Source organism: Morus notabilis, unplaced genomic scaffold (genome assembly GCF_000414095.1).
Source record: "Morus notabilis unplaced genomic scaffold, ASM41409v2 Scaffold307, whole genome shotgun sequence".
NCBI lineage: Eukaryota > Viridiplantae > Streptophyta > Magnoliopsida > Rosales > Moraceae > Morus > Morus notabilis.
This window is the reverse complement of record NW_010361515.1, coordinates 782222-853378: the sequence shown is the minus strand read 5'-3', so window position 1 is coordinate 853378 and position 71157 is coordinate 782222. Positions and strand designations below refer to the sequence as shown.

Here is a 71157-nt window from a genome sequence, read left to right as displayed (position 1 = left end):
AACAAGAGAGATCGGAAATGGCAATGAACTGACAAAGTTACGAGAGAGAGAAAAGAGAGCTTAAACGTGCGTCTCTCTATGTTTATATATAGTGTTTTGAAACTATGAGACGTTTATTTATAGATTAGAATAATCTTCCGATCAAACGTCTCATGAATTTGTCGATATATTATTACTAAAATACCCCGTGGGGGTTAGTTTCTGAGAAAGGACGGAATAGTTGTAGGACGGTGGTGTGTGGAGGGGATCAGATCAGACCAACAGTTTGTGGGACCCAACTTAAGTGGGGCCCGTTTTAGGCTGATGCATATTTATGGGAGTTAATAATTGACGAGGCAAATTGCTCATCATCAAGGACAAGTGCCCTTTGACATGTGCCCATTTAAAGTTGAGTATAAAAGGTTCTTCGTCATCGTTTAAATTTTTAATTTAAATTAATATATAATTTTATATAAAAATTTTTTACTGTAATAAAAAAATTAAATATGATTTTTATGAGAATTTTTAACTGTAATAAAATTAAAATTAAAAACTCAAATAGGTGAAATAAATAAAACTTTAGTAAATATATTTTCTGAGAACTTTTAATTATAAAAACTAGAATCGGTAAAATGAACGAGACATTAACATATTGTTTTTGAGTTGATGAGCCATCTTTTGATTTAGCTAAAACATTTAGCTCTAACATTTTTTTTTCTTTTCATATGTTAATGGGTTGAATATTTGATATTTTAATTCTGTTCATTTTACCGATTTGAGTTTAAAATTTAAGTTTTGTTACAATAAAAAATTTTTAAAAATAATCACATCTAATTTTTTATTATAATAAAAAAACTCTCACATAAAATTACATTTTAACTCGAATTAAAAATTTAAATCAATCAATCAAACAAACCAATTATGATTTCATTTCAAGGTTTTACCTAGTTAATAGATTGCCTGACATTATAATTGTATTTTGATAGGGCCGAAATTGTGCTCATCTTTTAAAGTAAATTGAGTTTGATTTTTTCTATTTCATCGTGAGCTTTTAAGACTCTGTTCATTTCACTTACTCAAGTTTAGAACTTGAATTTTATTACAGTAAAAAACTTTTATAAACAGTTACATCTAACTTTTTTATTATAGTAAAAAGTACTAATATAAAATCACATTTTAACTTAAATTAGCGAACTAAATGAGCCTTAAATCTCTATTATAAACGAAAGAGGTGAGAGATGGGATAAACTCAATATTTACTTTTTTATTTGAAAAAAAAATCAAATAGACAACTGGTAATTAGCACCAGAAATATTCGTGTGGGGCAAACGCAATGAAAAGTAGGTGAGCTATTCCTACTTAGCCGTCATATCAATATGTTCTTAGAAATGTCATGCAATTTACAGATATGGGTACGTCCTTTTTGTAACCCTAAAATTAAGAATGCTCTTCATCGAGTAATTTTCACGGCTATGTTACAAAGATCCCTCTCTTTCTAGACGTGATGTGCAGCAAAACACTTGCCCAAGATTGTTGGGACTATCTCAAACCTCTTTTCTTTTTTGTCTTTTCCATTTATTTTTAATTTTAATGGCATAGAATTCCTCGGAATTCTTTAATAAGAGTAAAATTTCACACGGGAGCAACCATAATTTTTAAACGAGGACAGCCAGAGTCCACCACCTTAGAATAAATAATCTAAAGTTTATATTAAAGTTTAGGAAAAATATTTTATATAGAATGTTAAAATTATTGTTAGGCCCCCACTTATAAACTCGAGTTTTTGAGTTGGATTGGCTTAACTGACTGGTATCAGAGCCTGATGTCCCGGGTTCGAATCCTCTTTTCGGGTGTTTCCTCCCCTAAAAATCATCACGTGTTGTTCCTCCACGTGAGGGAGAGTGTTAAAAGTATTGTTAGGCCCCCACTTATAAGCTCGAGCTTTTGAGTTGGATTGACTTAACGTTAGAAAAATCTACAAGTAGTAGTAATATATGAAAGTCTATGATATTATTCTATAAATTCGTATATAACTATATAAGTATGCATACATTTGTTTGATCATGACATAATCTAACACTTAACATTTCAGTACTGATAAACACCGTTTTATTGTAGAATTCTTCAAAAAAAGCTTAAATTCTAATGTAACAAACAAATGATCATAGTAAACGTGCCTAGTAAATCACATTTAAATGAAAAAAAAAAAGAAACAATACCCGATATAAATATGAGAATTTAAAATTTTAAAAGATACCTATGGAGCAATATGTTCATAGTAAAATTCTCCAAAAAGAAAATAAAACACAAAAAAAAGTTGAACTTTTTTTTTCTTTTTTTGTTTTTTTTGTTTTTTTTGCTAATGACATAAAAGTTGAACATTTGACCACTACATTTGAATTTGGGAAAGGAAAAAAAAAATACTATTCCAACAGAAAAGTAAAGCATAAAATACTAGACCAATATTATCATACGTCATTATTATAAGGAACAAACGGGAATGAAACATGTCAATAATGTGAAGAAATAAGTAATATAAACAACAACCGTATTCAGTTGCGTATTTAAATTTTCAATTCGAGTTAAGATATAATTTTATATGAAATTTTTTTTACTGTAATAGAAAAATTAAATGTAACTTTTTGTGATATCAATTTTTAAATATAATAAAATTGAAATTAAAAATTAAAATTGATTAAAAATCAACGAAGTCAAGGTAGGTAAAAAAATAAATAAATACATATATAAACAAAGGAAGAAACGAATATCCATTGGATTGAATGGTCCATGTTTCCTCGACGAACAATGATGGAGAGACCCAGACAACCATAGTTGGCAAATGGTAATGGACCATGGAGAGATCAGTGGGACCCACCTCCCACAGAACAGAACACACGCAACGTAAAAAAAATGTAGTGGTTCTTCCCTTACATTTTGGCAGTGGAACACTAAAATTAAAAATTTAAAACACAAGAAGCCAAGCCAACACACAGGAGAATGGGTTACATAAACACAATATCAAACCACGCAACGAATCTGGTATTATGGAGGTTTCGTCCCTGTCTGTTTCAGTATAAAGAGCTTGCCTTTTTATTTGTATGTATGTGTGTATGTATATATTGTTATTTGTATAGCTCTACGTCCCGGCGACGTGGCTCCACAGTTTTCCTTTCTTGCCTTGACTTTGTCCGCTTGGCCTTTTGGTTTCACCGTCTTGCGTGTCACCAGATGTGATCTTATCCCCATTCTTTATCGCGAGGTTGGATACCATCTGTCACGTGCATCTAACCCTTTTCTTTGTCTTTTTTTTTTTTTACCCTTTTTTGAGCGAGCATGTCGCCTTTTATTTAATTATTCTTATTTTTAATTGTAATTCAAATTTTTATTATAATATTTTTTAAAAAATAATTTTAATTTTAATTTTTTTAAATGAATTTATTTTTAAATTTAAGTTTTTAATTAGAATCAATAAAATGAATGAAAAATTTTGTTTTCATAAACCGTCTATTATGTATATTTTTTAATATGATGTAATTTTAATCACATTTAACGATTAAAAACTGACTATATCTATTGATAGGGAGATCCTACAAAAAAAAAAAAAAAGACCCTTATCGTTTATACTGTGGGAAAAGAAAACTTTTATTATAGATAGTCTATATATTTTAACTTGCACGCACGCTCACAAATGATACAATTAAAAACAATAGTTTTTATATCTAGTTGAAAAGAACATGTTATATACCATAGAAGTTATACCTCGTCAGTAAGAACTCTGTTATGTACTGTCGTTGTTGTATCATGTGCTGTTAGTTTTGCTTCTTTTTTCAGTTTGATGTGATTATGATCAAATCTAATAATAGTGAAATTATTTTACCTAAGATTTTTTAAATGTTTTCATGGATGTTGTAAATTTTTCAACATGGCCATTTGTAAATTTTTCATTATGCATATGCTTGAGTAATAACAATACTAAACCCTATGTAAGACAGATTTTGATTGTGAAATTTTTTTCTTGAGGACTTTTTATTTTTTTGTTTTCTTCCCTTAAGTTTCATATCCACATAGTGATGGAAGCCAATCTCTGACGTTTTTGTTTTTGTTTTTTTTTTTTTAGTGTTTAGAATTAAAAATTCAATATATACGAGTAGTATTTGGTTTGAGAAAAACACAATATATAATACAGTGATCAAGTCTATTTAAGCGTCGGTGAAAGCCATATAGATTGGATTTGGGGCCTAAAAAATTAAGAATGTAACAAAGAAGTTGCTTTGGGTTAATGGGTAGGTGGACATATGCCATTAAGCATGTAGGTAATAGCAATGGCAGTTGAAAGTAGGTGACAATGCAAAGACACACAAAGAACAAACGCTAACCAAAAGGCCAAACCCACTGGCTGTGTATCCAATTCCATTTGACTCCAATTCCAATAATAAGCTTTCTTGTATTTTCCTCTTCCTTTTCATGAGAAGACTAAAGTGATACAAGTTACTGTGGGTGAATTTGTGTATTGAGGATGAAAATAAAGCAAATCATTTCTAGGTTTGAGGCATATATAAATATATTTTTTAAATGTTTTATCTGTATTTACTTTTTAAAGTTTGTTAATGAGTTTCTATTGTAAATTACCCTCAAGATACAACAAACTTTTGAACATAATATCTAGCAATAATATTGTGTTCCAGAATATGAATAAAGTCTGTAAAGTTTTTAGAGAATTAATAAAGATATAGGTGTCATTTCATAAATAAACACATCCACTTCAGACATCACTACCATTCACACAAAGGTACATTTTCATTATAAATATATCTCTTCATGTATTAATGCATCTATTATAATAGATATGTCTATTGCTAATATGTATTCAGAAATGTATTAAAACATATCACTAATGGTTGTAACAATTCAAAACAATTCGAATTACAAATCACACACTCGCATTTTTCTGCAGAAAACCCACTGCTGACAGTAAGTTAGACTGTCAAACTATTGCAACCCCCGCACTGTAGCTGGTTTACGCGCTGCATCGGGTCACATAGGCGCTACAATGCCTATTTAAACCGCTGCAGCGGGTTTGGTAGTAACTTACTGCACAAAGTGTGCAGTTTTGGCGTTGCAGCACCTCCCATTTGCGCTGCAGCACTCACGTCATCTTTTAACTCGTGTTTTTGTGTCTAAACATAAAAAAAAAAAAAAAGAAGTGTGATTTGATTTAAGAGACATATTACAATATCTCTAATAATTACAACCCATAATATTCTTTTTTTGGGTAGAATAAAACCTATATATGTAAAAACAAAAAAAAAAAAACAATTACCTATGAAACTTGAATCATTGGAAATACATTTGGACCCATGAGCCAATGGTTTTCATTTGTTCTTTTCACAATTAGTAGCAACGTAAATTCTATAATTACAGTGTTTTTTTTTATAAAAATTTAAATTTAAATTTTGTTATTATAATATTTTTTCTTTACATGCACAATTTAAGTTCTTAATTTGAGTTGTGAAATAAACATGTATGGTGTGAGACTTTTACAATAAGATATAAAAAAATAACTTATCAATAGTATTTTATTTTAAACTGTTATATCTATATATAATTTTATTAATTATTATGTTGTGTAATTGCGCTCATTTTATACAAACGATTATTATTATTATTGTTGCATCCTTTTACTTGTAAACTTCACCGAACAAACTTTTTGCTTCTCACTAGTCACTAGGAAGAAATAAAGGAAAAAGAAAGAAAAATCAATAAAACAAGTTGGCCATGCGGCGTTAAATTTTTTATTTTGTGTTCAACAAATTTTCTTCCTTTTTGCCCCGCTGGAAAAGGTAGCGTATTATTACTATATATATATATATTTATTGGAATGAGAAATTCAAGTACTTAAAGGGTGTGTTCAGCTGCTTGAAAAATTAAAAAAAAATAATTTAAATTTAAATTTTATTTAAGTTCTTTTTTTTATAATTTCGAACTCAAGTTTGAGACTAAAACTCGAGTTCAAGTGTCTCATTCAATTCGAGTTTAGAAACTCGAACTCAAATTAATGAACAATATTTTTTCTATTCTTAAAAATGCTATAACTTTTTCGTTTTAATACTGATTGAGATGATTTTTTTCTATACGTTGACAACGAAAAGACAAATAAAACCCCACCCATATATCATATTAAAATTTTTCAGCACCATTGAGTTTTTATTAAAATACTATGTAAATACAAATTTAAGTTTTGACTCACTCAAACACAAACTCAAAAAAAGATTCTTATCTCAAACCATAACTCAAATGTACACAACTAAATACAAACTCAAGTTATAACTTCAACTCAAATTATAACTCAAATTCAACTCAAAAACTACACTCAAGTCACACTTTAAAAGAACATGCCTTAAATTTTATGAGGAACAGCCACATGCTCACAGATCACAATTTATATTATATTATCACTGCACATTATCGCATATTTAGAAACTTCTATAAAGATTATGAATGTTTAATTTTAGTATGATAACATTTATAAACAAACTGTAATGACTAAAATGCATTAAAAGCATGAGTTGCCAATTAAGATCTAAACTTACCAATATTATATATTTTTTTCAGTGAATGCACCATTATTATTATTTTTTTGCTTTTCTTCGTTTTTTTTAATAATCAATTGGCAATGAAAATTCATTAAAGAGCCACTAAAAAATTAGGATACAAAACAAATCCAAAGCTATAAAATTGGGTGTCACTCACCTGACTAGACAATATAAACGCACTCTTAACCCAACAATGAAGATGACTTCTCCCATAAGTGCCTCGATAACATGATTCAGTCATATAGAAAAGACTCAAGATGAGCTACATCTTAGTCCCAAAGTGGGCTCAAGCTACACAATACAAAGTAAGAGCCGTGGGGAAACCACTCTCTAGTTGAGATAAAATGTCGATAGATGGGGAACTCATCACCATTATCACAACACTAACATAAACAAAGCACATAAAACCTATAAAAACTTTACAAAAATCTCACAAAAAATCAACCCAACAAGATCAAGCCCCTCACTCCGGAAATATCTGACGAGCGGTAGGAGCAGCGCCAGAAAAAATCACATGAAATGGTGACGAAAGCATCAGAAATACAACGGTGCATGGATCTCACTCACCGTCATTGACGGGTGACAATTGCCACAGGGGCTGGTCCACCTTCCTTGCCTCCCTTCCGTAACATAGTTCTCAAAGTTTCAGTTGCAGCAAATGCGTCCTAGATCTACGGTAGAAGAACAATGACTTTTTCCTTAAACGGTTCCATTTCAGTGACTACTAGGGCCGACAATATGGGTCACGACACGACAATACGACTCGTAAACGACACGAATTTCGCGAGTTGTACTCAAAATCTTGTAAACTTGTGATATCATGAAAGTTGAGTTGACCTGAAATTGACATGAAAAATACATGTCAATTTCGGGTTGGATCCGCCTAACCCGAACACGACACGAAACTCGTAAAAAACTAAAAAAATAAATATATTTTCATTACATATTTTTGATTTTATTATAAACTTGTGATATCATGAAAGTTATACTCAAAATCTTGTACTATTATTTGCTTAATTTCAATGGATGTTATTCTATTTTTGTGTGTTATGAATTTTAAGTTATTTTTAATATATAAAAAACTAAATAAAAGTATACAATTTTCGTGTCAATTTCGGGTTCACAGATCAGTTTCGTGTCACAGGTTATTTTCGTGTCGTGTCGTGTCAACCCATAAAGTGGTCGTGTCGTGTTCGTGTTGCGATTTTTAAAAAATTTCGTGTCACGGGTCGTGTTCAGGTTGACTGCAAATTTAAAAAGAACCGATCAAAACACGACACGAACATGACACATGAATTGTCACCCCTAGTGACTACCAACACTTTCATCAGCACAAACTTAATGCTGATGACCTCTGCGATCTCTTTAAAGAAATTTAGAGGCCGATAGCCCGTCTAAAAATCCGAACCACCTAGCCTAGAAAAACACCCTCTCTTTGTTCTTGCAAAGTCTTTCTCTCAAACTTTCACTAAAACTATTGGATTGGCATTTTTCTTCGTGTTTTACTCTGTAATGACTATGGTTTTTATTTTGAGTTTCTATGTTTTCACACCTCTGGATTGCTTCTATGCTATGGCTTAGTTTGGTATTGTTTTTTCCTCCCAAAATCAACTTTTGCTTGTAGCAGAAGCTCATTTCTGATTTTACTGTTTGGTAAATCTCCTCAAAAGTATTTTTTGAAGAATTTTTCAAGAATCTACAGCCAAAATCAGAAACAGCCTAAAGACAACTTTAGCTTTTAGATTGTGCGGGAATCAACATAGTACAATTAATGAAATTTTCATACTACCAATAATACCCTTAATGAAATTTAAAATTTACAATCTTTCCAAGCTAAAATTTAGACTCATAATAAAATAAAATAAAATAAAATAAAATATAATAGTTATATTGTAACAAATAATATCATAATTATATTAATAACTCTAATATTATTATTTTATCATATAATATGATATTATAATTATAATATAATATATATAATTATAATATAATATATATAATTATAATATAATATATATAATTATAATATAATATATATAATTATAATATAATATATATAATTATAATATAATATATATAATTATAATATAATATATATAATTATAATATAATATATATAATTATAATATAATATATATAATTATAATATAATATATATAATTATAATATAATATATATAATTATAATATAATATATATAATTATAATATAATATATATAATTATAATATAATATATATAATTATAATATAATATATATAATTATAATATAATATATATAATTATAATATAATATATATAATTATAATATAATATATATAATTATAATATAATATATATAATTATAATATAATATATATAATTATAATATAATATATATAATTATAATATAATATATATAATTATAATATAATATATATTTATTATTATATTTAATATAATACAAAAAATTATTATTAAATAACATATTATATAATAATAATTTTTTGTATTATATTAAATATAATAATAAATATATAATATAATATAGTCGTAATTTTTAATTATTTACAGTAAGTCAACATCATAATTTACCAAACGCTATTATACTGATTTTGGAACCATCACAGCTACTATAATTATAGTTTACCAAACACTCGGCTGCTTTTTATAACAGCTGTTTCTTCCTTCAGCACAGCTAAAAGTAATTTTTTTAAAATTTACAGCACTACCAAACTAAGCATGTGTTTTGTGTGGTGTTAGTACAATAAGATTATTGATTTTGGTCAATTGAAATGTTTCGTCAATTGTGGAGGATCAATGTGTGCTTGATATTTGGTATATTTATTTGGGTGTTTGATTTTGAATTTCAGTATACATTTCTGTCTCTTTAGCATTTCAATATAATTTTACTTGTATCTTTGTTGTTTTTCTGTAGTCAAAAGCTGTGCGAGACAAAATAGGTGTCTGTGAATATATTTTTCTCCTTTAAAAAGAAAAAAAGGAATATTGGCAGCCAAATACTTTTTAATCCTTTTAGTTACAAGTAAATTGTTATCCTAGAGCTTGTTTGGTAAGTCTATTTTAAATTATGTTACAGTATTTTAAATCTTATAAAGAATTTGAGTTTAAAATTTTGTTCTCTTATAAAATTTATGTTAATAAATTAAAATTACTGACTTGAATATATACTCTAAAAGGGTCCTTGTTATTTAAGGCCGGTGGCAAGGTGAATGCATAGGTTTTTTTCCCCCTTGAAATTACGATCTTCATCTACTTGTTTTTTTTTTTTCCTTTCCGATCTTCATGTACATTTAAGAGTGAGAATTTGATGGCATTACATATTGCCACTGATGTCGCCTTTCTAATTAAAACGTGCAGGTGCAAGGTTTCTATCAAACCAAATTTTCCTCCTAATAACTCTCGTCTTAATTGATAGAAGAAAGATAATTTTTGTTCATTTAAATGATGTTGCCTTTTTGTTATTTTGAACCCTCTTTTTATCTCATAATTTTCTTATAAAGCTCATCGCTAGCTATCAAAATCCACTTTCAGCTCCAATTGTGTATTAGTAATGCCAGTAACTTGCCCGTCGCCATCAATTTCCATAACAAATGGAGCAAATAACTAGCTTATTTGTCAAATGGTCTAAAACTTTAAGCATTAAGTGAAGGTATTTTCTCAGGTGAAGTCAGTTTATAACTGTTAAATTTAATTAAAATTATATTAGATTAAAAAATATGCAAAATAGATGATTATTGATGCAAATTTAAAAATTAAAAAATAACATATTTATTAGTTTAAATATTTTTTTAGTGCCTATCGGAGAAATATTCATAAATGAAAAGGAAACGCAACTTTCTCTTTTTATTAAGCGATACAGCTATTAGTTTAGGATAGTTGAATATAATTGACACAATTTGCAGACATTAATCACTGTTTTGGATGCGCGCGTTGTTTTTTGCTCACCAAACAAAGGAAATGGGTTCGGAACTATTCTATTTTTATTCCTGTCAAAAGAGCCTGCCCAATAGTAAACTAGGAATCAAAATAGGATTCGCACCCAAAAATTAAGAAATAAAAATAAAAAATAATAATGCAAATAAAAAATAAAGACATGAGTGTCTAAGGGTTCGTTTGGTTGGAGGATTCAAATCATGTGATTCGAACTATTTTTGATTTATGTGTATTTTTTATGAAAAAAAATACTGTAATAAATCACGAATCATTATTTAAATCAGAAAACGAATCCCTCTACCAAACGCTCCCTAACTCTCGTGAAAGCAACGCTTCATTGAAGAAAAATTTTCCAACATCTACTCACTGTGCATGACAGGGCAGCCATCTGGTGGAGGCTCATCTGATTGCTTTCTGAGAAAGTGGAAATGCAAAAAGAAAATAAAAAATTGCAAAATGAAAACACTTTACCCACCTTACAATTTTTAAACCAATCAAATCAAATTTATTGATTTCTTTTTTATTTTAAGGTAAATTTATTGATTTATTTTATTTTGACTGCTCCATCAAATCTAAACTTTAAAAAATTAATATAACGGTAAAAAGACAGGACTTTACTAGTGGGGGGTTTTTTTTTTCACCGTAAAAATGGTCTATTTTAATATAATTTTAGAGAATTTTCATAGTAAGGAATGTTCTTTTTAACTAGCACAAGAACTATTATTTTAACTGTTGGCTTAAATTCTTAATTACCTAATCTTTAAGTGCTTGCATTAAAAATTTATAGTGAAGGACACAAAAATTGCTCTAATCACAAATTCGCCCAGTGAAAGAGTATTCTAATAAAGAAAATCCCGCTATATAAATGTGTTATAATTTTCCTTTTTTCTTGTCGAATGAAAAATGGAAATTTTTCTTTTTTTGCAAAATAATAATAAAAAATGGTCGTAACTATTGAATAATAAAATAAAATAATGTTTGGTATGACTTTGAAAAGGGGGTGGTGGGAGAAGAACCGCGTCGACTCGCTACCTCCGGTGAAACCAATGAAATTGGTGGGGCCACCTTTAATATGATGCGCACCACAAGTCAATTCTGCACCGTTCAAGGTTGAACCACTCTTTAGTCTTTGTCCATGATGAATTGAAGACCCTGAACCTTGTCCATTTTGTGGGTTCTTGTATCTTTCACTTGGAAAGGTCAATCAAACTTCATGGCTTTCCTTTTCAATTTTTTTTTCATATGTTATATATTTTTTCTTTAAAAAAAATCAATTTGATACGATATATTTCACCACTTTATCACATAGTATTTGAACAAACAATCTCATTGTAATACCTAATTTCTTTTTATAAATTCATGCCCGTACGTTGGATCTATTTTTGAAAGCATAAGTCATTTTTACCCTTTTTGAAAAGAGTTATTTTTACCCTTAGTCTGAAAATAAATTTAAAAGAAAAAAACATAATTTTTAATTAGTATCTAACCAATTAAATCATGTCACGTCATTTAAAAAAATTAAATTATTTGTTAACTTACTCTTTTATGCTTATCATGTTTAATTGATTAAACACTAATTAAGACACAAAAAATTAGACAGTAAATTTAGATCCAAACTAATGACGTATTAAAGATCGATCAGCAAAAAAAAAAAAAAGTAATGTGTTAATGATAAATTATCATATTTACACCAATTTTTGTTATGCATAAGAATATTAATATTCCGTAAAATCTAGGCTATTATCATTGATACAATTTATTGAAGTTATTGCAACTATTGAATAACTTTGAGATTGTTTTACTAATATTTTTGAGTAATCTTGATAAATACATCTTAAAAGTGCATGAGTTGAGATTTTTACACTTTATTCTTGATTCATAACCTTTTTAGTCAAATAATTACACTAATAAAAGGATAATTATCAAGAGTAAATGGGTAAAGGTCTAGACTCATACACTCTTAACAATAAATTCTCCATTTTTTCAATATTTTTCTTCACATAAAAGAAAACATTGAAGAATTATATATCAAGCAAACTCATCATCAATAGACAATATACATCATCTAAGTACAGATACTTGTTGATTGAAAAATCTGGTTTCACAATTCCAGTCTTGAAGAATTGCCAATGTTTCAATCTTGGGGTTATATACTTTACTATATGATAATACATATTTACATCAAGAAACTTTGTCTAATATGTAACCAAACTTGGAACAAAACAAAAATTCTTTCCATTAAACTATCTTCTATCTCAATTGAAAGTTCAATGTCTTGATGCAGTAAGCAAACATGAATGCAAAGAAGACACTGAAGCCAACCAAAACTACAGCAACTTGTCCCATGAAATTTGGGTCGTACCCAAAATGGTTCTCTATGTACCATTTGATTGTGGGTTTAATTGACATCCCAGGAACACTAATGGTGTCTTCAACATCACCGTACTGTGACACAATCAGTCCGTACACTGTCCATGCCACTGGGCAAATCCAATAGTACCAAATCCACCACTTGGGTATTCTCTGAAAAATTCAACACAATTTAATTAATGGGTTGTTCAAGTTATAAATGCAGAGCAGTGTATTTATCATCATTAGTAGTTGTATGTCACTACAAATTTTCAAAAGAGAATGAAAATCCATAATTGACCATCGAGTTAATCATCAGTAATTGACCGGTAAATTATTAATCAACATTGATTAAAATTATCAGTCAATCATTGATTGATAGATCATTTTTTTTTAAAAAAAAAAACTATCATTTTTCTAATGGAACAAAATTTGACATTTGTTAAAATAACGCTTTTAAAAAGGGCATTATATCATAATTCACGCTTGAGATCACATATTATGATACGTGGACACACATAATTTTACATGTCAATTTTACTATCAATGATACTTTAAATAGCTACTTTTTGTACTCACCGGTTTTGGTATAAAGAAACCGGAGAAGAGATTGAAGAGAGCATAGAAAGCGGCTGCGAAGATGGCTGCTACTTGGTGGTTTGGTGTGATTGAAATGGTCATCATTCCATAGTATGTGAAGTATAGGAAGGAGAAGAAGTTCACAAAGAAGAACCAGAAGAATTTGGCCGCTGTCCATTGGAAGCTCACCATGGCATACACTATGAGAGTGTAATATGACGTTTGGACAAACACATATGGGATTTCAGCTATCATCTGCATGTCACGTGATTATGCTTCAATCAGTGGGGTCAAATAGAATTTAGCTTGAGTTTATTGTAAACTTGTTCATTTACGTGTTCTTGTTAAATTTAGAATACTAATATTTTCACCGATATCGATATTTTCATCTTGTGTCACGCACCTGTGCAAGAGCGTAAGGTAAAGCGGAGTACATTCCTGCAGCTCTTTCTCGATAGAACACTGTTCTTTCTACGGCCACTACTGGCTGCACCGTCGAGCAGTTGTTAATTCCCACAAACAGCACGGAAGCATACATAGCTCCAATGATCATGGTCAGATCAACAGTGCTCTCCCTGATGGTGGAAATACAGTTATGGATATAACAAATTAAGTACCTTTTTTTTCCAATCCGAAATATTAAAAGACTGAATTTGTTTTGATGTAAGAAGTGGATACAAACCTTTTAGTTCCAACCTTCCAGAAAATAGTTCCAAGCATTAATGCACAAGCCAAGGTGAAAAAGTATCTAACGAGGTTATAATCAGGACTTCTCCAATAAGTCCACCATTGCTTCCATAGGCAAGATTTGAACTGTCCCCATGTTGACTGAGAATACTGAGTTGGGAAGTAGAGGTCTTTTGCTCCCGGTGGTGGCTTACTTAATTCCTTTACCAAAGACTTGTTTCGCCTGCACATAAGGCTTATATGTCAGCTCAAGACCAAAACAATATAGGAACCATAATTTTGCTAAACATATATATATGAATACAAAATGACTTACTTGTGCAAGGATGATGATTTGTAGTATTCAGCAAAGTCCATCTTAAGGCGGACTTCGGCTGCTATTGAGCTTACTTCCAACATCCACGTCGCTGGATTGTACTTTGGTTTGATTTTTGGCACTCCAGGAATTGCCTGCACCAAGTGAAAATTTAGACTCAGCTACTGCATTTGGTAAAAAAACTCCACTGGACAGAGGGAAAGTTTTAGGAGCATGTAAATTAGTACCTCAAAGTATTCAATGACCTTTTGAGAGTTGCGGCCCAAAGGTCCAGCGTAGATCACTTGTCCTCCTCTCTTCATCAACAGGAGCTATTGCACAAGTGCAAAATTGTATCATATAAAGTCAAAAGAGAAAAAGAAAGGAACAAATAAGAGTGATTGAAAGATAGGTGAAGTTGTTTTTAGCTTTTCCTTACCTCATCAAAGGCTTCAAAGATATCAATGCTAGGCTGGTGAATTGTACAGACAACGGTTCTTCCAGTGTCGACGGTGTTTCTCACGGTCCTCATAACAATAGCGGCCGCCCTTGCATCAAGACCCGAAGTCGGTTCATCCATGAAAATGATTGAGGGATTAGCGACAAGCTCCACGGCAATTGTCAACCTCTTTCTTTGCTCAGTTGACAACCCTGTAACTCCTGGAAGCCCCACTATGGCATCCTTGAGATTGTTGAGCTCCACCAATTCCATCACTTCCTCCACAAAAACCTGCAAAAAAATAAAATAAAATAAAATAAAAAAAGGTACTTTAGACTCTTGGCATTCAATTTTAATATTTTTCTAGTTGTGCAGAAAAGGTAACACAAATCATAGTTCTTACCATCTTTTCCTCATTGCTGACTTCCTTAGGGAGCCTAAGGAAAGCAGAGTAAATCAAGGACTCTTTGACAGTGACTTGGGGTGAATGAATGTCATTTTGTTCACAATAACCAGAAATTCTTGCAAAGGTTTCTTGTTTCTTTGGGAACCCGGAAATTCTAATATCGCCTTCGACATAGCCTCCCGTCTTCCTTCCTGCTAAAACATCCATCAAAGTAGTCTTCCCAGCCCCACTGACTCCCATTAGAGCAGTCAAAACTCCAGGCCTAAATGCGCCTGTCACTTCACAAAGTAGTTGCAGCCTATCCTCTGTTACTCCTTGTTCCTTCATTTCCTGTTACAGAAAACCAACCAAGTTAGCCAATAAAAAATATGGTACTTATGGCTTATCACTTGTAGAAAAATAGGACATGGAAATGGGGTTCTTACCGCGGGCATGTCCACATAATAGTTGACACTGTCAAAGGACATTGCAAGAGGAGTGAATGGAAGAACCATTCCTCTCTTGGGAGCAACTCCATTGGCCCCTTCAAGAGTCGAATCTGTGTTTCTACTTAGTCCATTCCGATTGGATCGACTGCTCATTCGTCGGATTGCCATCTCCCCTGAAAGAGTTTTTTTTTTATTTTTTATCATCACCTAATTAGAAAACTAGACAATGTAACATTCACAATGCATACCACAAATTGTCAACTTTTTTACTTTTCTTGATTCTTACTTGTGTTGTTTCCATCAGAAGCAGATAAGGATCGAGGAAACGACTCAGTCTTCGACTTAGGCCTATGGAGTCTCGGTTCTTCCTTGGATTCTTCTTGGTCTCCCTCCATCTCCTGTGCATCTTCCTCAGATATAATGGCTTGTGGTTTCCCAAGTGCTAATATTTTAATGCAAAAACATAAGAAGTTCTAGTAAACTAAAATAAGCAAAAAGGATCATGTAAATAAATCCAAATCACACATTGAGTATAGTGTTGGTTCTCACGATTTAGATACATAAGCGCGAATGTGAAAAGGACGTTCAAGAGAATCACAAACCCCAGAAGAGCTCCAGCTCCAATCCAATACCAATTTTTGTCAGGAAAAACATTGAAACTTTTAAGTACTGCCACGCCTAATCGGGTCGAATTATCCGAAGCCTACATCAAAACAAAGAATTATTCAACAAATACTAAACAAAAACCAGCTTTTCAAACAACTAAAGGAAATAAAACATAAACATTTAAGTTAAAACATACCAATTTGTTCATCCATCTAGGAGCAAACATTTCATTCACGGAAATGGCATTGAAACCATATGACATAGGTGAAACCCAGTAGCCCCACACCCACCAATTTGGAATTTTATCTGTTGAAGAAATGAAACAAGTATCTCATTAAGGCATTCAACAACTTTTATACACTATAACTAGTTTGAAATTTGTCAATCTATGTTGGTTGTTACAAACCTCGAGGAACAATGAAACCTCCAAGCATGAAAACAAGAAGTAAAGCAAGTGCCCCACCAGTGTTGGCCATGATCATTGTCCTACAAACTCCAGCAATAAGCCTAAAGATCCCAGCAGCCATTTGTTGTATTAGAAATACCAGCAATAGTTGCTTGAAGAACCTGTCAAGCATTTTAACAATCATTTATAAGTACTAGAGATAGAAAAGATCAAATCTCATTTTCCTGACTTCAAAAACATTCTAAAATGAGTCTCCAGTCTACTAAATTATTTTAAGTTAAAGACTTCGTTTGTTTTATATACTCAAACACAAAATATTGATTCTGCTATAGTATTTTTCTCTCACAAAATATTTGAATTCCAAATGTCAGAATCAAAAATCTTAATTTGATTATACCTTCTAAACATGCCTTAAATCTTTTGTCTTTTCGGTTGTTAGAATCTCAACTAAGAAAACACATACTTCCTTAAATTTGCGCTCTAACATATAAAATTACAAAACTAACTTCCACTAAAGCCGCATATGGTTTTCATGTGCTAGTCTTTTTGTTAAGATTTCAACAACAGGCGAAAATACTAATTTGAGATAATTTCAGGAAGTTATTTTGTGACGTTTTAAAAGTTAGAGACTAAAATGTAATTTTAACCCATAATATAAGGATTAAAAATGAGATTAACCCAAAAAGAGAAATTAAAAAAAAAAAAAGACCTGCTAGCTTCGGGTGCAAATCCAATGGTGTAATAAGTCATGATCATCCAAACAATGGATTCAAACACGGATATGGGAATGGTTAGGAGGGCAGTTGGGAGAGTGAAAGTCCATGCAGGGTGGAAAAGGAGGTCTCTTTGCTTGTAAAACACGGGCAGTCTTACAATGGTCAATGAAAGCTGAGAGAAGCCATTGAACATGTTTGTGATCATGGAGAACAACAGTGCACCAATAAAAACAGCACCATCTTGTTCATTTCTAGAGTGCATTTCGGTCCTCAAGAACACGGTCGAGGCTATTATGGCCACTATGATTATTTGGACCGTCTTGAATATGTAAACAAAAGAGTTTCTCTTTATCAATAGCCATTCCTTGTCAAAGCATGCCTTGAGAAGCTCCATTTTGGGGACTGAATATTTTGAGAACACAAGGGCTGCTTTGTGGCTTCGTGCCTTGTCGAATGGAACCGACAGCTCGTTTTCCAGCCGCATTCCCACGTGGAACCGCTCGAACCGGTTTGCGAATTCGCGAACCGGCACGTACCGGTACGGCTTGTTCCTGTCCGCCCAGTATTGCTCTTGGTCTTTCCTTGATGTCACCTGGAAAATGCGAAAACATTATGACATGCATGTGCACATTAGGACGTGTTACAAGCACCTACAATGTTTAAAGTGTCAAATTTTACTACTCAAATAGGAAAATTACATATACTATACGGATGTCAAATTTAACACCAAATATTAATTTGTTAAATTTTAATAATTTTCTTGTTATTGGTTGATGTATTCATTTATTTAATCGTTACAAGGTGATTATTTTCAATTTATTTTGAAATTAGAAGTTTATATTTTTACAAGTTTAAAAATTAATAATTATGGTAAAAAGGTAGCATTGAAGACAACATTATATATTAGCCTATAAAACAAAATAGCATGTTACATTTTACTTGTTTGGTGGCAATGTAACATTGATATTGATATTGATATTGTATTGGCGACAGTCTGATGCTCAAGTAAAAAGGATAATTATTAAAAAAAATAAAAATAAAAAGGACATTTAATTATGTAACTGAAGCGCAATAAAGTTAACAATTTGGCCTACCGGTGAGAATTGGTTTACCTCTTGTAAGAAATCGGCAGTTCCTTTTCTTTCGGGGCAGCGGAAGCCACAACTGGCAAAGAAGTCGAGAATGTGGTCTCGTGGGCCCTGGTAGACGATCTGGCCCTCCGATAAGAGGATAATGTCGTCAAACAGATCGAACGTCTCAGGAGCAGGTTGGAGTAGAGACATCAATATTGTTGCTTCTGTGAGGCGTACAATTTGCTGTAGGCATTTCACTATTTGAAATGTCGTGGAGCTATCTAGACCCGTTGATATCTCATCCATGAAAAGTGTTTTCGTGGGACCCACTAGCATTTCTCCTGTAATATCAATAGGGAAAAAAAATCACTTTTAGAATGAAATATTTAATACCCGTTTAATTCGTCTATTTGAGTTTTTAATTTGAGTTAAAATGTGATTTTATATGAGAATTTTTTTACTGTAATAAAAAAATTAAATATAACTGTTTCTAAAAATTTTTTTTACTGTAATAAAACTTAAATTCTAAACTCAAATCGGTGAAATAAACAATTCTTTATATTAAGGCAACTAATGGTGTAACTTCTTTTTGGCTGGTCCGCGAATGGTGTAACTTGAGTTGGAAGAATGTGAATTCAATCTCGTATGAAAAAATAATATGTAAAAAGTGTAAAAGGGATATAACCTCTTGCAAGAGACTTAATTCCTTTTTTTTAAAAATAAAATAAAATTAACAATCGTATGATATTTAATTGACAAAAAAAAAGAGTTGATGTATATATATTTCTAATTTTTTTATATAATTTTTTTGACCGAGTATAATTTAAAATTGTATTTAAAAGATTAACAATAAATTATTAAAGAATAATACTGATTAGTGAAACGGATCATAACTTATCACTCACGTAATGGTGGAATTTACCTGACAGATATACGTAGACCCCAGCGCTATGCTAGTGATAGGGTCATAATAGCCCAACCGGATTAAAAAAAAAAAAAATTTCACTGCGAAAATGGTGGGTAGGTAATTCGACATACATATATATATATATATATATATATTTGTTTTGTCCTTTAGTTGCTGATGGGCAATTCAACACCTTTTAAATTGTCAAGACCGAGTATATATGGTTTAAGTAATTTAATATTAATATCTTTGGAGCTAAATTCAATGTATACAGAAGTCCTGTCTGTACCATGCACGACTTCGTGAAGTATGACAATGGATAGTTTACTTATCAGGACAAAATTAAGAAAGATGAAGGGGAAAAAAAAAAAAAAAGCAAAGAAAATGTTTGGAAGTTGACCTGTCGTGACTCGTTTCTTTTGCCCACCAGATATCCCTCGCTGCATCTCATCTCCAACAATAGTATCCTTGCATACGTCCAGCCCTAGAATCTGCTCCATTTGTCATTAAAAAAAAAAAAAAACCAATTATACATATAAATTCTAAAATACATACATGTTGTATTTTCTTGGAAACATCTTACAGCTAATTAATCTATTTGTTTAGAAACTTGGCTCCATATTTTTTTGAGGGACTTAGGATCTTTTTCTTCTTCTTTTTTTTTTTTTTTTTTTTTTTAAGGCAATAAGTTTGGTGACCGACCATATGTGCAAAAGAAACAAATTAAGAGGACATAGTAGGCTAAGGGCCCCTCATGGCTCATGATACAGTGGCAAGAGACAGTCTATATAGTAGTCAACAAAGTAGGTGAGGAGAAAATTTTGACTATAAATTTTGGAAGGGAGAAACTACGCCTTATAAGTTTGAGTTGTTATACTTATTATACATATCATATATGGTCTCATTTTTTTTTGAAAATGGAAGTTGTATTATTGATAGCAATTTGCATAACCAAAGTCTAAGATCGTTTGTCGCCTTCCTTGAAGGATCAAGGGAAGTGGTGGATTTGGAATTTGAACTTACTCTGAGAGTGTAGTCAGTAATGAGGCTGCTCTCAACTCCTTCCATTGCAGTTGCCTGAAAATTAAATTGTGAGAAATGTAACGTTGGCTGTGACATGATCGAAACAAGTCATCAAAGTTTCTATAATTTGTTTTTTAATTAGTTTTGATTTCTTACCTTCATGTATAGGTCTAATTCGGCCTCTGGAACGATTCCGGCATCTTTTTCTCTTCTAGCAACCTCCGCAAGGAGATCTGAAACAGAATTAGTGATGATTCAAAATGTTATCAAATCTTTAAAAATCAAAGGAGAAAAATTAATTAGTTAAAGATCATGGCATTTTGATATGTGATTTGCTAAGTATGAATTACCGTATCGAGTCCCAACTCCGAGACACCTCGCTGAGAAATCTAGGGTTTCTTTGACAGTCATTTCACCAACATGAACATCATTTTGGCTAATGTATGCAGAAGTCTTTTGTGGCACAAATTCATTGAGCTTATGACCATTGTAAGTGATTTCTCCTTTGACCTGTAACCCCATCATAATTATTTTTATTATTTATTATTGACATGAGATAAGATCATATATGACATCCATCATAAATTTAGTATGACTAACCTTTAAGCTTGGATCCAACTTTCCAGCCAAAGCTAGCAAAAGGGTTGTTTTCCCTGAAGATGGGGGACCTAATAGAAGAGTCATCCTACGGCCAAAAAAAAAAATTAATAATAATAAAAAGGGAACAAAAAGAAGGTACATTATTACCTAAAAAGATTTTGACAACATTCATTATTTGGGAAAATACATAGTTTTGAGCATCTTAGAGATATTGGTGTGGTCCATTGTTACTTTCACACTTACCCTAGGAAAGTGACTTTTTCAAATCGTTTGACTTTGTTTGAGTTGGTTTTAGGAATTATTAAGGTATATAAAAAAGCAAAGTACGAACCTTGATGGTTTAACAATGCCAGTGGCATCTTTTAGAATGGTAAGTTTGGTTCTCTTAGCCAAACTAATCCCAAGACAACCAAGTGCCGATTCTGCAATATTCAGAGCAGCATTTGGGAGGGTTGGAAGTGCTCTGCTGCCAACATAGCAGTCTGCTTCAATTGTCAAATGCTCAAACCTAACCTCAACTGTTGGAAGTTTGACTCCAACCCTGAAATCACAGCAATATATATATATATATATATATATATATACGATAATTACGAATTGGAGGACTCATTTCCAGTAAATTAGCACATCATCCAAAAAACAGGAATCAGTATTTCACCTTTTTTCGAGTGTGAAGATCATTGAATAATTAAGTGAAAAAATGCCAAGAAATTAATTTATTATAAGCTAATTCGTTAACGTTTAGTGTCCTGAAACAAACATATATGATTTAATTATTAAATTGACGTTAATTAAAAAGAAAAGCCAAAAAGAGAAGAAATCATGAGCGCATAAATAATGAAAGCATAAGAATTCAACAAATCCAGCAGTTTGTACATGTCATGAACAATACTATACAGTGTATGCATGATTGCGAGTTTATTTATATATGTGTCTTTTACCACAACCACTAAGACATTGACTTGGGATTTATTTTGCTTTATCTTAAGAATATTCCATTAACCCCATGAAAAGGATAACTTAACCGTACTACTATCCTAACATTAGAATAAATTATCAAAAAAGAAAAAAAAGTTTTCCAGAAACAAAAAGAAAACACCGAAAATCTCAAATGTTAATGCGACTAAGCTAAGACACTCATATAAATCATATAATTAACCTCTTTGAACATTTGAATATGCACAAAAATCTGTTGAAAAAGAACAACTAGAAGTAGAAACTTACTTGTCAATTCTGTCTCGGAACTTTTTCAAGAACTTCTCATTATCTTCTTCAGCAACCTTGAAAATCCTATCAATGAATCTCTGCCTGTCGTTTATGTCGAGCTTTCGGACGTCGATTACTTCTCTGTGGACGAAACCATTGTTATTACCGTGCTGATTTTCAAGGGCCGGCTTGAAGATGCTCGTCCGCAGCCGATCATACGTCGGAAGCTTCTCGATGGCGGCCCACTTGAGAGCCTCCTCTTCTTCGTCCACGTGGCTGCTGCTCCTCCGAGAATGGTTTCTCGAAGCGAACATCTCCTCCATGCTCCAGCTCGCTCTGCTCACGCTCCTACTTATGCTCCGCCCCATGCTCCGCCCCCTCTCCGCCGCCTTTTCGATCCCCTCCATTCTTCTATAATTCTCCACCTTCATTTTATTGCAATGAAAAACCGCATCAGTTTGGCATCATGCGCTCTTTTTTTATATATTTAAATTACTAATTAATTACCAAAAAAATACATCACACTTAACTTACCTTATATATATAACTAGTTGAGTAATTTCTTAGATTACAAGGTAATTAATTAAAATTAGGGAGTTGGTTTATGTTGGAGTTTCGAAAAGTTTCCAACAATTTGATATTCCTATAATTTCTCACTCTTTTATTCTCTTGTTATAAAAGAGTGAGATTGAGGAATATGATTTTCCAGAGAACTAGTACCACTACAAGTCGTGTGCAAAGAGAAAGTTTGTGGCTATTTATATATACATGCAAAGGGGAGGTGATACAATCAATGATTGGATATCCTCGAGAGAAACTTCAAATTATTATTATTATTATTTTTTTTATCAATAAAATAAGACTCAAGGGACAAAGGGCCTTTAATTACTTAAAAAGTATCCAAATTTGACTACTTCCTCAATAGTGGGGTCCATATGCGGTCACGTGAGTGGCACGTGTAGTGGGGGTTGGTGACTCTAGGATAACACAGCAGAGTGTGGGTGGCTGTGGGGTCAGTCATAAAGTCAAAGAATTCCAGCGATGTGGGACTCCTTAATTTATTTTCATTTCTTTTTTTTTTTTGGAAGGATATAAAATACGGTTTCGTCTCCGGTCCGGGCGGCACATATCTTTTTAGCCTTTTAAACGTTAGTGCTTAGAAATGTATGCCACGTGTTATTTGTTTGTTTAATGTGATAGGTACTGTGGTCTGATTTGATGATAACTGGATATGGGTACAGCAGGGTAGTTGGCAGGAAGGTTTTGGTAGTATTTAAAATTAATTCTGTTTTTATTTTTCATATTTTTTAAAAATAAAAAATAAAAAAATTTAGTATAATAAAGATAAAAAATAAAAATAAAAATAATTTTTTAATTTAGTATAAAATTAGGAAGAAATAAAAAATGATATTTAGTCATTTATTATTTATTATTTTTATTTTCTCTTATCTCGAGCAGAGAGAAAGAGAGAGATATATTAATGAGTTTTTTTATACTAAAAATAATTTTTTAATAAAATTACTAAATACATTTTTAAAAATACTTTCTATCTGAGATTAAAAATGTTTTTATTTTTATTTATATACAAAAAATAAAATTATTTTGAAACGAGTTCTAAACACGCCTTTTATTTTATTGAGTAGATGGGCAATATAGTAATATAACATCAATTAAATAATACAAAAACGTTAATTGGAAATGTCTAATAGGAACGACAGTGTATCTTTTTTCATTGAATATGTAGAATGTAGGTGAAATAAGTAAAGCAATGACGTACTAACATGTACATTACTGGAATTGTATCTTTCAAAAATTGGAAGTCAATGTTGTTTTATAAACGGACGGTGGAAATTGTGATAATGTTTTTAGAATTGGTTCCAAAACATTTTTATTTTTTGTATGAAAATGAAAATGAAAACGTTTTTATTTTTATTTTGAAATTATTTCTGAAAATGCGTTTGGTAGTTTTTCAGATAAACGAGCGCAGATATTCATATAAAAACGTTTTTGTTTTTCATTTTTAGAAAATTTTACACCAAACTCGTTTTCTTCAAACTTTTTCATTTTTCATTCTCGAAAACCGTAAAAAATGGAAACAAATAGGCCCATTATTTTTATTTTCTTATGCACGATATATAATTATTAGGTTTAGTGACTAGTTGAGAAGTTAAAAGAAACAAAAGAACAAGAAAATAATTTTAGAATACAACACTACTCAAGTTGAGTTTCGAGTTAAAACATAGTGGTTTAATCTTGTAGTGTTTAACTTAGACGCTCTAAATTCCGTACATCATTTCTCGACATACACATGTCAACGTACATCTCGAAGAATGGGATTAATCGCAAAATTGGCAGTGGAAACTAGCCGCGAGTTGCCGACAGTTTACAAGACGGGTTGTCAGAACGATTAGACTAGCCGCTTATCAGACAAGTCATCAAACGTGATTGCTAACTTGGTATCCAAGATCAACACGGGAGATCCTCCTTTTCAGCGTATATTCCTAGCACAATTTTATACCTAAACTACCGGCATAACCCAACCCAGACACTAAAGTAGGCCGGGCTGAGACTAAACAATAGTAACAAGAATCTGACCAGCCGGTTTGGTCCAACCCAAATTTGTAATTATACTTACAACACTAAAGCTTTATGGATTAATCGATACTCTTGTTTGTATGAATATTGAATATTTTGTTAGGTTTTTGTGTTCTATGAATGTTCATATAAGGTTATTGACTAAGGTGTTTGTTTAAGTCAAATTACTATTTTGAGAACGTTGGAGGAAAGTTTACTCCAATACTACATATTACATATAGTCAAAATCAACAGTGATCAAGAGTTAAAAGATAATGTCTGCATTCACTATAGTTGATGTCATGCACTTCTCATATAGTAATATTGATGTGTACATATACGATCAACTATACTATTATAATTATCACAACAAAAATCTTATTTCTGATGTTATAGTAAATGATGATCAAAGTAAAAGAACCATCGTTAATCATGGATGATGAGAGAACTATTACAACCACGATTACTTCCTATTATATTAGTGCTAAGAACACTTTTTTTTCTATCCATAAAAGTTTTTTTTTTTTAAATATTTTTGAATTCTTAAATAGTATTTCTGTCATTACACTAGTCAAAATTGAGTATAGACTTGTTCAGAGTATGAACTTTGTTTCACAGTCAACATGTCCTAGTACATATGTTTGATGAAGTTCAAAATGAATGGTATACTTTCTAAATAAACCCAAATTACAATATATATTACAAAAACTTTTTTAAATTTTATTATGATTGATTGTGATATTGTAATTGATTTAGCAGGTAGAAAGTAGAAAATAATTATATTAGAAAAGATTGCACGGAAAAAATGTTTAAATAGAGACATTTGAAAAAGGAAAAAAACTCTTCACCAAGGGCAAATAAATTAGAAAAAAATATATTTAATTAAAGACATTTTTAAAAAATAGTAAATAGGAATAAATTAGAGAAAATAATCGTTAATGAGGAGGGGGCATCTATGAAATTTTGTTCATAAGGGGGCATATATAAAATGTTTTTAAAAACGGATTATTTTCATAAACACCTCTTAAGTATGTACTTTATTTCAAAGTGTTTTTTAATTTTTTAAAACAGTTCAAAACACTAATCTATAAAAAACAGGTCAATTTACCCCTTTTATCCACTTCTGTGTCTCACTTAGATGGAAAATGCATGGCAATAAAAATGAGTATTAAAAGTTAATTAAAGATATTTAAAAAATAAAAATATGTTATTTAAATATTAATAAATAAAATAAAATGAAATCCAACATTCTCTTCATCTTCATCAATGGCAGCCCATATTCATAGTCTCCTACGCCAAATTCCCCAACAATAAGCAACCACTTTCAGACCAAAGAAACCGAGACAACCCGACAAATTTCCATTAGAAACAACTTCCTACGGCGATTTTGTGGCGATTCAAATCAGGGAGAATGAAAAAAAACAAAAAGAAAGTTTTGAAAGTCACGTTCTTTTTTCTTCAATGGAGGAATTAAGCTCGTTAACTCGGAAAATTTAAATTTTCAATTTGAATTGAGATTTAATATTTTTTAAAAATTTTTTATTGTAATAAAAAAAATTAGATATGATATTTTTTTAAAATTTTTTATTATAAAAATTTAAAATTAAAAATTTAAATCGGTGAAATTAACGAACTTAAATTTCAATCGAATTAAATCTCGTGTTCCTAAGTTTTAGTCCCGTTCATTTCACCGACAAATTTCCGTTCGATGCTTTATGAAGCTGTCGCCTTCTCCGTTAGTGAAGAAATCATGTACTTCGATTAAACTTTTTTCGTTTCATTCAAACATCTCCAAAACCCAGATATGTAAAATTAAAAAAAAAAAAAAAAACAGATTCAATCTTATTCAAACAACGCTGCCCCTCCGAGGCCATCCAACCTCATTGTTGAGCAACCCACCCCAGTCACCGCCATGGAACTCAAGCCAAGCCGACCCATCCCCTGCTTGCAACCCTTCGCTTCACACCCCTCGCAACCCAAGTCGAACTTCCCTCTTCCCTTTGCAGCAGCCCCTTTCGGCAACAGAGCCCCACCTGTGCAATGATCCCCTCAAGCTGATGGATCATGGAACATACACATGGAGAAGACGATGCTTTAGGGTCATATGTTTGTTTATTTTTTAAAATAGTCTGATCTGCTTTTTTTGTTTGTTTTTATTAGTCTTCAAAATATTATTCGTATTTTGTGGATGTGTTTATTAATTTTTGTTAATAATTAATCTCTTTTGATCAGTTTAATTTTTATTTTTAACGTTATAATGAGTGTCACGTCAGTCAAAAATTAGAATGGTAGATGGGAGTGGATGAAGAGAATATTTTAAACGATTTTTTATATATTAAAAAATATTTTAAACTGTTTTAAAAAATTATAAACACTTAAAATAAAGTACATAAGATATTTATAAAAATAATCATATTCTTGATTCTATTTCCTCCTTTTCTCTTTTTTTTTTTTTTATTCATTATCATTGCAGGCCTCATATTATTTTTAAATATGTCTTGTAATCCCTACACCACAACACACTTAATCAAAAACTTAGCATGCCCTCAACGAAAACCAATCGTCCATAAAGCATCGAACGGCTATAGTAATTGTACCGGACTAGTCAGCAAAATTGGGATTTTCAATGGGAGACAATTCTTATAAAATATATACGTTAATTTAAATTCTTAATTTAAATTGATTTATAATTTTATGTAAAATTTTTTTATTATAATAAAAAAATTAAATATAATTATTTTTTAGAATTTTAAACTTAAAAGAGTTGAAATGAACGGAGCTGTTTAATTATCATTTTATACGGTTGGCAGTCTCTTAGCTGAGCCCATAACTTGCTGTTTAACTTGCGGCATAGGGTAGGATTGACGTATGGATGGCGTCAGATATCATGCTTTCTTCTTTATTACAACACTTGGCATAAATATTAACTCTTTTTTTTTTTTTAAGCCATTAATTTTTGGACGCAAAGTAATAAACCTACCGACCAACTCAATTACTTTTGGAACATAAAATGAATAAATTAGTTACCACGCTGAAGATCTATAATTAACAAACCCAATGTGGGAAATGGCTTTCTTAGTTCAACAAGATAAGAACCCATATTTGACTAGAGTCAACTCTGATGTATTGTATGGATTCTATTTTTCTGATATTATATAAACAAGTTGGTGATAAAGTGTGCCCGTGATATGGACTCTTTTGAATAGATCACCGTCGTTTACTACACGAGTATAGTAACAACGATTAATTCATTTCCAATGAGGTGAAATTTACACTCTTTAGAAAACTTAAAAAGTCATAAATTAACAACGAGTTAGTTTATATCACTCTTGCTTCTTTTTCTTTTTCTTCTATACCACTTTTCTTTTTTTATTTAATAATGATTTATCCTTTTCGTAGGCAAACATCTTTGAAGTTTGTGTACATTAGTGCTTAACTTTAAAATCTATACAATTACTATTACATTTTGATCCCCTATTTGTAGCTTAATTAATTACTTTGTAGTTTTTACCGAAGAAATCACTTGGATAGACGGTACACAAGAGTAACATTATTAAATTAATGATAATAATAACAATACTAGATATCTTCTACATGTTAAGATATAATTTTTAAGATACCAATTTAAAATATGAAGTTGTTATAATTAACCTCGTAACAGCTTAAGTTTTTATAAAAAGAATTGATAAACTAAAACCTATAACTCTTTGCTAGCATTTTCGAAAATTCAACAAGTTAATGGCCTATGAACTAACACAAAGTGTTCTATTATTTTATAAAGCACAAAAATAAAATATGGTCAAATCCTTAAGAAAATCCATGCATGCATAAATGGATGACATATATATGAACTCATGCTTTCGCAAGAAAGTTTGAGCATCATTGATTGAACTAGTCACCACCAAAGTGGAAGCGGGACAACAAAACCAACCAATAGCTGGATAGCAGATTAAAAATTTGGAGCACTCAAAATAGAAAAATTGTATTTGGTATTTAGAAAATAACTTCTCTGGTGACCGAACCCTAAACAAAGAAAGTGGATTGGCTATACGGGGGGTTGTTATATGGACAATTTGCACAAAGGTCGTTGAGAATTGGCCTAAGGGGGTTGTTTTTTGTTTTAGGTCCACCATTTCTTTATATTATTTGGTGACCTGAAAAGTGGATCCGTGACATTAGATTGGAAAATGATATATATATATATATATATATATCTACATTTGTACTTAACTAATTGACTTGGCTCGATGGACTCATTATTATGTTTTAGAATCTAGCTATATATATTAATTATGTTTCTAACATATCCATATCACGTTGCTATGCGTATAATATGTTCTTTTGCGCGGAAATTTTTGGACCATTTCAATTTTCAATGTATTTCCTTAATAACTTGGTGTCGTTAAGATATTTGATTGAGTCATTATCGACTACTTTTTTTTTCTTCAACAATATTGATATATTTCTTGTGTAGTTTCCATAAATTAAGCGCTACATAGTTGCAATAGAAAGGAAAGGATAGTGTATACTTAGAAGAAACATGGATATGTGAATTTTTTTTTTTAATTAGGGTTCGTATTTTAATATTGATGCGCCATTCAATCCAAGAGTGATCACAAGTGTATTCGAATAAATGCAAAGAGGAAATGATAAAAATGACCCTTTCCACACCATCCCTGGCCCGTAATGCTTCTAAAAGGGATCCAGAGAAATGGTTTTCATTTTCAGCTTCTGAAGACTTTTTCTTTGTGTTAGGTGAGGAATTGGTTGATTAAAACTTAAAAATACCAATCCTGTATTTCTACGATTTAGACAATTTATGGTCTTATTGGTTGAATTTAGTCACGAATTGACCACTTGTTATGTTTGTAGGCCCATTCCATCAAACAAAGTAACAAACTAACAGTATGAAACCAAAGAACTCATCAGCATCAAATTTAATAGCAATAAGACCTAGTAACAATCCTTGAGAAACAAAAGAGGTACTTTTTCGTAGATTTAATACATTTTTATTTTTGAAGCATTACGTCATTGATAATTATTGATTCGTTTCATATCATCTCTTAGGTCCTCTTGAAATTTTTCGATGGATTAATTGCCACAAAAGTTTGCTACTTATTTTTGGAGCATTTTACGGTGAGCATACACTGTCATTCATAGTGCATATTTCAAAGATCACTACTGATCGGCTCTCCGGACTCAGTAGGCTCTCATCTTTCGTATGTGAGATGTGAATCTGAACTTTGACTTCAGAAAACATTAATTCTAATCACAATTACACATCAAAATAAAATAATATATATATATATATATATTTAGAAACATAAAAAAAAATATGGTTCATATAAAAGAATTAAATACCGATTTGAACATGCTTCCATATCATAGGGTATTTTCATAGTCTACAGAAAATCTCTCTCTCTCTCTCTCTCTCTCTCTCTATATATATATATATATAGGAAGTTTGCAGCACTGTTGACCTGTATAATTTTGTTTCCATGAAAAATTGTTATGGGATGATGTTGCAGTTACGTAATCGTATTATTTTCTGTTTATCAAGGTCTTAAGGTCTTTTACATATTTATACCTGATACAACATATACGTTATATCCGTTGAAATTACTATTTCTCTAATGTTAGTTGTATTAGTTTAATTGGTCTGTGTTAATGTGTTTCACATGGTCGAAAATTAACCATTAAAGTGAATGAGTAGAAACGTCACTTTTTTAGTCCATTCATTTTTCTTCTTAGTCGCATCAGTAGTAAACAAAGCTAGCCATGGCTAATTTGGATATATTCCGAAAATATAGTCCACAAATGAATTCGATAACCTGAGGTCTAAACTTGAAACACGAGAAAAATCATTATCGTCGCATCGACCGGAAGTAGAAGACTTTTTTTTAGGAAAAATCAGAAGTTCACAGTAAATTATCATTATAAAGATGACAATTACATCTTCCTTTGTGCATCTTCCTTTTCACGTTATTTTCTTTTAGGAAATTTCCTTCAACGTGATACTTATATGATGTATTTTGCACTAGTCCTGTCTGAGTCAAAATTTTTCCAAATTATCAATGAATTTACCAAACGAACATAAATCGCTGGCTTATAAATATACAGTTCATGATACGAAAATATTTTCATCCGATATTGGTTCAAGAGATACGTACAGAAAGGGGGGGGGGGGGGAAAAAAAGTGTTACAGGCAACTGCTTGTGCTCAATAGCTATATATATGCTGCAGCAAATACAGCTCAAAGGGTACCAAATCAAAAATATATTTGTTAATTAGAGTGTGTCGGTAGGAGGGAAAAGTTGAAAGAAGGAGATGACTGAAGCGATTAGCAAAAGGATCCTGATACTCGTGATTTTGATAGCAGAGAAAAGATGAGTGAATATATTGAGTGAAGAATTTTAAATCTCTCAAAAATTCTAATATTTTAATTTAGGCCTTATTTACTTCGCCGATTACAATTTGTGATTTGAATTGAGTGCATGATTGAAATTACAATTCAAATTGGAATTAAAACTGAAATCAAAGTTAGTGTTTAGAGCAGTGCACACGGTGATTCAAACTTTCCTCCCAATTCAAGTTATGAGTGTTCACCAATTTCACAATTCCAACCACTACCCTCATTCAAGTTGGAAAATGAAAAAATAAAAGTAAATAAAATTGAAAAACACGGAAATTAAAAAAAAAATGCATACTACCAATTCGCAATAATGTCCGTATAATGTTAGCGATTGCTATTTCCACCATGAGCCTGCCATATAGTTCTCGCTATTTCATCCCTCATAAGACCCACTTGCCTCAATAAGTGGATCGACGCAGTTAAAGTCAGGTGGCTTAATAAAATCATGCCGCAGACGATATATGGCATTCAACACTACCATGAAGTACTTTGAAATTGTAGCCCCCGAGTGTTGCCATTGATGTTGTGTCTCTCTATTACTTTCGCTTTGGCAAACAATTGTCAAGAAAATGATCAATTGCTCATCAACGCTCATATTTCTAGTACTCCCCAATAAATTCTTTTGTTCGAGTAACCAACTCAGTTGCCTAAAGCAATTGCTGGCCATCCTAATCTTATTGTATATTACCATCTCGTGTCCATTTAACAAATCACTTAGACGCTGCGTAGCTGTGTACTGGCTATTATTCCTAGGAGTCGGAAGTGGATGTTCCAAGTACGCCGTATAGAATTTCGTAGCAGCGGCTACTCCAATAATGTAGTCATCATCAGAGTCATATTCGGGTGGACCATTGTTTCCCGCGTTTGATTGTCCGCCACTCTACATTTTTGAAACTAAAAAGAGAAAGATAGGGGGTTCGGGGGGATGTGCCCCCTGAAACTTAAAAGAAAAGAATAAACTAGCGAGTGAAGTGCTTCACGGGTGTGAAGCACGAACGAATAGGAGGGATAGAACTTAGCGTCCCGACCATTCCGAGATTAGGAATAGAGTAAAGGGACGACTTTATTATAATACAACATCCCGTCATTGCCAATACAATTCACAATATACAAACCAATATTTGAACAATGTTATATTATATAATGGTGCAGAATCTCAACGTTTTAAATCAAAGTCTACAATGCAACATGAAACACACTCACAAACTTAACACGCTATCTAAAGCCAGTGTCAAATTGAAATGAAAAACAATCGTTCCAGATAAGAAACAAAGACACTACATCACAATCAAATGGAAAAAGAAATCACGCTTGAAAAACGAACACTCAAATTAAATCTCATCACTTCTAGTTCCTCTAAAGGGGCCGGGTGGGGGTGGGAATTGGGGGTTCACGAAGAATGGTGGGAAATTTTGGAAGTTAGGAAGGGGTTGTCCGCCAATAGGATTAGGTTGTTAGAAAGAAGGTTGTGGTGGGTTAAAGTTAGAGGGTACTTGGGGAAAAGGAGGCTGCTGTTGTGCGAAGTTTTGACCGGTGGGCGAAAATGTGCAGGCGAACCCATATATGGTGGAGCGGGGTTCGTATAATATGGATATTGTTGCTGGACGTTGGGTCCTGGATTATTTGGTATGGTTTTCAATGTTCTCAATGCGTACAACAGCCTTTGACTCTCGTTCATGCCCAAGAACATCTCATGACAATTAGGGTTCTAATTTATATACTCCATGAACAACACGCTTTGTTCATCGTCCAATAACATCTCACTAATAACTGCCTGACACTTCTGGAAGGTTATTCGCTGGGATTCCACACGCTGAGAAGCACCTGAACTTGTACCTCGACTATTCTGTCGCTGATTCAGCGTAATTGCAAAGCTTTTTAAAATAGCTTTTGCCTCAGGATCCACACCTCGGGCTCCACTTCTGCTATTGCGCTTCACTATATGTCGAGATGACGAGGCCATGTTCAGGGGACGAGTTGATGAGTTTAAAGCCCCTGTCATTGTGTTGACAAATGCTTCCTCACCCTCCAAATGTTACGAATTGCCGCCATCAACATCATGCTCCCTTACTAGCGGCTCAGACACGTCACCTTCCTCATCATTCTCTTCCAAACTCGCTTTAAATGCACCGCGGGCCCGCCTACTAGCAAACGCTTCGTAGTATAGCTCATAGTTCTTGAGGGGATCCTTACGTGCACACTTCACCCACTTGTGTGTCTGTTGAACACATAAAAAAATAAAGCAATCTCTAGTGGCCACAAACAAGTATAAAATGCAAAACACAAGATCCATCATACTCCCCTAAGGCCCCCTCCCCCTAAGGCCCCCCAGCCCCTAAGGCCCCCCAGCGCCTAAGGCCGAAGCCCCCCAGCTCCCCAGCGCCTAAGGCCGAAGCCCCCTAACTCCCTAGCCCTTAAGGCTCCCCAGCACCTAAGGCCGAAGCCCCCCCAGCTCCCCAGCTCTCTTAAGGCTCAAGCCTAGCCCGTAAGGCCTACGCCCCCCAGCTCTCCAGCCCCTCTAAGGTCACCCTACCCCTAAGGCTCCCCAGCGCCTAAGGCTGAAGCCCCCCAGCTCCCCAGCTCCCTAGCCCCGCTAAGGCCCCCTGCCCCTAAGGCCTCCCAGCCCCTAAGGCTCCCCAGCGCCTAAGGCCGAAGCCGCCCAGCTCCCCAGCCCCCCTAAGGCCCGCCTGCCCCTAAAGTTCCCCAGCGTCTAAGGCCGAAGCCCTCTAGCTCCCCAGCCCCCAGCCCCTAAGGCTCCCCAGCCCCTACCCCTAAGGCTCCCCAGCGCCTAAGGCCCAATTCTCCCTGCCCCTAAGGTGTAAGCCCCCTGCCCCTGACCCTTTTGATGCTTTCCCACTTTGGGAATTTGAATCATGTTAAATGTCATTCCAATACTCGTCACTGCAAGTTGGGGTATTCTTGATTGGATCCCATCATAGTCCAGTGTTTGTGCAGAGGGCGAGCTCCGCGTTGAATTTTTTCTTCAGTCGTTCCTTTGCCTGTTTAACGTGCCCTGGAGGAATAGGTGATGAAAAAAGTGGGGATAAATTTTTTGCCCATTGTTCCCAATCCGCCGATTCAGGTTGACGGCCCCTATTGTTTTTATTGTAGTCTGCAAGTTGCTTCAAAAGCGTAATTTTTTTTCTCAGACCAATAGAAGGTGACGTCATCCTCACTCCGTTGCGACATCTAATACATACAATCCAAGACCACCAAGCATGAGAACAAAGAGACATATGCCACGTCAAAGAAGAATGGATGTTTAAAGCAAAACATGTCAACTCATTTGACAACAAAGGAGAAAGAGGATTAAAGTACATAATCGTTTGATTTGCTCAGATTTGGTTATACTCGAATCATCACAGTTTCAGAGCATTATCCTCATGGGATGGCACTTATGCTACCAAACCACATAGTAATAGGCCAGGGATCTAAAAGCATAGGTCATAATGCAATAACAAACGACAACATATGGCATTCAATCCAAACAAACCTCATTACATGCAATAGCAACTGATAAATACCATACACCAAGAGGATATCGCTACAACGAAACAAATATGCCAAAAAAATCATCACTGCCAAAGTACTAAATCCAATAAGAACAAAGAGTTCATCTGCACAACATATATGTATAGAGGGAGTAATATTAGCACCGGTGACATGGTATGAGCATTATTGGGATATTCAGCAAGCCGTATATAATATGTGTAACAGATATGCATGTATATCTCCATAGTCGGTCAACTAAAGTATATCCATAGTTGTATAACTGACAAAGAAATCCACCAAATTGTAAACTTGTAACAGATGCTATTGCCCTTTTATTACACGCGGCTCATATTAAAAGTGAAGGAACAGATATGGATGAGAAGATTCATTGCTTTATCGATATACCTTAGGGAACAACATCAAACTATCATTGTCATGGGAAACTAACTAGATTCGTTTTTTCTTTTTATCCAAACACAAGAGTTCACAAAAAGAGAAGTCTAATTTCAAGCTCAGTAAATGTCCATAGTATGTGTATGCTTTTAGTTTTTATTTCCTTTTCTTTATCGAAGAACATCACTTTTAGTTTAACATTGCTTTATCTTCTGCCTTACATTTCAATTTTTTTTTCCCGAAAATGTCCATAATATGTGTATATAGATATGTAAAAATCTAAACCATGTAAATCAATGTTACAAAGATGTTCACTTTTATGGTTACGGAAGACCGTGTTGTAGGTTAGATGTAGCAACATTAACACCGAAAATAACAACGAACATGGCTGAAAACTAATTCTTAAGGGATCTAGTCGATTAATGTATTATGCAACTAGTTCTTGCTACAAATCGTTTCAACGGAAGAATGGTGGATGCAAATGGAAAAACAAAGAGAAAGGATATGCAAATTTACCGAGTTAGATCCGGTGGATGAATGTGAATGCTCCTCCAGCAAAAACCCCAATTTAGATGACGATGCCCTACCAAGATTTCTCCGCCACCGACACCGACTGCAGAAAAAACTCAACTGATTACTGTGGTGCAGGGGATTACGTCGCCGGTTGCGGGTACATCTACCCAAAAGAACGGCCAACGGCGGTCGTCAAAGACTGTGATTCGGAGTTATTTTTGCCGTTTTGGGTTGAGGGAATAAGCTAGAAAAGGTTCCTCCCTCATAAGAAAACACAGATCTGCGAATATGATTCACCGCCAGAGGGGAAAAAATTTTCAAAACTGAGCGAATCTCTGTGAACGATGGGAGTCGAGAGAGGAGAGAACAGTTTCTCAAAAGAGGAGAACAAGAGCAACGGTATGTTGGATATGGCTAATAATGGAAAATAGAAAGCGGATATGGTATGTTCAAGCCTGGTTACTTACAACAGTTGGAGAAAATGATGAATGAAAAGATTCCACAATGTGGGCTTAAAGCACAACCGCACATTGATTCTCGTGTAAATATATTGAAGAAACAATATTATGCCATTTCTAAAATATTGGGCCCTGCCGGTAGTGGCTTTGGTTGGAATGATAAGAATAAATGCGTTGTGGTTGAGAAAGATGTGTTTGATGAGTGGGTTAAGGTTAGTATTTTTTTAACCAGTTATAAATTTCAAGTTTTAGTATATTAGGCTCTTTTATTGTTTAATTTACATTCTATATCTATTACAGAGTCACCAAACTGTAAAAGGCTTAAAAAATAAACCGTTTCCTTATTATGATGAGTTAGGACTTGTGTTTGGAAAGGATCGTGCTAATGGACAAGGTGCAATGGGATTGACTGATATGGTTGATGACATTGATAAAGAAATAGAAAATAATCTTGATTATGATCCCTTGCTTATGTATTATGAGCACATGGATACTGCAAGTATTGGTGGTCCTAGCACACAAACAACTTCAACACCATTAGCATCAGGAAGGAAAAAGAGAAAGAGATCTCAAAGTGGAGATGTATTGGTTGATACTTTAACTGAGACAGTACAGAAGTTGTCTAATATGTACGCTATGGCTGGTGAGAATATTGGTAGGCTTGCTAATTGCTTTCAATACGAGGCTGATAGTGCTGCAAGGAGGATGCATGTATTTGATGAAGTGAAGAAGGTAGAAGGACTAACAAATGCACAACGAGTACGAAGAAAACTTATTGTCCAAAACCATGACTACACTAACTATTTCTTCACGTTGGATGATTAATTTAAGTTAGATTTTTCTTCTATCTCTTTTGGAATGAGTTAGGTTGAAGCTTTTGGTACTATATTTACAAACTTGAGTATATGGTCCAATATTTAGATCTTTTTGATGGCATCTTTGGAACTTTTATATGTAGTCCTAGATTTGCAATTTTTAATTACAGGTTTGGAACCTTATTCGAGTATATGTTCTCATGTTTAGAACTTTTGTAAGAACTTTTGAGTATAGAGGATTTTAGCTAACATATTGAGACCCCTATTATTTAATAATTTTATGGACTACTTATTGTGTTGTATTTTATACTTTTTAAAACATTAGTGCTAATGTCATGGGCTAAATATTTAAAAAATATTTTATACTTTTTGAAACATTAGTGCTAATTGTAATTCATTTAAAAAAATATATTTTTTTTAATACACAATATTCTCATGTACAACCAAACACAATAATATAATATTCTTGAGAATTAGAGAAAGATTTTTGTATGGAACCAAACACAGTAATGTATTATTTTTAGAAATCATATTATCCTCCATCACTTTCTTATAAATATAATTTATACTGATTATTGCGTACCAAATGTGCCTAAAAGTCAGTAAGTTCTGAAGCTTTCAAACATGTATGTTTTACGAACTCAGCACATTTGGACGACTAGAAATTGATCTTAGCTAGCCTTATTACGACAAGTGGTGGGCAATATTGGATTTGGGTTTCTTTTTTCACGTCCAAAACAAAAAGTTTATGGCTAGCTTGAGGACAAACTGGCCCAAGTCTAGCCCCAGCTGGTTCAAGTAGTTACACTTAAAAGGTTCATTAAGCAACACTAGTGAACTAAGTGAAGGGGGGCAAAAAAAAAAGACAAAGAAGCCCACTTTAAATGAAGACCATAATTCAAAGTCCAAATTGAACACCCAAATCCCAAGTGTTTCTGTGGTTGAGAGTTGAGTAACACTACATCCCTATAGTAGCAAAAGACAAGGGATGAGTGAGGTTTTACTCATTGGAGTTGAGAAATTGAGTTAAAAAATAAATTCACGTGAAAGAAAATATTATGATAGAAAAATGTGAATTTAAATTTTTATAAGAAAAAATAATATAGTAAAAACTTAACTTATCATTCAAATTAGTGAAACAGATGGTAGTCAATTAGTACGATCATAGTCTAAAATTATTTGTTTTAATGTTGAAGTTACGTTGTCAATCAGAGAAGGGAAAATTGAAAGTGGTGGAAGGTACTTCCTTTTCAATTAGTGCAAATTTATTCGAGTACTCAAAGAGATTTCACATGGCTATTTATGCCTTTAATTAACTAATTGGTGAACAATGAAATGAATTAAGGGGTAGGGGGAATCTTTAACTCATGACTCTGAGCTGGCCACCCCTTGGTACCATCATATCATCTTGTACTGGCAATTTGGCGTGCTATAGGCTTAGAGCCCACACCTATAAAAATGCTTCAAAAAAGAAAAAAATGAACAAAGTATTTTCTTTAGAATTTTAGTACACGAGAAAAACTTATATTACATATTTATGGTGTTGGACAGTCCTAATGTTAAGGAACTAACCATTTTATCAAAGAATTATCTATCGGAATACAAAACACAGAGGCATGTGTTATTTTCACTGTTGGATTTATTCGCACTTTAAGTGGGTCCTAGATTCGGGTTGGGGCCACAAAAACGTCATGGATTCGTGCAAGCAAAGGAAAAAAAAAAAAAAAAAAAAAAAAAAAAAACTTGCCATGGCAAAAGCTTGCCAGCCCATAACCCGAAAATACAGTCGTACAGATAATTACAAAGTTAAGTTAGAGAAGAGAGGAAAAGAAACAGAAAACAAAAAAGAAAAAAAAAAAAAAAAAAACGAAACTTGCCATGGCAAAAGCTTGCCAGCCCATAACCCGAAAATACAGTCGTACAGATAATTACAAAGTTAAGTTAGAGAAGAGAGGAAAAGAAACAGAAAACAAAAAAAAAAAAAAAAAAAAAGAAAAAGAAAAGCATAAGGCTTTCATTGTGATGATTCTCGTATTGTCGGCGTCGTCCAAAACATGCCATCATTGCTGCTCTTTAACGCTTTTTTTCCCCCCTTTCCCTTAAAACCATTTTTAACACACAAATGAATCAAGAGAGAAAAAAAAGGACAAATATTTACTCAGAATTTAAATATCATATGTATGTAGAGAGATTTAATTGAGCTTAAACTTTCTCTCCCCCAATATATCCAATGGCTCCGCCAATAAATTCACCGGAACCTTTACCGGCCGATGCAGCGATCAATTTCCGAGCGCCCCCGCCGTCTCCGATCCACTCCGGTCGGAAATCCTCCTTCACGAACGACGACGTTCTGACGGAGTTTCTCGAGCACTCGCTCCGCGTCCCGGACCTGATCTTGCCGGACAGGATCTTTCCCAAACAGAGATCCGTTGACGGCCCTCCAGTCATCGACTTCCAATCACTTGTTTTGGAAGAACATGACGCCGTTTCGAAGATTGCGGAGTCCGTGGCCGATATCGGATGCTTTCAGGTGGCGAACCACGGAATTTCGGCGGAAATCGTTAGGTCGGTGCAGGCCGCCGCTGCCGCGGGGATATTTGCGGCGTCTCCGGAGAAAAAGGCGGCGGTGACGAGGTCGCCGGAGATGGCATACGGGTTTGAGGAAGGTCACGGCGAGGAGGGAGAGAGTGAGAGTGAAGAGTTCGTGTGGAGTAGGGACGAAGTTTTGAAGTCTGTAATGGAGGGAATTTGGCCACTTGGATATTCCAATTTCTGGTAAATAACGGTCACTCTTTTGTTTCTTTGTTGTTGTTGTTGTTGTTGTTTTTTGTTTTTTATTTTAATTAATTTTGTGCTAGCTGAGGATTTATAGGCCTAGTAAATTAGCGTGGTTGGATTAAGAAATTAGATTGGTTGGATTGAGAAAGTAAATCGGATTGGTTGGATTAAGAAAGTATTATTAGGTAAAAAAATATTAATATCCTCTTAATGCATCTAAATAATCGAAATTTAATTATGGTGACATCAAGATATAATTTGGTTAATATACAAAATACACTTAGAGGAATTTCCATTTATTTTAGGGACATTGGTTTTCTCTATACAAAATTTGATTTTTTAGGTCTTGTTCATGACTCAAGTTATATTATTACAGTGTTTTCTTTAATATAAATTTAAATTTAATTCTTTTGTTATAGTATTTTTCTCTCACATACACAACTCAAGTCATGATTTGAGTTGTGCAAATAAACACCCTATTAATAAAGAGTGGTAATTTAAATTGTGTATTCCTATACTGGAGATTAATTATGTAGCTAAGTTCTTTTTTTTTTTTTAATTTGAGATAGAAAATTTAAATTTTACACTATATAGTATAGTTAGGTGTAAAATGACCACGGCACTGTTACCTGACTACCATCAAGTTAAGCTTAAAATTCTATTTGAAATTTGAAGTAATTATAACTCCCATTTTTCCAAACATGAACGTTACTTTCACCAACGTATCATTACACTTTTGGCTGCTATTTTCCTTTTTTATAGAAAATTAAATGTTGGGAAGCGAAAAGAGTCCAAGCCCTTTTCTTTTTTCTTTTTCTTTCTCCATTTTGTATTAAACAGCAAACAAATGGAAGTCCTTTCGAGCACCATTGAGAAGATTGGCGAGAAAGTTCTCTCAGTTTTTCTGAAGACTCCTACAAGACAATCCATCATTATAAACGGAAATGATAAAATACATTGGCAAGGGCATGAAACTGGAACGCTCTGTTGTCTTTACAAAAATAGCAGTAATGTCGGCAGTGAATGTGATGGTGGTTCTGAGTCTCTGAGACATGAGGTTATTAGAATTCTTATAAGGAGAAACGACCACTCTCACGCCCTTTGCCTGCATTTCTGCTGTGGCTCATCAGAGTTTCATGTTTACTCCAAAAAAGGATGGGTTTCTTTCACCCCGCACAAAGATGCTTTGGTAATCACAATTGGAGATCAAATACAGGTAAACCTCTTACTATATATAAGCCAATTCCAAATCATTATAAGCAATTAAATTTGGCGCATGGCTACAAACATTTACAATCGTTAAGGTCACTTATAACTTACAATCTCTACCGGTTTCTTTTAGTTTCAACATTTTCATCAATTAGTTTTGAAAAGATGATGAAATAAGAATGATTTTCTGTTAGCATAGCGTTGTTTTCATCAGTATTACGTGTTTATTTTGTATTTAATCAACGGAGCATTATTTTTTGTTTTATCATATTTTTAACACTCAACTGATGAGAATGGCTAAATCAAGTTGAGTTCAGAATGCCTTAAAAATTAAGTATCAAAATGAAATTGAGGATAAAGTTTAAAGATTATTCCTAGAATTAACCCTATTGTGAGGATTATAGCAACAAACATCTCTAATTGGCTGGTCACAATATATGTCACTCTCAGTTAAAACACCACACTCTCAATTGAATGCCATTATGAGCAAAAATTTACTAGTCCTTAAATGTGTATCCACCACAAATTCAAGACCATGATTCTCCTATCCTTTTCATGATGGAAACCACCCATGTATAGTGGTGGTCTAATCATATGACTAATTTGTTTCTGTAAAGTGTTTGCATAAGATGATGGCAATTTGTACTAATCCTTCTATATTTAACGTAATATATATATATATATAAAATATATACACACACACATGCATACATATATATGTATACATATATTTGCGTGTGTGAGACCCCCGTTACCATTCTTTTGCTTTTCTCTTTGCAGACATGGAGTGGTGGACTCTACAAACATGTGATAGGGAGGCCAATATTTAAAGACGATAAAGAAGACTGCATTTCGATGGCTTTCCTTTACTCTCCACCAAGCATTACTTCAAAACCCAAACCAACCACAATGGACAAGACCATTTCTCTCAATCAACAAGTCATATTGGCTATAGCTTTAACTCTTGTTTATCAATTTTTAGTTTACATTTACCAAAAATTTTGATAAAATAACACATTGACACTTAAAAAAAATGAAATTTATGTTTTAAGTGATCTTTGATAACTAGTACAGTTTTGTTTGATTTTCTACATGAAAACGATTATAGAGAATGTCATGTCAAATCGGCTTGTCTGAGATATAAAATCAGATACTTTGTGATATATGTGAATGTTTGAGGCCCTTAGAATCTTTAATTTCGACTGTGTATTTTCTGTAAAGTGGTGTAAACCTGATATTTTGTCAAGGGATTTGACTTAAGTCAACGTGAATATGTTTATGTTTATTTCAGTTATTTTTGGGAAGCATATTTTGAAAGTATCAATCTCATATCAAATGTAAGCAATAAGTGACAATAACATCATTAATCCACAATAGCGTACTGTTAGAACGAATCTAACACCAAGGCCCATGCACAAAGAACAAAACAGTAATCAAGAACACACAACACCACCAATTTACCCAAGTTCGGTCAAAATGTTTGACTTACGTCCCGTTGAGCTCCTCCACAAGAGCTATTCCACTATCAAGAAGAAGAATACATTCTCAGATCTCATGATTACAAACTTGAACAGAGAAATCTCAAATACTCAAGAAACTATCCAAGAAAATCTCACAGTGTTTTACAAGGCAAACTCAGAGTAAAACTCTCTTAACTGATTTTCTCTCACCGAATTTGTACAGTTTCTCTCTCTGAAAATAGGGAAAAAATTGAGATCCACAAAAACTGAACTACTGAACAACATGTATATTAGATATATATACTTCCGTTTAGAAGACGATAGCACGGCACCGACTCTTCAGCCATGCGTTGATCAGCTACTTGCTCCAACTCAACATTAATAAAACGCTGTATTTTTTATGCACTGTTCTCTGAATAAAATGACTTGTAGTATTCCTCCTCACCAGACAATACAAAAATGTTGTTTATGTTCCCTTCTTCTTCTTGTTATTAATTCATGAGTTTAGTTCAGAGATTATTCCCCACAAACTCCACCTTAATCTCTGAAGTAAACTTAAGCTTCCTTGTGGAATCATTACTCTCCCTTTCTGATCTACGTTTTTGCAATGCTAAGCAACTTCAGACATTTCTGGAGTTTGCTAGCTGGTATCACCTTTGTCGCCATATCAGAGGGGTTTTCATCTGTATCCACTTTCTCCAGTCCTACTATTCCTTCTTCAATTTTCTCCCGAATGAAATGGTGTCTAACATTAATATGTTTAGACTTTTCATGGTAGACAGGATTCTTACTCAAGTGAATTGCAGATTGACTATCTGAATATATGATGTCATTTTCTTTCAACATCTTCAGTTCTCTTAGAAGTCCCTGTAGCCACATAGCCTCTTTAAACCCTTCAATTACAACCATGTATTCTGCCTCAATGCTTGAGAGGGCAACCACTGGCTGTAACTGAGCCTTCCAATTTATGTAATTTCCTCCTAGCAGCATCATGAAGGCTGAAGTAGATCTTATTTTATCTCTGTCACCAGCGTAGTCTGAGTCTACATACCCTTCTAAGTTAAGGTGAGATGACCTTTGCTTGTAGATCAGTCCATAACTCAAAGTATTGTTCACATATCTCAGCACCCACTTCATGGCAGACCAATCTTCTTGACCTGGATTAGCCATATACTTACTAAGTATGCTCACTGCATAGGCAAGATCAGGCTTAGTGCAAATCATTGCATACATAAGTGAGCCTACAGCAGTTGAGTATGGCACTTTTTCCATTTCCAACTTCTCTTTCTCAATTGATGGTGATTATTCTGCAGATAACTTAAAGTGGCCTGCAAGTGGGACAGTGACCTTCTTTGCCTGATCCATGGAAAATTTCCTTACAACCTTTCTCAGGTACTCTTCCTGAGATAAGCATAATATCCTTCCCTGTTTATCTCTTTTGATGTCAATACCTAAAATCTTCTTAGCCTGCCCCAGGTCTTTCATATCAAACTCTACACTCAACATCTTCTTGACTTCCTTTATGTCATTCAAGTCTTCTCCTGTAATCAACATATCATCCGCATAGAGTATAAGAAATACTGAATTTCTGGAACTTGCATTCTTGTGGTATAGACATGAATCATAACTACTCCTTTCAAAACCAGCCTTTGTCACATGGCCATCAAATCTTCTATACCATTGCCTTGGAGATTGCTTCATCCATACAAGCTTAGAAGGCACACCCTATCTTTCTTTCCATTCACCTCAAAACTAGGGGGTTAGAGCATATAAATGGTCTCATTTAGGTCTCCGTGCAAAAAGGCAATTTTTACATCCATCTGCTCTAATTTCCAGTTTTTTGAGCAACTAGAGATAGAATGGTTCTTATGGTTTTATACTTGACCACTCGAGAAAAAACTTCAGTATAATCAATCCCCTCAACTTGTGTGAATCCTTTGGCAACTAATCTTGCCTTGAACCTTTTTGGTTCCTTTCCTATAGCTCATTCCTTGATCTTAAAGATCCATTTGCATGAGACTAGTTTCTGCTTCTTTGACTTGTCAACCAGCACCCATGTATTGTTCCTTTTTAAGGATGACATTTCCTCTTCCATTGTTGCTATCCACTTATCTGCCTGTGGACATGATATTGCCTCTTCATAGGTTTTGGGTTCTTCTATTTCTAGATCTTCTAAAGATCTCAAGGCAAATGCTATGAGTTCACTCTGACCAAATCTTTGAGGTGGTTTCACTTGTCTTCTCTGTCTATCCCGACTGAGCATATAATCTGTCAGTCTTTCTGTTTCTGTAGGCTCTAGAACTTCTTCATCTGGGTCAGCTGTAGGGTTTTCAAGATCTTCATGTATAAGTTTTTGTTGTTGTATTGTATCTAGCCCGATAGCTTGTTGATCATCTGTTAATCTGGTGGCCCTTGATGCCTCTACCTCAATTTGCAGCTCCTTTGTTGAGTTGGTACCTAGACCTACATCATTAGAAACTACATAAATATCTTTTTCCTTATTTAAATAAAGCATATTATACTCATTGAAAATAACATCCATGCTGATTATAATTTTGTGCCTAGGACCATCTCTAACACACAGCCTATACCATTTGACACCCTCTGGATAACCTAAGAAAATACATTTCAGGGACCTAGGGTCTAATTTGCCTTCCTTTTGATATGCATAAGTAACACATCCAAATCCTCTTAGGTTTCCTAGGTTTAGTGGCTTTCCAGTCCAAAGTTCTTCTGGAGTTTTGAGTCCTATTGGTTTGCAAAGACATCTGTTAATTAAATAACAGACAGTAGTAACAGCTTCACCCCAAAAAGACTTAGATAAACTTGAACCAAATAACATGCATCTGACCCTTTCCATCAATGTCCTATTCATTCTTTCAGCTATTCCATTCTGTTGGGGTGTTTTTTTAACAGTTTTATGCCTTAAAATTCCTAAATCATGACAGTTTTTGTGAACAGATCATGGTAAAATTCCATGCCATTGTTTGTTCTAAGGGCCTTTAGGTTCCTATTGGTTTGGTTTTCAGCTAATGATTTCCATTGCTTAAATTTATTGAAACATTCTTCACTTGTTTTCAGTAAATAAACCCAGAATTTCCTAGAGAAATCATCAAGAACAGAAAGAAAATACATGGATCCTCAATGAGTTGGAACTCTCTCAGGTCCGTATAGATCAACATGCACATAATCCAGTGGTCCTTTTACTCTGTATGTTGATGATGTGAACTTGAGCATGTGTTGTTTACCTAGCACACACTGCTCACAGAAGTCTAGATGGTTTATCTTGTCCTCTCCAAGTAGTCCCTATTTACTTAACTCGTGCAGCCATCTCTCACTAACATGGGCCAACCTTTTGTGCCAAATTTTCAGCCTTGGATTTTTCTATGATGATTGATGCAGCAATACCAGTTACTATCTGACCCTTAAAGACATAGAGACCATGTTGTTTCTCTCCTTTTATTACCATCAAAGCCCCCTTAAGAATCTTCAGGACTCCACCTTGAGCCTTATATGAATATCATTCATCATCCAATGCTCCTAAGGAAATTAAATTCCTTCTCAACTCGGGGATGTGTCTCCCATTTTTTAAAACATGATAACTGCCATCACTTGACCTCACAGTAATGTTTCCAGATCCAATTACCGTGCACGAGTGATTATTTCCCATTAAGACCTTCCCACCATCATTTCTTTCATAATTTGAGGACCAGGCTTGATGTGGGCACATGTAGTACGTAAAACCAGAATCTAAGATCCATTCTGTCTCTCATTTCTTTGTTCCAACAACCAAGACTTCAGGACTTTCATAACTATGGTCCTGACTGGCCACCGCTGCATCTCTTTCACTTGATTTTTCCTCTGTCAGTTTCTTCTTCCATTCTTTACAAAAACGATTTATGTGCCCTGGGTTTTTGCAAAAGAAACACTTCCTCGAACCATTCCTTGACTTTGATTTGGAAAAAGATTTTTTCTTAGGTTTGTTCCCAAATTCCTTGTTAGGGGTTCTGCCTCTTGAGAACAGGCCCTCATCTCCATTGGTGTCCTTCCTCTGAACCATTTCTTTTTGGATCTCCAATTCCCTAGACCTCAGAGCGGATAAGACATCTTCTAGGGTGAGGCTATCACGACCATACTTGATGACGTTTTTGACTTCTCTAAAGTTTTCAGGCAATGAAATCAGAAGAATCACTGCTTGATTCTCTTCTTCGATCTTTTCTCCAATATTCGCAAGATCGATCACAATCTTGTTGAATGCATTGAGATTCTTTTCAAGACTCTTAGTAGTATCTATTTTAAAACTGAACAAACTCTCTTTCAAATAAATTTTATTTGTCAAAGATTTAGTCATATAGAGTTGTTCTAGTTTAAGCAACACCTTAGCTGCAGTATCTTCGTCATTGACCTGCCTTGATACATTGCCATCAAGGTACATAATGATGATAGAGTAGGCTATCTCCTGCATCTCCTCTTTCTCCGCTTCAATCCTCGTTACATCTTTCATGTCGCCGAGAGCTGTTGTAACTTTCTGTTGGACCAAGATCGCTCGAAGCTTCTTCCGCCATAGCCCAAAATCACCAGTGCTATCAAACTTCTCGAGCTCAAACTTTGCAGTACCCATTCTTTAAGATTTCTACAAGATTCCTCAAGAAACGGTGGATCTTCTAAACCTTCTGAGCCTTTCGCGAAAAGCGATTAACCGTCGGCTCTGATACCACTATTAGAACGAATCTAACACCAAGGCCCAGAAAATGCACAAAGAACAAAACAGTAATCACGAACACACAACACCAACATTTACCTAGGTTCGGCCAAAATGTTTGACGTACGTCCTGTTGAGCTCCTCCACAAGAGCTATTCCACTATCAAGAAGAAGAATACATTATTAGATCTCACGATAACAAAATTGAATAGAGAAATCCCAAATACCCAAGAAACTACCCAAGAAAATCTCACAGTGTTTTACAAGGCAAACTCAGAGTAAAACTCTCTTAACTGATTTTCTCTCACTGAATTTGTACAGTTTCTCTCTCTAAAAATAGGGAAAAACTGAGATCCCCAAAAACTGAACTACTGAACAACATGTATATTAGATATATATACATCCGTTTAGAAGACGATAGCACAACACCGACTCTTCAATCACACGTTGCTCAACTACTTGCTCCAACTCAGCATTAATAAAACGCTACATTTTTTATGCACTGCTCTCTGAATAAAACGACTTGCAGTATTCCTCTTCACCAGACAATACAAAAATGTCGTTTATGTTCCTTTCTTCTTCTTGTTATTAATTCTTGAGTTTAGTTTAGAGATTATTCCTCACAATTTCAAGTACCATGATAGGTAATTTGTCATTTTTTTTTAATTAGTAGATATATTAACAAATATATTATTTTTTTTGCTGAAATATAATTTTATATTAATAATTTAAAAGTTGCATCTCCTAATTAAGAAAACAATTCACTTGTTAGAAAAAATCGAAATCCCTATCATTACTCATTAATGAAACCTCAAAATTGGGATGAAACTTGCAGTCTTATGGAAAAACACAAACGACTCTACCTTCAACGAAGAAAGAGATAAACACGTCGTTTACATTAGTGATTGCGAATGTGAAAGAGAGGACAAAAAACAAAAAAAGGTACAACGAGAGAGACAGGACTCAGGAGAAAATAAGCGGCAATCTATTTGAGATAAGAAAGACGACAACAGCCAATAAAATGACATCACAAACATAAAGACGACACCACATAACCACACAGAAAGGAATTAAACGACAGAAGTAGAAAACAACATAAATACAAAAAACGACAACTAGTGATAAAGGATAAAAATGAGATATAAAGCACCAAAAAAAAAGAAAAAAAGAACAGAACACCAGATAGAATAAACGGGAAGAAACGAAAACACATCAACAAAGAAAACGATAAGAACTGATAAAATATCAACAAATCAGAAAAACTAAATGGGCAAGAAAATAACGACTCAGAAATAAATAAACGACAAAAATGGACAAAACGACAGAAATGTGAAACGAGAAGAAGTGAGACAATGATAAAAACTGAACAGTCTAGGGGTGGCAATTCGTGTCACGTGTCGTGTTCGTGTCGTGTTTTGATCATTTTTTTAAAATTTTCAGTCAACCCGAACACGACCCGTGACACGAAATTTTTTAAAAACCGCGACACGAACACGACACGACCACTTTACGAGCTGACACGACACGACCCGAAAATGACCCGTGACACGAAATTGACCCGTGAACCCGAAATTGACACGAAAATTGTATACTTTTATTTAGTTTTTTAAATATTAGAAATAACTTAAAATTCATAACACACTAAATTACAATAACATCCATTGAAATTAAGCAAATAATAGTATAAGATTTTGAGTATAACTATCATGATATCACAAGTTCATAATAAAATTTAAAATATGAAATGAAAAATATATGTATTTTTTAGTTTTTTACGAGTTTCGTGTCGTGTTCGGGTTAGGCAGGTCCAACCCGAAATTGACCCGTATTTTTCGTGTCAATTTCAGGTCGACCCAATTCTGACCCGAACCTCTTTTTTCTCAACCCTAACCCGCAAAATTCGTGTCGTTTTCGAGTCGTGTCGTCGTGTCGTGACCCATATTGCCAGCCCTACTGAACACCGAAATTATAAGGACAAAAAATAGGACACGACACATAAAAAAAACAAAAGTGAAAACGACTCAAAAACTGAAACACTTCCATTGGGATGTAAAAATAACACAACATATGAAAGTGACATAAACAATAACACATGGTAAAACAACGATAAAATAAGGAAATAAAAGCAAATGAGAAGAAGAAGAAAAAATAAAAACCAAACTAAAAAGCATAACTGAGAAAAAAAAAACGACACATAAAAAAACAAACGAGTAATTAGAATGAAATCCGTAAATAAAATGAAAAAGAACATCAACTGGTAGAAGAAACGATAAGAAGGGATAACTTGACCACAATATCAATAAAAAAAAAACTCGGCCACAATAATATTTGAGGGTATTAAACGAAAAACTGATTAAAATGTCATGAAATTAAAAACGACAACAAATAAGAAACATTCAAAATCAAATCACAATAGACTAGACGACGCCAAGAAGTGAGGAAACGACATAAATGTGAAAACGCAAAACAAAAGAAAAGGTGAGAAAAGGACAAAAGACTTGTGATATTTTAAAATACAGGGACTAAAATAGGACAAAAAATTAAAGCCAAAAGTAGAATTAACACTCAATTATATTAGAGGACAAGTGAAAACGACGACAAAAAAATCACATGCACGGAAAGAATAAACGACGAGAAAATATGGAAAAGGCAATATGGCATCTAATGAGAAAACATCAAACAAAAAAAAAAAAGAAAGAGGAAACGACAAACTAGCCAAAAAATGAGGAAACGACACAATAAAAAAGAAGGAAAAAAAAAAGAAAAAGAAAAGAAAGGAAAAAGGTTCGTCGGTCACTGAGGACAGAAGTCTGAAGAGCGAAAAGAAAACAACTGACAAAAAATCTCTCTTCATTCACATCACAATCTATTTTTTGTACTGGAAATGGACGACTTTGGCTCAAAAATCTCAAGAAACTCCAGCTCTGAGTTTACTCTTGCGGAGGTATTAGTATTTATTTCCTTTGGGTAATTCATATGTATCTGGGTTTTGCTCGCCAATTCAATTTCGGATTAATCTTAGTAAAGTTTGAAGCTTAATTTTTTTTCCTTACTCTCTTGAAGAAGCTTTTGAGCAAAACTATTTATTGCTTCTCTCTTCTTCTTTTTTTTTTTCTGGATAATTTTGTTAATTAAATGTGTGTGTGTGTGTGTGTGTAAATATATGTTGAGTTAATCGGGCATTAGCTTGGGTAATTTCTTGCAGATCCTGGAAATGGAAAATATCTACAAAGAGGTTGAAGAACAATCTCTTGGTCAAGAGTTTTGCCAAGACCTTGCAATGAGCTTTAGGTGAATAACCATTTTCAGTTATATTTCTCACCATTTTCTTTTATGGATTCGGGGTCAAATATTTCAATGCATAATTCATCAGACATGGTTTATGCGACATCTTTTTTTTTTTTTTTTTTTTTTTTTACTTATTTATTTGTGATTTGCGCTATCTTCACAGTGGCTCATCAACTCGTGCTGGAAAATCTACTATAACATGGGAACAGGTTTTTTTTTTTTCCTTTTCTTTTCTTTTTTTTGATAAATAGTAATAACCCTTTACACAAAATTTGTGTTTTCATTTATTCATCAGGTGTTTTGTGTTCTTCTAGGTGCAAAATTGGTTCGAGGATAAACATAAAAAGCTTCACCCAGAAAGCACTTCCTCAGCTGTTGATAAACATAAAGAATTGAACCCAGAAAGTGCTTCCTTCGAATTAGTTGTTCATCTTTCAGATTCAAAGACTTCAAGTATTGTACCCAAAAGTTCCCAGACACCTGAAGGTCGTCCTTCTTCTAGCCACGGTTTGAAACTATTAATAAATAAATACATCAACGCTTTAGTACATTGCTGATATTTGACTAAACTTTCATTCAATTGTATTGCTAAAACAGAAAAGAAAAGTTTTTTTTCACTTATTAATCTTCTAAACCAACTTCAATGCAGATGAAGGAATGATGGATCTTCATGAGTTGGCATATGAAGCTAAATCGTCAAAAGACAACGCATGGTTAGAGTGCCTTTAATACAAAAGTTTGTTTTGAAATTTTCATCTTACACAATTCATACTTGTTTATTATATTGAAGAATTAAGTTCTCTTCTTCTGGTAATCGCAATCTCTGTCGGAGTTGAACTAGTAACCACATTACATTTCTTTGTCATTGCAGGTACGATGTTGCTGCATTTCTCACTTACAGATTTCTCAACACAGGTGAACTTGTAAGATACATCCATCTCTTATTGCTTACTGTAAAGACCTTTTTGTTTTTTCATGTCTGTCTTGTGCTTTTTTTTTTCTTTTTTTTTTTTTTTTTTTCATGTGCAATGATCACATGGTTTAGATCCCCTTTTTTGAGCAGATATAGAGTTTGCAATTCTAAGCTGAATCAGACTAGAATTTAAATAGCTTGAAGCTCATATCTTGAAACTGACATTGCATAGCTCGTTGCTTTTTTAATGTCCATATATATTTTTTTTTTTTTCATTTAGTAATTAAGAAAGCTTTGAAGCTTAAAGTTTTTCTTAATTATGTGATTTTTCTCATGTTTTTGGTTGATGCATCAACACATGAATTTCATCGTTGGCATGATTGAGTTTGAAGAGAAATGCACCAAGTAATGTTAAGTGTTAACACCTTTGTAAAAGGGCTAAATGTGACTATGTATCACAGGAAGTTCGTGTGCGGTTTTCTGGCTTTGGTAAGGAGGAAGATGAGTGGGTGAACGTGAGAACTGGAGTTCGAGAACGATCTATTCCCTTGGAACCTTCAGAATGTGACAAGGTGAATGTTGGGGATCTTGTGCTCTGCTTCCAGGTAATCCCTTACTTTTGGAATTTAATTTGTTCCCCACGAGTCATGCTGACCAGTTAAGGGATTCGGACCAAATCAAAAGCTGGCAATCCACTGTACTTACCATGAAGTGAACGTAAATAAAATACTTAAAACTCTTTCAAGATATTGCTATTAGGGAAAATTTTATTTTGGTACCCTTTGTTATATCGAAATTTGAGTTTAGTACCCTCTGTTGACTAGAATTATCCTCGACCTTTTAGAAAATCTTTTTTTGGCACCTCAAAGCCATTTTTTGGGACACAAAAAGATAAAATTATCCTTATTGTAAAAATTCATCTGTTGACTAGAATTTTAAAGAAAAAAAGGACTTGAAAAACGGATTTTGAAGAGATGAATTTTTAAAAAAGGATTATGCTCTACAAGTATAACAATTTTTAAAATCCTTTTAAAAACATAGGGTACCAAACTCAAATTTCGATATAACAGAGGGTAGTAAAATGAAATTTTCCCTTTCTATTATTTTGTCACTCTGATTGGCTTGGGGTTAATCTCACATATTCTCGAGTTTTACCTTCAATCCTACTTTAGTTTTTGGCTTTTCAAACATCCCAAACATAACTCTAATTTATCAGTTGGATGTCACAACTTACAAAGAGGATGAAATATGGATGATGTTTTATTAGTTAAGTGTTGTTTTTTTTCAGCATCACATGCATATTCTGTTATCTTTTATACTCAACCTATGGAAAACAAATCGATAGATTGGGGTGAAATTCCAGACGTTCAAAGTCATGGACCAAACTGGAATTAGGGATAAAGTTCGGGAATCATTTGTTAACCCAATGGCTTATTTGCAGGAAAGAGAACATCACGCAGTCTACTGTGATGCCTATGTTGTTAATATCCAGAGGAGGCTACATGACCTTAATGGCTGTAGGTGCATTTTCGTCATTCGCTACGACGATGATGACACTGAGGTAGATTCACATTGAATTGCTTCTCTCCCTACTGTTGCGCGTGTGGTTTGTCTGAATTTTGTGCATCTTTTGAAAATTTTAAAGTCAGTAAGTATCTAATGGTGGCCAATCATGTTTGATGTGGAAATATACCAGGAAAGGGTTCACTTAGGAAGGATATGTTGCAGGCCCGTAGGATGTGATTCACCTGCCAAAACAGATACCCAGAAGGAATTATTTCTGGATGATAAATGGAAGCTTTCTTTTCTTTATTAGTGCCTGCCTCCTATGCGTTTGGGATGGTATAGCTTCTAGAAGAGGTGCTCTGAGAGACTCGGCTTTTACAACGAAAAACTGCTTTGTGGGTGTTTGTGGTAACTTTCCCTTTGAGCTAAATCTCAAGGGATGTGTACTTTCCCATGAAGCTTTCAAGAAAAGCTTGGGAAAGAATGGGTGCGTTTGGAATTCGTTTCAAAACGTTTTTGTTTTTTTGTATGAAAATGAAAATGAAAACGTTTTCATTTTTATTTTGGAATCATTTCTGAAAATGCGTTTGGTAGTTTTATTCTGAGATTGATTTCAGTTTAAAAAAAAACTGAAATTGTGTTTGGTGTTTTAATTTTTAAAAACATATAATAATATTTAAAATTAAAATATATTAAATAAATAATAATATTAATATATTATTAGATCAATAAAAATCATAAACTCAGATCAAGATAATATTTTGCAAATAAATTAATTTGTTTTTCGTCAAAGGCTCTCTTGCATTCTTCAATTAATTTGCTTTTCTTAAAAAGAAAAAAAAAATTGTTTTTGATTGAAGACAATGGAGATTTTTAGTAGATTAAAGGGGATGAAGACAAATTGAAATCTTCAATGGTTATCTTCTGCACACTAAATGGGGGAATAAATTAATTTGCAGACTATAGTAAATTTAGCTTTTGATTGATGACAATGGTTTTCTTTTTTTCCATGTGATTAACTGTTCTCCTTCCTTCCCACGACACAACTAAACCAAAACCCAGAAAATTTAAAAAAAAAAAAGTAAACTCAAATATAGAAAATCAAATCTAAATCCAACTAGAAAATCACAAAATTCAAAACAAAAGAAGCAACCATGACCCAACTTAAAACCAGAAAATCCAAGAGAACAAAATTCCAAAGAGCAAGCTCGTGTTGAAGACGAGATCTAGTGGAGAATGTGGCGCGGCGAGGTTGAGATCTGGCGAAGGAGAGGGGCGTTGCGATGGCCACATTTTGTAGAGGAGAGGCGTGGCTAGGCAGAGATTTGGCGAGAAAGAGGGGCTTTGTGACGACGGGATTTAGTAGAGAAAAAGGCGCGGCGAGGCTGAGATCTGGCGTTTGCACCAAGGCAGAAAAAAAATTCAGAGAGAAGAGAGAAGGAAAACGGAGAAAATGAAAACGGTCTATAACCGTTTTCAGATTTTCAGAAAAGGACAAAAACGTTTTTGTTTTTAATTTTTAAAAAATTTTACATCAAACGCGTTTTGTGGAACCATTTTCATTTTTCATTCTCGAAAATCGTGAAAAATAGAAACAAAAACGGAAATAAACAGGCCCAATAAATTGAGATTTCTTTGGAAAAAAATGATTTAATATAAGTTATGACCTTTGAATATGAAACTTTTTTTTTTTTTTTTGTCAAATGTCAAGGGTCTATTTGGTTGGATGAAGAGTAGGAAGGAGAGAGAGTATTATAATAATCTTTTGTGTTATTTGGTAAAAGATGAAGAAAGTTAAAAGAATAGATGATAATTATTTATAAAATTACTATATTGTTTATTTAAATTATTTGCTAATACTTTGTTTTGAGGGTAAAATAGTCTTTTAGATGTAAAAGTTGATGAATTCTTAAATCCTCCCATAAATGGAAGAATCCAATTTTTGGGCCCAAGAGGATGAACTCTCCCTCCAACCAAACAAATGATTTGATCTCTCTCTATCTCTCTACCTCCACTCTTTTTTACCCTTTCATCTCTTCCTCTAATCAAACAATCTAATAGAAATATAAATGTTGACTTAAAATTAAAGTCTCATTTATTTTGTAGATTCAAATTTTCAATTTGAATTGGAATGTTATATTTTCTTAAAATTTTTAATTATAACAAAAAAATTTAATGTGATATTTTTAAAAATATTTTAACTACAAAAATTAAAAATTAAAAATTCAAATCCATCTAGACTTAAAAGTCGTCATTCTTTACACGTAGAAAAGATCTAAAAGAGCGAACACGACGAAGTAAATATTTTTGATTTCCCAGATCACAACTTTCTGAACATTGATACAATCGTTAGTCAAATTAAAGGGTCAAATTCATAATATTGTCGAGCAAGACACTTTATTTCTTTGTTGACACGTGTTGTCTTATCAATGGTAGGAATAACAACTAGGTTTTCTTAAATTGTGCTACAGAACTGCTATCTCCTGGTCGATGACTTTTTTTTTCCTTTGGCTGAAATATTATTACTTGAGACTTGCAAGTCATTGTAGAGGCAGGAATATCTTATTCACGCCGTTCCTCGAGAAGATGAACTTTGATTAATCATTGACATCAAAGACTTTGCACACAATTTGACACAAGTAACCGACAGTTTTTTCCTAAAAGTTCCTATAACTTAATTACAATTAATTAAAAGCTTTGAGTCAACAAAATTGCTCTTTGGAGGAAGTTAAGATCCCCTACTGAAGACCTAGGGCTACGTAAGATCCGACTTCCACAGCTAAATAAATATATTGGCAGGCTTAAGAAACTGTCCGCCCATAACAAACAGAGGCAATGTAAAGGTTCTTTGCCCACTTCTCCTGCAAGAAGCACAAAAAGGTTTTACTCCAAGAGTTATAGGAAATCATACCTTGCAAATAAACACGACTATTCAAGAATAGAGAATTCACCTTGACATGGGTGCTAGGAAAAGCAGAGGTGCGAAGCGTCTCCTGCGTCTCATCCTGAGGCTTCCTTTTCGGCATGCTGAGAACAAAAGCAGCTTGATCCCATGTCGCTGCAGTTGCAGTGATACGATATCCAGTGTCCCAGCGGCAATGAATACCTTCGCTGGGGTAAAGGAAATCTAACTCAACCACCTAATTACGACAATGTTGTCAATGTGTCAGATTGCTTCTCCAAACTTGTCACATTTCAAAGTTATTACGCCTCAAAAGGCACTCAAAAATCAAATAGATGATTACCTGGTCAGTGAAGCCTGCACCACGTGACATAACAACTCCCCATCTACTTCCAGAGGTAGCCATTGCTGTAACATAGAAGCCCTCCCTCCATTTTTTGTTAATCCACTTGAACGGAAATGTGTCGCTGACCTTGTAGGACTGCTGCACGTACTGTGTACCTGAATTTCAATCAACCATACGTTTAAAAAAGAACAATAAAAATCATCCTGCTGCAGGAAAACCAAGCTTTTGAACCATTTAGACTAACCTTTGGACATCACTACAAGCGAGCTTCCGTTAGTAGCTCCAGCTATTGCAGTGATGTAATAGTTCTTTTCCCACTGCTCCATAATCCATTCCTGCAGAGAATAGAACAATTACTATGTCAAAAACTATACACGCAAATGACACTTGTACACCCACATGAATGCCCCCATCACATGGGAGCAAAATTCTCAACTGTCAGTCAAAATGCTCTCAGCAGAAACATGCGGTAGATTGGCCAATATCAGCCCGTACCTTGTGAAGAAAACACGGTGCAAGTTCATAAACTTGAGCAGAGAACCCAGTGCCCGCATCCATAATTAGAGCCCATAGATTTTGAGAAGAGGCAACACTACTGATAAACAATCCATCATCGTTCCCTTTCTCAATATGCTGAGAAAGCCTTGCATCTGCTACATTATAATGGTACCTACAATAGCAAGAAAAAACTGTTACATCCTCACCTTATCAATGTGATTTAAACAATTTATTCTTCTGTTCTTCAGGGAACATAATTCAAGACTAAAAAGGAACGGAGAATGACAAAGAAACTATAACGCACAACAAAAAAGACAATCAAAATATAGTAACGGTAAAGTGGATGCTCTCAGGCCAAAACTATGCTCCTAGCCAAAACTAAGTAGAGCATAAATGGGCGACATAGCAACAAATACCTCTGCTTCATCGGCCGACGAGCATTATAGACACTAATCCACTGTGTTGCTGGCATTCCCATTCTAACCTTTTTCTTCGGCTGCTCGTCTTCTTCTTCCTCATCAATTATGAGCCGTGATCTCTTCTGGCCAACTAGGTTAATAAGCTTCAGAAAGAGATAAAGTACTTATTAGATACTAGATATTTGGCGGAATAAAATACACATTTGCCAGGCCAATAGTAACTTGAATTACACAAACATACAGAATGAAGTACCTTCTGTGCACCTTCAGTGTTAATTGGGCGAATATCAGGATTTGGGCCTACAACGCCATCAAAGAGCGATATATATTTTGCATAATTGGGTTCTTCATCAAACTTCAAGTTCACCACATATTCAACAAACTGTCTGAAAGGCTGTGGGCAGAAGCAACACAAGGCCTCTGGTGATGTCGCCATCTTCTTCTTGCAGACAAGGAACCCTTTATTTTCTCCCTGAGAATGTCATCACGTTAAAAAAGCATATACAAACATCTTTAAGTTATATGTGTGTGTGTGTGTGCGCGCGCGCGCGCATACATATGTATGTAATTATAAACAAAAAAAATAAAAAAAAAAATCCCCAACCTGGTATCCTTGCCAAGGCAGTCTACCACGGAGAAGGAATACAAGTGTGTATGCAAGAGATTCTAAATCATCTCTCCTGCTACAAGTTCTCCCTAGATGAGCATGTACACTAGCATAACGTACTGTTCCTCTGTCAAACAAGAATAGTTATGATTTCTGAGATAAACACGGAAAAAGGAAGTAGCATAAGAATTGAAGGGTACCAACCAAGCAGCAGTTAGCGTTTATACCTGAATACATCTGGCCTTTGGTCGTATTCAACGTGCTTACCAGTTGAAGTATCCCTCCATCTGGTTGCTGATTACACCAAATAAGTAAAAAGTAGGATCACTACCTCTAACACTGTAACTCAAAATGAAGACAAATGAATGCTTTCTAGAAAAATCATGCAAAAATATTACCTAAACCAAGATCAACTAAGAACAATTTTTTCTCATCAGAAGTCCCTGGAGGTCCAAGAAGAAAATTCTCTGGCTTGACATCCCCGTGTACATACCTGCAAGATGGCTCTCGAGAAATCAAATTGCATTTCAGTGAGGGCCAATAATAATGCGATAGTCCAGCACTTGATTTTTTCATTCCTAGTTAGAAGTATATAAATTTGAGGAGGAAAAAGCTCATGTAAAGGAGGCTGTCCAAAGTTCTAAAATAGAACAGTCCAAAAATTTGAATCCAAACAATAGTAAGCGGGAATGAGAAGCAGGGGGTCAAGAAAAAGAATTCACGATAACCATAAATATGAATGTTCTACAGCAAAGCATCTTACCCTCGAGAATGCATCTTTTCCAGTATTGATATTGCTTCAATGGCAATGCAAGCAACCATTTCAATGGACATTCTACATGTAAAAACAGAAAGAAAAACTTTAATTTAGCAACAGAAAGGGGAAGAAAAGGATTCACAAGATAAACAAGCATATATCTTTGCGTAGAAGATCCATTTTTAAATGACTTACGTGTGAGAGTTATTGTTCCACACATCCCACAAGCTTGGGCCCAGCATATCCATAACCTGAAGGCATCATTTTTGTCAAAGAATTTGAAACAAACAAGGTCTAGACTCCAAAGAAACAAAAGCAATAAGCAAAAGAAAGAACCACATACCATGATATAGTAGTCACCTTGCCGACCTTTATAGTGCACTCGCGGAACGCCATGACTGCCACCAAGCGTGCTGTACACGAACAAAAGGAATGTAATTGACTTTCATGCATGATTAGGATGAAAGGGAAAAAAAAAAAAAAAAGAAAAGAAACTCTCGAACCATACTCACTTGTAAACTTGCCACTCATAAGGTGGTCCATAGTTGCACCCTTTACTACTTCTATGCTCAAATTTTAAAGCCACCTAAGACACAAATATCACAGTGGAAATGCAGAAAAACAACAAAGGTAAAGAGACAGAAAAGAAAAACTCAACAAGCAGAATAATTCAGAATGGAGGCCATACCTCCAAAGCTCCGGGACCAGTACTTCTCTCAATTGTATTTACAGAAGAAAGACGCCGACCAACATACACTTGTCCAAATCCCCCCTTGCCTAGTTTCTTTTCTAATTTGTACCATGGGGAACCTCCAACCTGAACCTGAAGTGACAGTAAACACCAGTGAACAACAATAAAAGCAAAATTTATGTCCTCAAGAGAACCCAAAAGAATAAGCAGCTAGAGTAACCAAGTTCTGCAGCTATTCACGTGCAATTAAGAATTCTGCAACCTAGACTATATAATATCCTCATGTGGAGTAAATACTAAATAGTTGCTTTCCATGAATCGAGACTCTATTTAAGCGATCCAAAGACTTTAATTGACTCTGACGCCTGATAATTTGGCAGGGGTTTCAGCTATAAGCATGTGATCTCTTAGATTTTACAACGCAGCTAACAGGCGCTACCATGTATTATAATTCTATTAAGAAAATCGATAAGTAGATATAGCGAAATCCAGTCAAGCGCAACTCTTGGCTACTTCAAAAAAGATGCGACATGCGAGGAAATATTTTTGTAACTGCAACAACTAACAATTCTTAATGAACTGAGAATCACTCAAATCTTCACAAAAAGTTTCAAAATGCACCCAATTCCCTTTCAAAATGCAAAGGGAAAGAAACAAATTCTTGTTCGATCGAGGTAAAAGACGCCAACTTTCTCACAATCTCGCAAAAGGGGGAAGTGACTCACCGTAGAAAATCAAATCACTACAAACATTCAACAAGAATCCATTACATATCACAAAAAGACCAAAAAAAGGAAGAAAAATCAAACCTTCTCAGGAAGCGGAGCGGTGCTTCCCTCGTCCTCAGCGGCGTGACCCTTGTCATTACTCCGGGCCCCACTGTCGTCATCCATGGGCTTCTCCCCGACTTCTTCCTTCTCCGCCGCACCAGCCTGAACCTCAAATGCCTTCTTTTTCAATCCCTTGTATTGCTCCTCCTTCTCCTTCTCCTTCTCCTTCTCCTTAACCGCAGCCGGTGCAACAGCTACCTTCTCATCCGCCACCAATTTCTGCTGCGGCGGCTCCCGTTGCGCTTTTTGCCTGTTGGTATTGTTCTTCGGCACCGCCGCTGCCGCCGCCGCCGCCCGCCGCCGCCTTGTCCTCGTCGCGATCGCCTCCCCCGCCTCGATCGGACTCGGCTCTTGCTGCTGCTGCTTCTTTGCTGCTGCCCTGCCCCTGCGCACTCCGCTACGCAGTACCGGCATCGTTCATCCTTCGATTCTCATGCTCCTCTTCCAAGAAAACTCCCGAGCAGTTTCAGAATCTCACAAACGTCGACAATCACCGTCCAATGCCTCGAAAAAAACACCGCGAAAAATCCCCCAAACCCCTCTGATTCCGACGAAGAACTCACCGACAAATATCAACCACCTCGCCGGCGATCACCGATGAATATTTCCGAACCCGAATTTTCTACCTCTAATCGCAAATTTGGAAGATTTCAGAGCCGATTAGAGCGGGATCGCGGCTGATAAGTTAGGGTTTCGAATGGATCAGAGAAAGAGCGTCGACTCGGAGAAGAAGAAAACCGGACTTGCAGAGAAAGAAGGAATTTTGATTTTAATTTAATCAATGAGAACTTAAATTTATTTTAAAAAATAATTTTCGGAAACTTTTAGGATTTAATCGCATGGGTTAATTGGAGACGTTGATGCTATGGAGATGGACGATTGGTATTGAGTTCTCAAGAGTCTTTCGCATTTTTATTGTTTGAAATTACGAAATAGGGCTTCGTTAATCGAATTTTGTCATTATTAACCCCGCCACCACGCGGTGCTGCTACTGCTGTAGCGTTACGACTTACGAGGTGGAAATGAGATCCTGTATGTCGGTATACCAAATTATGGTAGGTGTGTGAGGATTAGCCCGTTGGATGGAATTTTATCTGGATCCACATTTGGATCGAAAGACTGGCTTGGGAAACTTTGAGTTGATTTGGACATAACTGAAATCTTGTTTCCAAGTTCATCATCATGCTAAAGATTGGTTTTTTATTTCAGGACATATACTTGTCTTCCCTTAACTATTGGCCTTGTAGCAAAATGTTTTTAAAATTTTAAAAATAATAAATTTTTTCCCTGAATAATTAACTGTTAGCACGCGTCCTTCTTTTCCATCCGCTCGATTGAATTTTGAACGTTGTGTTTTTTGCCCGACTCCAACGGCTCTATTTTTTGCCGTTGTCTGAGTTGCCCGAATTCAACCCAACCTGCCCAAAAATTTGTTACTATTGGAGCCGAATTTTTTAGGGGACAAAAAAATTTCAAGTCAAAAAACTCTCTATAAATACCCCCCTCCCCCAACCATTTTCCTCACCCATAAACTCTCATCATCTCTTAATTTCTCTCAATCTCTCTCAAATCTCTCTTAATCTCGCTTAAATCTCGCTTAATCTCTCTTAATCTGTCGATCTTTCTTAATCTCTCTCAAAGTGCTCTCGATCTCTCTTATTTTTCATAATGAATTCTTCCGGTTATGGTGGTGATATTCCCGTTGATGCCCAATTCAACATTGAAGAAGGATAATTTCCTACTAATGTTTTTTAAATGCAGGAATCGCAAACACCAGAAAGAGCCGCTGAGGAAACTGCAAATCCGAGCCGTGGTGGACGTACTAGAGGTCGTGGTCGTAATGATGGTGGGCGTAGAGGAGAGGCAAGTGAAAGTGCTAGTGCAAGTGTTGCAAGTTTCAAGAAAAAATGTAAGCGCACCTCAATAGTTTGGGAGCACTTCAACACATTAGAGTAGGTCGACAATAAAGGTAACATTAAATACATAGCTCAATGTAAATATTTGTCACGCCCCCCAAACGGGGTGGGTGATGTGGAGCTCGATTTGGGATTAATAAAGTAGGTTCCCAACCGGGCCCCACACTTAACTGTATTAAAATATGAATAAATTACATTACAGAATTCCGGAGCTTCTGACACACAGGGCTCCACCCCACAGGACATACAGTATCGTACATACATGCTCATGTAAATAATCATTACAACAGACATCAACCACAGTCTAGTAAATCTAAATATTATATAAGTTTACAGAATTTCTCAAATTCCTTACATTTGTATCAGAGGATGACCACAATCCTCACTTGATTCTAACAGCAGCACAACTCAGCTGCTCCGTAGCAATATTCGGCTACTGTGTACCGCTCCTAGAGTCTCCTAGGAGGGGTTTAATACATTTAAAACATAAAACGTGAGCGAAATGCCCAGTAGGATATAATTTGAAATAAACGTTATAAATAAATGAATAATAAATGTGCGAGAGAAATATATAAATGAATAAGTAAATAAAATAAGTCATTCAGTCCCGACAGAACAGCCGGAACCTCACATCCTTTTTCTCAAAGGAAATATAACTGTAAATAACCGTTTTATAGGCTTCAGCAAGTAATTAGTACAAATTACTTACCTAACCAAGTGCCTCGCCTACCCGGACCGAGTTTCGGGTTCTACCCCCGAGGATGCACTCTCCGCATCCTATCTAGGCTTACAGCAATAGACTCTATTACCAGTTCACAAGATCTCTTAGCTTAAGAAATCATTCATTAACATTTTGAAATCGTTAATACGACCCCACGAACTACTCAAGTCGTGGGCCCCATGACTGGACAAGCAATGAGGTTCCATGACTAAACAAGCCATGGTTTTCAAAACGTTTTTCTTTTGCAAACCAATCCCTTTCTTTAAAACATTTTCAAGGCCGAAATCCTTTTGAAAACAGGCTCACGAGGAAAAGGGATAGAAATCCTACCTCGCACTAACAAACCTGGGACTAGCGTTGCCTTTTCCGGCTTCTGCTTCCTCAAGCCCCTTCAGTCTGAATCCTCAGCGATCACTAATGCAAGACAACACTTTAGGATTAATTCTCATTCCTAAAGCAATCTAAATCTCAATTTCCAACCAAAATTTCCTATTAGTGTGCCCTAATCCATTTTCATGTTTCAAATTATCATTCCAAGGGTTTTCAATCTCAAATCAAGGATTAAAGATGTTAATCCAGTTATCTCAAGTCCCCAAATGAAGCTGATTTGGGTTCTCCCAAAAAACAGGGGTCAAAACAACAATTTCAGGCCAAACAGGGTTAAACCCCGTGTCAACCAGTTGACCGGTGACAGAGCAGTGCAACACTACCAGTCAACCGGTAGTGTGCACACCGGTCGACCGGACCGGTCAACCGGTAAGCCTTCAGTTCGGTCGACTGCATAGGTCGGCTGGTTTCCATGTGATCTGGTCGACCGGTGGAATCAGCTGCGCGAGAGAAGCTCGCAGAAATCAGTCCAAAACCTGCAAATCTAGTCCCAAATCGAGATATTTCAAAGGAAAACCACTAGATCTGGGTTCTAGGTCCTAAGACAACTCCAAAGAACCCAAGATCTCCAATTTCTACTCTAGTTTTACTCAAAAACCATCAAAATCCGGTTTGAACCAAAAATAGGTTTTGAAATTCAAAAACTTGAGATTCAAGAGAGGTTCTTTCAGTAATCTTACCTCGAATCCTTCTCTTGACGTTGAAAACTTCTTTAAATCTTTCCTTGGTTCAAGATTCGTTTGATTTGGGATAAAAATGAGAGAGGGAGAGAGTGAGAGAGAGCACGGGAGAGTGAAAGAGAGAGTGAGGGAGAGTGACGCACGGGAAAGGAAAGAGAAAGGAAAGGGAAAAGGAAAAAGGAAAAGAAAAGAAAAGGAAAAGGAAAAGAAAATGACAGGTGTACAATATTGTAAAAGAACAGTCCAAAAATGCGCCCATACACACTTCTGGTTTAAAATAAATTACTGAGAATAATTTAAATACCTTGAAACTATTTAAACTCACACGTCAGAAACATTTATTAATTAAAACTCAATTAATAATCCAGATTAAGCACACTAATAATCTCAATTACCTTAATTAATCTCAATTAATTCTTCAGGGTGTTACAGCTCCACCCCCCTTAGGCAATTTCGTGCCCAAAATTAAAGCTTACCTCAAAGTGTGAACAGATGCGGATACTACTCCTGCATCGTTGTTTCAAGCTTCCATGTCGCTTCCTCAACTCTATGGTGCTGCCATAATACTTTTACTAGAGGAATCTCACGATGACGCAGACTCTTTATTTTCTGATCAAGAATTTGAACTGGTGCCTCCTCATACGACGCGTCATACTGTATCGGAACATCAAACCACTGTACTATAGCTTCCGGCTCAGGTTGACATTTCCGAAGCATGGAGACATGAAACACGTCATGCACGTGAGATAATTCAGGCGGTAAGGCCAACCGGTAAGCCACCACTCCGATTCGTTGCACGATCGGGAATGGTCCCACATACCTTGGTGCAAGTTTCCCTTTCACACCAAACCGAATAACCCCCTTGCGTGGGGAAACCTTCAGCAAGACAAAGTCGCCCTCTTGGAATTCCAAAGGCCTACGCCTTCTGTCAGCATAACTTTTCTGACGACTTTGAGCTGTCAACAGTCGTTCCCGAATTACAGCTATCTTCTCATTATTTTCTTGAATGACTTCCGGCCCAGTGCTCAGTCGATCCTCTGGTTCCATCCAACACACAGGTGACCTACAAGGACGACCATATAGAGCTTCAAACGGTGTCATTCCAATACTGGCCTGATAGCTGTTGTTATAAGCAAACTCAGCTAGATGCAGGTATTTCTTCCAATTCCCGCCAAATTCCAGAATACAAGCACGAAGCATATCCTCTAGAATCTAAATTACCCTTTCAGATTGCCCATCAGTCTGAGGATGAAATGTTGTGCTGAAGTTCAAGTCTGTTCCCATGGCTTCCTGGAAACTCCTTCAATACCTTGCATTAAAACGCGTGTCACGATCTGACGTGATAGACAATGGCACTCCGTGTAGCTTCACGATGTGCTCCAGGTACAATTCTGACAGAATTTTCTGAGAATACGTTGTACGGAATGCTATGAAATGCGCAGACTTCGTCAACCTATCCACCACCACCCAGATGGCATTGTGCTTCAGCTCGATTCTCCGTAGCCCCATCAGAAAATCCATAGTAATGTGCTCCCATTTCCATCCAGGGACAGGAAGAGGTTGTAACTCTCCCGCCGGCTTCCGATGCTCAGCTTTAATCCAGAGGCAAGTCACACATTCTGAGACATACTCACGAACGTCTCTTTTCATGCCTCTCCACCAGTACTGTCTTTTCAGGTCCTGGTACATCTTTGTACTTCCCGGATGAATAGCATACCTCGATTTGTGTACTTCTTGCGGAATCGTTTTCTTTACCTCACCCGCCTTAGGAACAGCAAGGCGGTTGCGGAAATACAAGGCTCCATCCTCTCGGATTCTCCAATCCTCGAATTGCTCTCCATTCTGGATTCGAATCCAGATTCCTTGGAGGTGTGGATCCTGCAATTGATTATGCTTAACCCGTTGCACAATATCCGGTGTAGATATCAGATTGTACACCATAGCCTGGTTATGATCTTCATAGAACTGAAGATCATACTCACTCACCACTTCAGTCCTTTTCCAATCTTCCAAAGCTAATGACGTCAGAGTCCCCGTCGTCTTCCTACTAAGGGCATCAGCCACCACATTAGCTTTTCCCGGATGATATTGTAGAGTGAAGTCGTAATCTTCCATATACTCCACCCATCTCCTTTGCCTGAGATTCAAGTCTTTCTGAGTAAACAAGTACTTCAGACTTTTATGGTCAGAAAAGACCTGAAACTTTGCTCCATAGAGATAACATTTCCATATCTTCAGAGCAAATATTACCGCTGCCAGTTCCAAATCATGAGTGGGGTAATTCTGTTCATGTGGTCTTAATTGGCGAGATGCGTACGCTACCATGCGTCCACCTTGCATTAAGACACATCCCAGCCCACTTTCTGAGGCGTCAGAATACACCTCATATGGTTCCTCACTATCAGGAATAGTCAAGACTGGTGCACTAGTCAGTCTGACCTTCAGTTCCTGAAAAGCAATTTCACACTCAGCGTCCCACTGGAATCTGACTTCTTTCTTGGTTAACCGAGTCAGCGGTGCAGCAATACTCGAGAAGTCTTTCACGAAACACCGATAGTACCCTGCAAGTCCGAGGAAACTACGAATGTCCACAACATTCTTCGGCCTTTCCCACTGTAGCACAGTCTCGATCTTAGAAGGATCGACAGATATTCCTTGTCCTGAGATCACATGCCCAAGGAACTTCACTTCTGTCAGCCAGAAGTCACACTTCTCCTTCTTAGCATACAATTGGTGTTCTCAAAGAGTCTGAAGGACAATTCTCAAATGCTGCGCATGTTCTTCCCAAGTCTTCGAGTAAACTAGTATGTCATCAATGAAGACGACCACGAACCGATCCAAGTACGGCCAGAAAACACGATTCAGTAGATCCATGAATGCAGCCGGGGCATTCGTCAACCCAAACGGCATTACTAGAAACTCGAAGTGCCCATACCGAGTTCTAAATGCAGTCTTCAGAATGTCTTCCTCCTTGATTTTCAGCTGATGGTACCCAAATCTCAAATCAATCTTAGAGTAGAACTGTGATCCACACAACTGATCAAATAACTCATCAATCCTCGGCAGTGGGTATTTGTTCTTCACAGTTACCCTATTCAATTGACAGTAGTCAATACACAACCGAAAAGATCCGTCGTGCTTCTTCACAAATAGCACCGGTGCACCCCAAGGGGAAGTACTATTCCGGATATACCCTTTTTCTGCCAGCTCTTCAAGCTGCGTTCTTAATTCCTTCATCTCCGCCGGAGCCATCCGGTATAGAGGAATGGAAATAGGTGCCGTTCTCGGAACTAAATCAATACAAAATTCAATTTCCTGATCTGGCGGTAAACCATGTAGCTCATCAGGAAATACATCCGTAAATTCATCCACTACAGGGATTCCCGCACTATCTCCAGTTATCTCGGGTTCACCTTCCAAAGCAAGAAGGAAAGAAAAACAGGCTAGATTCCTCCGTCCCCCAACACTGTACTTCAACATTCGTTCTCCTAAGACTGGATTCAGATCTGCCTGATAAGAAATCGATGTTCCAGACTTAGTCATCAGAGTCACTTTCCTACGGTAACAATCAACAATTGCTCCGTATTCCGATAACCAATCCATTCCGAGGACCACATCAAACAGGCTCATCGGAAGGATAATCAAGTCAGCTATCATTCGCTCGCTTCCAATCGTGATTTCACACGATCTACACACACTCAGTACCTCCACACATCCCAGTGGAGAGTTCAAAGTCATCAGGACTTCTAAATTCTCAGATTTCAGTTTCAAAGCCCGAACAAAAGAACTTGATATAAACGAGTGTGTGGCACCTGTGTCAAACAACACGTGAGCAAAAGAGTGAGAGATTAGAATCATACCCTCGACCACCGCGTTGCTGGTCTGACCTCCAGAACTACCTCCTGCCAGGACATAAGCTTGTCCCTGTACTTTCCCTTTCCCTCTGTCACCAACATTTGGCCGCTGGGTCTGAGGCCTATACTGTTGCGGCAAAGGTGGTTGTACCGGTCTCGGCGCTTGAGGCTGAAATTGTGTAAACGGAGGTGGTTGATAAGTCGGCACATGGGGGTATGGCATCTGTTGTGGCTGATATGGTGGCATGTATGGTGGTGGCCCTTATTGACTGTAGGAAGCGTCACTTTGGGCTTATTGAGCCGGCGGCCGATAAGGACAATTCCTCATAATATGGCCCACCTGCTCACAATGGTGACACCTGGGCCCGTACGGAGCATTTCTGTCACTCCCTGACGAACTACTGCCACCGCTTGCCATCTCCCCAACCGTTTGCCCCTGGTTGCGGTTTCTCCTACCACTCCGCTGTGGTCCACCTGAGACAGAAGGTCTACCAGAGACAGAGACTTGACCCGTTGCTTCTTTACTTTAGTGATAGGCCAAGTTATCCTGTTCCACCCGTGTAGCAGCAGCTACCAAATCCCAGAAGTTCCGAATCCTTAAGGCCACCAATGACCTCCTCACAGAATTCTTGAGACCCTTCTCAAACTTAAGACACCTCATGGGTTCAAACTCCACTAGTGATGGCGCAAACCGGGATAGGTCATTGAACTTGGCCTCATATTCCCTTACAGACATATCACCTTGCAGCAGAGACATAAATTCTAATGCTTTTTCCTCCCTATAACTCTGAGGGAAATACTGCTCATTGGACAGTGTCTCAAATTGCTCCCAGGTCAGTCTTGTAACATCCATTCTTCTCTTGACCTGTTTCCACCAAGTGTTCGCTAAGCCCTCCATCTTATATACCGTAAATTCCACCCAGTATTCATTTGGAACTCCTATAGTACTCAAATGTTTGACTATGGAGTCTAACCAGAACTCTGCCTCCTGGGGTCCTCCCTCACTATTAAACGAGGGGATAGGCGCACGGCTAAATTTCCGGAAGTAACCTTGCTTCCTATCCTCAACCGGCCGCTCGTTTTGAGCTCTTGTAGCCATGCTTAGAAAGGAAGCATACATGGCATCCATAAATCCCTGATTCTGTTGTGCTGGTTGATTAACGGGCCTACGGCTAGGCGCCATTTCTTTTAACTGAAATAAAACTAGACTATTCAGTGGATTACAGATGTCACACATGTATGTACAATCCGGGGGTTTCTTAACCTATGGCTCTGATACCACTCTTGTCACGCCCCCCAAACGGGGAAGGTGACGTGGAGCTCGATTTGGGATTAATAAAGTAGGTTCCCAACCGGGCCCCACACTTAACTGCATTAAAATATGAATAAATTACATTACAGAATCCCAGAGCCTCTGACACACAGGGCTTCACCCCACAGGACATACAGTATCGTACATACATGCTCATGTAAATAATCATTACAATAGACATCAACCACAGTCTAGTAAATCCAAATATTATATAAGTTTACAGAATTTCTCAAATTCCTTACAGTTATATCAGAGGATGACCACAATCCTCACTTGATTCTAACAGCAGCACAACTTAGCTTCTCCGTAGCAATATCCGGCTACTGTGCACCGCTCCAAGAGTCTCCTAGGAGGGGTTTAATACATTTAAAACATAAAACGTCAGCAAAAGGCCCAATAGGATATAATTTGAAATAAACGTTATAAATAAATGAATAATAAATGTGCGAGGGAAATATATAAATGAATAAGTAAATAAAATAAGACATTCAGTCCCGACGGAACAGCCGGAACCTCACATCCTTTTTCTCAAAGGAAATATAACTGTAAATAACCGTTTTACAGGCTTCAGCAAGTAATTAGTACAAATTACTTACCTAACCAAGTGCCTCGCCTACCCAGACCGAGTTTCGGGTTCTCCCCCCGAGGATACACTCTCCGCATCCTATCTAGGCTTACAGCAATAGACTCTATTACCAGTTCACAAGATCTCTTAGCTTAAGAAATCATTCATTAACATTTTGAAATCGTTAATACGACCCCACGAACTACTCAAGCCGTGGGCCCCATGACTGGACAAGCCATGAGGTTCCATGACTAAACAAGCCATGGTTTTCAAAACGTTTTTCTTTCGCAAACCAATCCCTTTCTTTAAAACCTTTTCAAGGCCGAAATCCTTTTGAAAACAGGCTCACAAGGAAAAGGGATAAAAATCCTACCTCGCACTAACAAACCTAGGACTAGCGTTGCCTTTTCCGGCTTCCGCTTCCTCAAGCCCCTTTAGTCTGAATCCTCAGCGATCACTGATGCAAGACAACACTTTAGGATTAATTCTCATTCCTAAAGCAATCCAAATCTCAATTTCCAACCAAGATTTCCTATTAGTGTGCCCTAATCCATTTTCATGTTTCAAATTATCATTCTAAGGGTTTTCAATCTCAAATCAAGGATTAAAGATGCTAATCCAGTTATCTCAAGTCCCCAAATGAAGCTAATTTGGGTTCTCCCCAAAAACAGGGGTCAAAACAGCAATTTCAGGCCAAACATGGTCAAATCCCGTGTCAACCGGTCGACCGGTGACAGAGCAGTGCAACACTACCGGTTAACCGGTAGTGTGCACACCGGTCGACCGGACCGGTCGACCGGTAAGCCTTCAGTTCGGTCGACCGCATAGGTTGGCCGGTTTCCATGTGATCCGGTCGACCGCACAGGTCAACCGGTGGAATCACCTGTGCGAGAGAAGCTTGCAAAAATCAGTCCAAAATCTGCAAATCCAGTCCCAAATCGAGATATTTCAAAGGAAAACCACTAGATCTGGGTTCTAGGTCCTAAGACAAGTCCAAAAAACTCAAGATCTCCAATTTCTACTCTAGTTTTACTCAAAAACCATCAAAATATGGTTTGAACCAAAAATAGGTTTTGAAATTCAAAAACTTGAGATTCAAGAGAGGTTCTTTCAGTAATCTTACCTCGAATCCTTCTCTTGACGTTGAAAACTTCTTTAAATCTTTCCTTGGTTCAAGATCCGTTTGATTTGGGACAAAATGAGAGAGGGAGAGAGTGAGAGAGAGCACGGGAGAGTGAGAGGGAGAGTGAGGGAGAGTGACGCACGGGAAAGGAAAGAGAAAGGAAGGGGAAAAGGAAAAAGGAAAAGAAAAGAAAAGGAAAAGGAAAAGAAAATGACATGTGTACAATATTGTAAAAGAACAGTCCAGAAATGCGCCCATACACACTTCTGGTTTAAAATAAATTACTGAGAATAATTTAAATACCTTGGAACTATTTAAACTCACACGTCAGAAACATTTATTAATTAAAACTCAATTAATAATCCAGATTAGGCACACTAATAATCTCAATTACCTTAATTAATCTCAATTAATTCTTCAAGGTATTACAATATTGTGGTGATAAATTACAAGATAACACTATTCACAGCACAACACACTTAAGAAGACACTCTGAAAATTGTCTTCAAAGCAAGGAGGCGGACTCAATCTCCACCAAACACAATTATCATTTGACTGCCAAACCGGCGGTCTAACCACTTAGAAATACAATCCGTAAGTCGATCGTATAGAAATGGCACGATTAGTAGCCACATTAGATCACCCACTTAGTTTTACCGAACAAAGAAATTGGCAACGTTATATTAAAATTGTACATAATCTTAATGCACGATTTTTTTCAAGAATTACTCTTAGGAAAGATGCATTAAAATTATATAAACAAGAAAGAGAAGCATTAATCAACATTTTACACTCTACTATAGTGGT

At 35.4% G+C, this 71157-nt stretch overlaps 7 protein-coding genes across 8 annotated transcripts in view; 2 read left to right on the top strand and 5 right to left on the bottom strand.

Annotated features, from left to right (window-relative positions):
• LOC21408936 (NADP-dependent malic enzyme) overlaps nt 1-90 on the bottom strand; it is a 5595-nt gene extending 5505 nt beyond the window's left edge. Inside the window, exon 1 of the mRNA XM_024166787.1 lies at nt 1-90. This exon is cut by the window's left edge and continues 230 nt beyond it. The gene's annotated coding sequence lies outside the window, so the exon portion shown is untranslated.
• Nucleotides 91-12610: 12520 nt separating this feature from the next.
• Nucleotides 12611-22937, bottom strand: LOC21408935 (ABC transporter G family member 29). The gene is made up of 23 exons (XM_010099836.2): nt 22764-22937; nt 22248-22654; nt 21355-21564; nt 21024-21108; nt 20774-20933; nt 20580-20656; nt 20424-20477; nt 19801-19891; nt 18533-18834; nt 17414-18012; nt 16705-16865; nt 16495-16604; nt 16242-16395; nt 15979-16134; nt 15690-15865; nt 15262-15594; nt 14859-15149; nt 14668-14751; nt 14441-14574; nt 14120-14347; nt 13841-14012; nt 13438-13692; nt 12611-13032 (listed from the first exon to the last, which is right to left on the bottom strand). Exons 2-23 carry the CDS (start codon nt 22634-22636, stop codon nt 12760-12762), a joined length of 4494 nt encoding a protein of 1497 aa, XP_010098138.1. The 5' UTR covers nt 22637-22654; nt 22764-22937; the 3' UTR covers nt 12611-12759.
• Nucleotides 22938-38845: 15908 nt separating this feature from the next.
• On the top strand, nt 38846-41882 carry LOC21408933 (1-aminocyclopropane-1-carboxylate oxidase). Its single transcript, XM_010099834.2, has 3 exons — nt 38846-39661; nt 40505-40880; nt 41654-41882. The coding sequence occupies exons 1-3, from the start codon at nt 39117-39119 to the stop codon at nt 41876-41878; spliced, it is 1146 nt and encodes a 381-aa protein (XP_010098136.1). The 5' UTR covers nt 38846-39116; the 3' UTR covers nt 41879-41882.
• Nucleotides 41883-43635: 1753 nt separating this feature from the next.
• LOC112091940 (retrovirus-related Pol polyprotein from transposon TNT 1-94) lies at nt 43636-44034 on the bottom strand. The gene has a single exon (XM_024166723.1). It carries the CDS (start codon nt 44032-44034, stop codon nt 43636-43638), a length of 399 nt encoding a protein of 132 aa, XP_024022491.1.
• A 5799-nt stretch (nt 44035-49833) lies between these two features.
• LOC21408932 (protein SAWADEE HOMEODOMAIN HOMOLOG 1) lies at nt 49834-53244 on the top strand. Of its 2 annotated transcripts, none has more exons than XM_010099833.2 (9): nt 49834-49979; nt 50241-50326; nt 50487-50532; nt 50638-50830; nt 50973-51036; nt 51195-51246; nt 51698-51841; nt 52678-52797; nt 52933-53244. In XM_010099833.2, exons 1-9 carry the CDS (start codon nt 49920-49922, stop codon nt 53050-53052), a joined length of 885 nt encoding a protein of 294 aa, XP_010098135.2. In that variant the 5' UTR covers nt 49834-49919; the 3' UTR covers nt 53053-53244. The 2 variants fall into 2 exon arrangements, with proteins under 2 accessions (XP_010098135.2, XP_024022527.1); XM_024166759.1 differs by having other exon boundaries at nt 49836-49979; nt 50638-50809.
• Nucleotides 53245-55073: 1829 nt separating this feature from the next.
• On the bottom strand, nt 55074-60535 carry LOC21408931 (casein kinase 1-like protein HD16). The gene is made up of 16 exons (XM_010099832.2): nt 59772-60535; nt 58960-59094; nt 58784-58857; nt 58615-58684; nt 58467-58522; nt 58278-58349; nt 57913-58007; nt 57742-57808; nt 57512-57641; nt 57161-57379; nt 56905-57050; nt 56486-56660; nt 56235-56325; nt 55988-56145; nt 55694-55882; nt 55074-55603 (listed from the first exon to the last, which is right to left on the bottom strand). Exons 1-16 carry the CDS (start codon nt 60204-60206, stop codon nt 55544-55546), a joined length of 2172 nt encoding a protein of 723 aa, XP_010098134.1. The 5' UTR covers nt 60207-60535; the 3' UTR covers nt 55074-55543.
• A 5029-nt stretch (nt 60536-65564) lies between these two features.
• On the bottom strand, nt 65565-68533 carry LOC112091939. Its single transcript, XM_024166722.1, has 6 exons — nt 67907-68533; nt 67691-67824; nt 67384-67519; nt 66676-67006; nt 65936-66156; nt 65565-65633 (listed from the first exon to the last, which is right to left on the bottom strand). The coding sequence occupies exons 1-6, from the start codon at nt 68531-68533 to the stop codon at nt 65565-65567; spliced, it is 1518 nt and encodes a 505-aa protein (XP_024022490.1).
• Between the last annotated feature and the right edge of the window lie 2624 nt (nt 68534-71157).

Excerpts from the sequence above, each read along its gene's own strand:
- LOC112091939 (XM_024166722.1), bottom strand. The coding sequence starts at position 68,533 with ATGGCGCCTAGCCGTAGGCCCGTTAATCAACCAGCACAACAGAATCAG. Across the intron at positions 67,007-67,383 it reads GGCAGGAGGTAGTTCTGGAG|GCAGATCTGAATCCAGTCTT; the intron begins GTCAGACCAGCA and ends ATTTCTTATCAG. Across the intron at positions 66,157-66,675 it reads AAAAGGGTATATCCGGAATA|GACAAGGAATATCTGTCGAT; the intron begins GTACTTCCCCTT and ends ATGTGATCTCAG.
- LOC21408935 (XM_010099836.2), bottom strand. The coding sequence starts at position 22,636 with ATGGAGGGGATCGAAAAGGCGGCGGAGAGGGGGCGGAGCATGGGGCGG. Across the intron at positions 16,396-16,494 it reads CTAGATGGATGAACAAATTG|GCTTCGGATAATTCGACCCG; the intron begins GTATGTTTTAAC and ends GTTTTGATGTAG. Across the intron at positions 14,013-14,119 it reads TGGAAGGTTGGAACTAAAAG|GGAGAGCACTGTTGATCTGA; the intron begins GTTTGTATCCAC and ends TTCCACCATCAG.
- LOC21408931 (XM_010099832.2), bottom strand. The coding sequence starts at position 60,206 with ATGCCGGTACTGCGTAGCGGAGTGCGCAGGGGCAGGGCAGCAGCAAAG. Across the intron at positions 58,858-58,959 it reads CTGGTCCCGGAGCTTTGGAG|GTGGCTTTAAAATTTGAGCA; the intron begins GTATGGCCTCCA and ends TTTGTGTCTTAG. Across the intron at positions 58,350-58,466 it reads TGGAACAATAACTCTCACAC|AATGTCCATTGAAATGGTTG; the intron begins GTAAGTCATTTA and ends TTTTACATGTAG.
- LOC21408932 (XM_010099833.2), top strand. The coding sequence starts at position 49,920 with ATGGACGACTTTGGCTCAAAAATCTCAAGAAACTCCAGCTCTGAGTTT. Across the intron at positions 50,831-50,972 it reads TCGTCCTTCTTCTAGCCACG|ATGAAGGAATGATGGATCTT; the intron begins GTTTGAAACTAT and ends ACTTCAATGCAG. Across the intron at positions 51,842-52,677 it reads ATCTTGTGCTCTGCTTCCAG|GAAAGAGAACATCACGCAGT; the intron begins GTAATCCCTTAC and ends GCTTATTTGCAG.
- LOC21408933 (XM_010099834.2), top strand. The coding sequence starts at position 39,117 with ATGGCTCCGCCAATAAATTCACCGGAACCTTTACCGGCCGATGCAGCG. Across the intron at positions 39,662-40,504 it reads CTTGGATATTCCAATTTCTG|CAAACAAATGGAAGTCCTTT; the intron begins GTAAATAACGGT and ends TGTATTAAACAG. Across the intron at positions 40,881-41,653 it reads CAATTGGAGATCAAATACAG|ACATGGAGTGGTGGACTCTA; the intron begins GTAAACCTCTTA and ends TTCTCTTTGCAG.
- LOC112091940 (XM_024166723.1), bottom strand. The coding sequence starts at position 44,034 with ATGAAGCAATCTCCAAGGCAATGGTATAGAAGATTTGATGGCCATGTG.